At 44.9% G+C, this 72,089-nt stretch overlaps 1 protein-coding gene across 1 annotated transcript; it reads left to right on the top strand.

The window, feature by feature from the left end:
• The first annotated feature begins 18,918 nt into the window (after window positions 1-18,918).
• LOC141161557 (thioredoxin domain-containing protein 6-like) lies at window positions 18,919-66,030 on the top strand. Its single transcript, XM_073646515.1, has 17 exons — window positions 18,919-19,071; window positions 22,264-22,321; window positions 32,565-32,668; window positions 36,096-36,167; window positions 37,706-37,822; window positions 40,467-40,542; window positions 41,417-41,499; window positions 41,717-41,809; window positions 43,987-44,138; window positions 44,549-44,745; window positions 51,790-51,934; window positions 52,036-52,143; window positions 59,508-59,659; window positions 62,199-62,343; window positions 63,076-63,308; window positions 63,436-63,510; window positions 65,922-66,030. The coding sequence occupies exons 1-17, from the start codon at window positions 19,039-19,041 to the stop codon at window positions 65,954-65,956; spliced, it is 1,878 nt and encodes a 625-aa protein (XP_073502616.1). The 5' UTR covers window positions 18,919-19,038; the 3' UTR covers window positions 65,957-66,030.
• The last annotated feature ends 6,059 nt before the right edge of the window (window positions 66,031-72,089 follow it).

Genomic DNA, 72,089 nt, shown 5'->3' with positions numbered 1-72,089 from the left:
CGTGCCTTGCCCATTTTAAATGGAGGACAGTATCTTCCACGCTCACTACAAATGACTGAGTTTGGAGCGAACTTATATGTGATCCGTGTGATAGAGAAAGCAGAGTTTTAAATACCTGGCCTGGTAAGTAGTTTGAACAGCAAATTGCGGTGAATTGCTTCAATGACACACTAAAGGAAATTTTTAATGGAGGCCAGAAATGGCAGTATTTTCTGACAACGTATATTTGATCTGTGTGACGGAGAAAACACAGTTTTAAATAGCTAGATTTCTAGCACTGTAATATGGAAAGGACCTGGCTGTATTCTGCAGTGCCAACAAGCAAATGGCGCAGAAAAAATGGTGTTCTCTGGATAGCTTTTTAAGCAAATAATGAGGATTAAGATCCAAAGACAAGTATTCCTGGCCCCTGAGACCTGGGCCTTTGTATAAAAATTTCTAACAGCAGCAGAAGGCAGAATTGGAATGGAGCCTCTTGTGCTATATGTACTGCAGTCTGCTATATACACTGCCTGCCTGATATCTCTGCAGATAGATTAGTCCTCAGAAGGACTGTTTGTTAAGATGGATGTGTGTAATGTTTGGTTTTTCTCCCCACACTACCTAATACACAAGCAAATCTGTCCCTGACGCAGCAGCACCTCTCCCAAAACAAGCAAATGGCGCAGAAAAACTGTGTTCTCTGGATTGCTTCTTAAGCAAATAATGAGGATTAAGATCCAAAGAAATGTATTCCTGGCCCCTGACACCTGGACCTTTGCATAGAAATATCTAACAGCAGCAGCAGGCAGAATTGGAGTGGAGCCTCTTGTGCTATATGCACTGCAGTCTGCTATATACACTGCCTGCCTATACACCCTGCCTGCCTGATATCTCTGCAGATGGATTAGTCCTCAGAAGGACTGTTTGTTAAGATGGATATGTGTAATGTACGGGTTTTCTCCCTACACTACCTAATACACGATCAAATCTCTCCCTGACACAGCAGCAGCTCTCCCTACACTGTCTGATCCGGAGTGACTGTGACAAGCATGGCGGCGCCAAGTCTGATATAGACCTGATGACGTAGTGCGGCCAGCTAATCACTGTAATGCCCACAACCAACATGGCTACGGCATTACAGTGCATGGCAGGCAATCCCTGCATGTTCATTGGCTCTCTAAAGAGGAAATCTATCAGTAATCAAAAAGAAATCATGCCACTTAGTGAAAAATAATATCATCTGGTTCAACTGAAGGCTTATAAAAAGGTGTCTCATTACCAAGGTGCCACACAAGCAACATCTCATGATGGGTACACAAGCAACATCTCATGATGGGTACACAAGCAACATCTCATGATGGATACCCAAGAAACATCTCATGATGGATATCCAAGAAACATCTCATGATGGACAAAACCAGTGAGCTGTCTCAAGCCCTTCACAACCCTATTGCTGCAAAATATACTGATGGCATTGGTTACAGAAGAATTTCTAAACTACTGAAGGTTGCAGTGACCACTGTTGGGGTGAAAATCTGGAAGTGGAAAGAATATAATTTCACCATAAACTGGCTATGACCAGGTGCTCCCCGCAAGATTTCAGACAGAGGAGTGAAAAGTATTAACAGAAGAGTTGTCCAAGAGCCCAGAACCACCTGTAGAGAGCTACAGAAAGATCTGGCATCAACAGATAAAATTGTTTCAAAGAAAACAGTAAGTAATGCTGGTTTCGACAGCTTACAATCATGGCTTGCCAGCAGAGAACCATTCATAGCAGTCCTGTGTAGGTGATCGCTGTGATTGGTTTGTCAAATGTGACTGACCAATCAGAGCTATTTAGAACGGCTTTGCGTTGGTGGTCATAGCAAAGATGAGAAGGCAAAAGTAATAAAAAATATAAGGAAACCCCCTACTCATCACCAGGTCCCATCATCCTGATTCTGTGCTGTGGAGTCAGAGATCGCCAGATGTGAAATAACAGACTCACCGCTTATGTGTTATTGAAACAGTCTGCAGAAAACTGAATAAAGACCCCTATTACCCCCACTCATGCACCGGTTCCCAAACACTTGAGCCTATTTTATTTATGCAAATTTTAGTTTCACCTCCATGACTGGCACCGGGCACTTGCATGACATTATATCACGTGAGTTCTTCAGCCAATCAGCAGCTGCTGATCAGCAATATTCAGTCAGGGTGGACATCTGCGCTAAAGGTATAGTAAAGGCAGCAGCCAGTCAGCGACCACTGACTGGCTGCAGTGCACACGCAACATAATGTCACGTTAGAGCTGGGAGACACGGCTGTCAGGAAAACGACACACACTCTTGGGTCAGACCTTGCAGCTCTCTGGCGCCCCCTTATCCTGCTGGTCAAACACGGTATTGACCGAGTATAAGCACGGGTGCAGCTGCTCTAGTTTATGTCGACTATTGCGGCACGTGATGTGACAGGACGTATATATACCACCAGTTCCTTCCAGGAACGTATATATACCTCCGACCAGCCACCCTCAAACCACAATATCACATAAATACTGGTATACTGCCACCACCGATCGCTTAACAGGTGGATCGGGTACCTGGTAGGTAACGTGAAATAGCGGGTGAGGAACGTGTTTGCTCGACATAGGACAAGAAGACGAAACTGGTAAATAATTTTGATTTACTCCCAAAGGGGGGCAGTGTTTACAAAATATATACAAGATATTATAAAGGAGACAATTTACATGTATGCATAAAACAGTTATTTAAAATAAAAGGGATAAGTAATAGCAAAACCTGCGCCACGAGGTGATGGTCTCAGATTCTGTGGGGGGGACGGCTCCCCGGAAATTAGACGTGATTCTTCGGCGCAGCGTGATGTGCGTGCGTCTGGCGTCCCTGAGAAGAATGACCTGAAAATGGCCGATTTGCTTTTTAGTAACAGGGCCAAATTATTAGGAACCGCCCATTTTGTCTACCTCACACGGGGGCTCGGTTTTGTGAAACCACCCAGCTGCATAGAACATAGAAACCTTCAGATTTCATATCTTGGTGTGGGGGGGTCCCACATCCAAGATGGAGACATCATGTTGGCCGTCACTAATTTTCATGCAGATGGATATTAAACAGGACCTCTCTATGATGCTCAGAAGCTAAGAAACCAATTCCTCGATTTCTGGGGGTATCCCAGTTATGAAAAATATATCATTGTAACCAGGAAAATGTGAACATTCCAAAACTCTGGTCCCTGGGTTAGTGACCGTCATGTGCATTTTTAAATTCTACATTAACTGTTTGTCCAGCTAAACAATAGAATTTTGGAGGGAATAACTATTTTGAACTAGAAGCTGGTCTGCACTGAGGCTTTACGACGATAATAAAAATTCTTAGGGTGGGGGCCAGCACTGCAGTTCTATGTCTTCTTACAAATGGATAGGGTGTGGGGGGTTTTCTTTTTTAAAACATCTCTCATTTTTAAAATTAGGGAAAAAATACCTTTTGCCTGACACCTTCCCCTTTTAGACTGCGCTATGGAGGTAGGACCTTCTGGTACTCCTCCAAGCGTATGTCTGGAGGCTCCCCTCGCCGGGACAACCCATCGGCATTGCCATGCTCGCTGCCCTTGCGGTGTTGTCGTACTGCTGGAGGGTGAGGCTCCAGCGTAACAACCTTCCGTTGGCACCTGACAAGGTGTGCAGCCAACTCAGGGGGTTGTGGTCAGTCACGACAGTGAAGGGACGCCCGTACAAGTAAGGCTGTAAGCGGTTGAGGGCCCATACAATGGCCAGGCACTCCTTCTCTATGGTGGAATAGGCCACTTCCCTCGGCAGCAGTTTCCGGCTTAGGTACAATACGGGGTGTTCTTGGTTCCCCGCGTCGACCTGGCTGAGTACAGCATTGAGGCCAAACTCACTGGCGTCGGTCTGTACTAAGAGTGGCCGTGTGCCGTCAACCGCCCTTTAGCACAGGGGATCTGCTCAAGGCAGTCTTCAACGCCCTAAAGGCCACCTCACATTCATCTGTCCATTTGACGGAATGGGGTAGGCTCTTCCTGGTGAGGTCTGTCAAGGGCTTCGCAAGGCTACTATAGTCCTGTACAAAGCGTCTATAGTACCCTGCGGTGCCCAAGAAGGACTGCACCTGCTTCTTGGTCCTGGGGGTGGGCCAGGACACGATAGCGTCCACCTTTCCAGGCTCTGGCTTCAGAGTACCCCCACCTACCCGGTGCCCCAGGTAGTGGACCTCGTTCATGCCCATCTGGCACTTTCTCGGCTTGATGGTCAAGCCCGCCTGGTGAATGCGCCCGAGCACCTGCTGCAGATGCTCGAGGTGATCCTCCCAGGTGGGACTGAAGATGGCAATGTCATCCAGGTACGCCACTGCGTACCTCTCCAGTCCCTGGAGCAGGTGGTTGACCATTCGCTGGAACGTGGCAGGGGCATTTTTCATGCCGAAGGGCATGACCGTGGATTCATACAATCCGAAGGGGGTGATAAAGGCGGACTTCTCCTGGGCCCCGGGGCTCAAGAGAATCTGCCAATATCCTCGACTCAAATCCATAATGGAGAGATAGCTCGCACTGGCTAACCGCTCCAGCAGCTCCTCAATGCGTGGCATTGGTTGTGCATCAGAGGCTGTGATAGCGTTGAGCCCCCTGTAGTCCACACAGAACCGGGTGGTTTGGTCCTTCTTTGGCACCAGGACTACAGGTGAGGCCCACGCGCTCTTGGACCGCTTAATCACCCCCAACTGCAGCATCGCCTCGACCTCCTGGCGCATGACATGCTGCACCTCGTCGGAGATTCGATAGGCTGTCCGCCGGAGTGGGGCATGATTCCCGGTGTCCACTTCATGGACCGCCACTTCAGTCCTGCCAGGCAGGTTGGTGAACACTGCTTGGAAGGGTTTCAGCACTGCTTGCATCTGAGACCTCTGGTCTGCGGATAGCAAGTCGCTTAGCTCTACATCCTCTAGGGACCAGCTGGCCTTCGCTTGGGCGAGCATGTCCAAGAGGGGGTCATCCTCCCCATCCTCGGGCAGGTTGCAGACCGGTAGGACGCAGGTTCCACGTTCTTGATGAGCCTTCATCATATTAACGTGAAACGCCTTCCGCCTACCCTGCTCGTGGTCAAGTGTGATCAAGTAGGTGACCGGGTTGAGCTGTTGGTGAATGACGTACGGGCCTTCCCAGGTCGCCTGAAGCATGTCCTTTGGTACGGGGACCAGCACCCACACCTTCTGACCCACCTGGTAGGTCCATTCTCGGGCGTTCTGGTCGTACCAATGCTTCTGGTCAGCCTGGGCTTGCGCCATGTTGTCATGCACCAACTGCGTCAAGGTCTGCATCTTGTCACGGAAGCGCATGACATACTCCACGATGGACACTCCTGGGGAGCTCTGCTCTTCTTCCCAGAATTCCCTTATCAACCCAAGGGGTCCTCGGACACGCCTGCCATACAGGAGCTCAAAGGGGGAGAACCCCGTCGAGGCCTGTGGAACCTCTCTGTAAGCAAATAGCAGGTGTGGGAGGTAACGCTCCCAGTCGCGACCCTGGGTTTCAACCAGCATTTTTAACATCTGTTTGAGGGTACCGTTGAATCACTCACACAAACCATTGGTCTGTGGGTGATACGCGCTCGATACCAAATGCTGCACCTGCATTTTCTTACATAGAGCCTCCATTAAGCGTGACATGAACTGAGTCCCCTGGTCGGTAAGCATCTCCCTGGGAAATCCTACTCGCGAAAAGATGGCCAAGAGGGCGTCCGCCACCTTATCCGCCCTAATTGAGGACAGGGCTACTGCCTCCGGATACCGGGTAGCATAGTCTACCACGGTAAGGATGAAACGTTTTCCAGAGCTGCTGGGCATGGCCAGTGGTCCCACAAGGTCCACAGCAATCCTCTGGAAAGGCTCCTCTATCACTGGCAAAGAGATCAGGGGGGCTTTGGGGGCCGGCCCTGACTTTCCCACTCTTTGACACGTGGTACAGGAGCGACAGTAGTTCACCACATCTGTCCTCATTTTGGGCCAATAAAAGTGATGAGACAGCCGGGCCTTGGTTTTGCTGACCCCCAAGTGTCCAGCGAGTGGAATTTCATGGGCGATCCGCAACAACTCATCCCTGAATTGGTAGGGGACGACCAGCTGTCTTTCCCTCAGCCACTCCTGTTGGGGTGTACAGGGAACTGTCTCCCGGTACAACCTCCCTTGGTCCCAGAATACCCTCTCCTTATCCGACTCGGAGGTGGGTTTCTCAGCGAGGCTCCTTAACGTCTCCAGGCTAGCATCTGAGTGCAGAGCTGCCTGAAACTCCTGGCTGGAGGAAGCCAGAAGTGAGGTTAATGCCATGTCCTCACTGGGACCCTCTGGGACCGGCTCTGGGTCCATACCTGATCCTGTTATTCCTCTGTCCGAGGAGGGTCCAGAAGGCAGGGCGTTACTTGCGTTCTGGGCACTCTAACTGCGGGTAACAGCGGCTATATAGGCCGTCTCCCCGGGGAATAACACCGTCTCATTAGCCTGCGAGGCCATGAGAACTACTTCTCCATCATCCTCCATTACCTCAGGCACAGGGCTACGTATGGGGCAGCGACTATCAGCCAGGTCACCTTCTGTTGTGACACTGGTCGCTGGCACAGCACCACCTGCTTCATGGTCCTCGTGCCTCTCCCCATTACCCTTGGCACTGACCTTTGCTCCTGCTATGGGATCCTCAGCAACATCACCCCGCAGAGTGACATGGCTGAGTTCTCCTGCACCTTCCAAATCATCATCATCATGTAAAGCATTGACATTCACAGTATCAGCATTAACCTTACCAACCGTATCAGATCTGGGAGGGGTGTTAGGGACATAATAAGCAAGCATCCTCCCCAAATCAGTTCCCAACAAAACATTTGCAGGTAGGTTTTTGGATACTCCCACTTCCTTCACCCCACTCCCCGCACCCCAATCAATAAAAACCCGGGCCATGGGCAAGGGGCATCAGACGCCCCCAATCCCGGTGACAGTCAGGGTCTTTCCCAGAATAAGCTCTTCAGTGGACACCAGTTCAGGTCGGATGAGGGTTCGTTCGGCCCCAGTGTCCTTGAGGCCTACAGTGAGAGTGTCCCCCACCCTGACAGAGTGAAAGTTTTCACAGGCCCTCCCAACCGGCCCACCCACCAAAAGAACTGAGGCATTAGGCCCTGGGGCCTTGGATGGGGGGTTCTTCCTCTGCTTCTCTGGGCAAGTGGCGTTGAGATGACCAGTCTGGTTGCAGGAATAACACCTGCGGGCATCAGATGCAGGCCGGGCATTGGTAACGGGAAAAAGGCCTCCAGAAGGTCGGCTGGCAGGGGCACAGATGGTGGTTGATGGCTTACCCCCTTTCCAGCTGGTGACGACCGGCTTCCGCACCTCTGGTCTCCGGTTGGCCTCGAAGGTGTCTGCGATCTGCGCTGCTTTATTGGCATCTGGTGGCTCCCGATCCATCACGAACTGCCGTACCTCAGTCGGACACAGATGCAGGAACTGGTCTTTCACCATCAGATCCTTTAGCTGCTCAAAGGTGGTCGCTGACAGTCCTTGGATCCACTGCTCAAAGTTGGTTCTGAACCCGTCTACCACATCGCTGTAGGTGTCATGTGGTCCACGTTGGAGGGCTCTGAACTTTTTCCGGTAAACCTCCGGAGTCAGCTGGTACTTTTTTATCAGGGCCTGCTTGACGGCCTCATAGTCTCCATCTTGTTCTCGAGGGAGGGAAGCGAACACCTCCAAGGCTTTTTCTCGGAGCCCTGGAGTTAAATATCTTGCCCATTGGTCGGTGGGCAGCTGATACTGCCTGCAGGCCTTTTCAAAGCCTCGCAGAAATGTGTCCAAGTCCCCATCCTTTTCCATCACAGGGAAGTGCTCAGGACGGGGTTTAAAGCAGCTGGCACCGTTGGACTCACGGGTCTGCGTAGAGGGCGACTCCTTCTGAATCTTGGGCTAGCTCCAGCTGGTGTCGTCGGTCAGCTTGTCGCTCAGCAGCCTCTCGGTCAGCTTGGGCTTGTCGCTCAGCAGCCTCTCGGTCAGCTTGTCGCTCAGCAGCCTCTCGGTCAGCTTGGGCCTGTTGCTCTGCTCGCTCCTGGAATTTCAGGATCAGCTGCAGTCGTCCATCACGATCGTCTGCGGCGAGCTCCTCCAAGGCCATCTGCAGGTGGGGGTCCACACTACCCTGGTTGCGGGTATGGCTGGCAATCACAGGTTGGACCCCTGCAGCAGCGCCATCCGGGCCTTGGCTGGCCGCCCCATCATCAGGGCTCTGCTGTCGGACGGGCTCTGCAGCATCTTGTAACAGTTCAGCAATCGTTTGTTCTCTGCTTTTGCCATGGGGGTCATTGCCTTTGGTTATACATATTCCAATAAGAGTGTCCTTTTTCTGCTGGCTGTACCAGGACTCCCCAACTACGACCATGATCACCAAAATAAAAATAGAAAAGAAAAACCGAAGAAGGGTAGGGGCAACTGCTACACATACAGTATTGTCTCAGATCTAATAAACACTGAGTTCGATCTTCCAAAACTTTTGTGCAAATTTTTAGTGAGAGGAATGATTGCTCAAACCCGATCACTAATGTCCTATGATCCCACCGCTTGCCACCAAATTGTCAGGAAAACGACACCCACTCTTGGGTCAGACCTTGCAGCTCTCTGGTGCCCCCTTATCCTGCTGGTCAAACACGGTATTGACCGAGGACAAGCACGGGTGCAGCTGCTCTAATTTATGTCGACTATTGCGGCAGTGATGTGACAGGACGTATATATACCACCAGTTCCTTCCAGGAACGTTTATATACCTCCGACCAGCCACCCTCAAACCACAATATCACATAAATACTGGTATACTGCCACCACCGATCGCTTAACAGGTGGATCGGGTACCTGGTAGGTAACGTGAAATAGCGGGTGAGGAACGTGTTTGCTCGACATAGGACAAGAAGACGAAACTGGTAAATAATTTTGATTTACTCCCAAAGGGGGGCAGTGTTTACAAAATATATACAAGATATTATAAAGGAGACAATGTACATGTATGCATAAAACAGTTATTTAAAATAAAAGGGATAAGTAATAGCAAAACCTGCGCCACGAGGTGATGGTCTCAGATTCTGTGGGGGGGACGGCTCCCCGGAAATTAGACGTGATTCTTCGGCGCAGCGTGATGTGCGTGCGTCTGGCGTCCCTGAGAAGAATGACCTGAAAATGGCCGATTTGCTTTTTAGTAACAGGGCCAAATTATTAGGAACCGCCCATTTTGTCTACCTCACACGGGGGCTCGGTTTTGTGAAACCACCCAGCTGCATAGAACATAGAAACCTTCAGATTTCATATCTTGGTGTGGGGGGGTCCCACATCCAAGATGGAGACATCATGTTGGCCGTCACTAATTTTCATGCAGATGGATATTAAACAGGACCTCTCTATGATGCTCAGAAGCTAAGAAACCAATTCCTCGATTTCTGGGGGTATCCCAGTTATGAAAAATATATCATTGTAACCAGGAAAATGTGAACATTCCAAAACTCTGGTCCCTGGGTTAGTGACCGTCATGTGCGTTTTTAAATTCTACATTAACTGTTTGTCCAGCTAAACAATAGAATTTTGGAGGGAATAACTATTTTGAACTAGAAGCTGCTCTGCACTGAGGCTTTACGACGATAATAAAAATTCTTAGGGTGGGGGCCAGCACTGCAGTTCTATGTCTTCTTACAAACGTATAGGGGGTGGGGGATTTTCTTTTTTAAAACATCTCTCATTTTTAAAATTAGGGAAAAAATACCTTTTGCCTGACAACGGCGTTGACATAACTGGAATGGTGCCTGTGACAGGTGAGTATAAGCTTTTTTTTATTTTACTCAGGGGACTGGGGCATTTAACAAAACGGTGTCCAAGTAATGAACAACCCCTTTAAGACCACAATGACTTGTGCTAGTGCCCTAGCAATCAGTAATGAAGCACTGCTGGATGTTAGGGCAGCATTATTTTTTTTCTTCTGGCATACACACTGAGGCTGGGGGGCATATCGCAGGTTCACAATTAGGCTATGTGCACAGGGTGCGTTTTTGGTGAATTTTTTTCTACGTGGAATTGGGCCAAAAACGCTAGGGAATCCTTCTGACAGCTAATTAAAAAAGAATCCTGAAGTGCTGTGCACACGATCAGGAGTGTTCCTTTGAGCATTTTCAGTTCCTTTAAATCTGCAGCATGTCAATTCTTTGTGCGTTTTTCACCCATTGACTTCAATTGAGTCAGTCAAATCCGCAACAAACACGCAGGTATAAAATATTTTCAGATTTGCTGTGTATTTTTGCTGCGTATTTGACTGACTCAATTGACGTCAATGGGCCAAAAATCCGGCAAAAACGCACAAAGAATTGACCATGGGTCACAGGCGTCGGCTGATGAGAGACTACTCCTCCCATCAGCCTACGGCTCTCTGAGCGAGAGCAGGCGCCGCTGATGGGAGGAGTAGTCTCTCATCAGCCAGAGCCTGTGACCCGCGGTCAAGAAAAAAAAAGTTTAAATAAATAAATATGGAAATAAAAATAAAAAACACATTATACTCACCTAACACCAAATCCCTGATGCTCATGTCACCTGTAAAAAAATAAAAAACACCAAATACTCAACTTAATGCCTAATCCCCGATGCCCATGTCACCTGTAAAAAAAAAATCAAAAATAGTAAACCACTATATCCCTCACCTGTCTGCCGCAATCCAGAGTGTCCCATGGTGATTGGATCATTCATAGAACAGTCACTAGGGGAGATGTGACTGCTCTATTCATAATCGTTCCTGCAGTGTATAGTGCTGAGCTGCCGTAAGAGAGGTCACACGAGTTCATGCAGTGAGATCACCGGAGCTCATCAGCTGAACTCGTGTGACCTTTATCACTGCAGCTCAGTGCTATGCACTGACACAGGAGCAATTACACACCTGTGTCAGTGTCAGCCTTCTGTCATGTATAGAAGTCACATTAGTGACTGCTGATCAGGGCTGTGGAGTCGGTAAGCCAAACCTGTGACTCCGACTCCTCAATTTCCCTTACACCGACTCCGACTCCACGACTCCGACATATATTGCTTATATTTAAGTGAAAAATTTATTGTAGTACAATGTGAACATCAGACATTTAATCATTTTTATGATGCAATAATCAAGATATTTAGATAGAATATAATGATGGATAGCTGGAGGGATAGATGAATGTAGAGATAGATGAAGGGATAGATGGAGGGATAGAGTGCGATAGACAGATGACAGCTACAGACAGCAAATAGTACATTGCACATATCGCACATATAGTTCACACACATTGTACAGAGAGCACATAATAATCACCTACAATATTAGCATTAGTTACCTTCCCGTGACAAAGATGAGCAGTAGTACTTTCACTTTCTCCAGCTCGGGGGCCCAGGAATCGGATCCAGAGGAGGGGAGATTGCCCCCTGCAGTCTGGAGCCAGTGCAGGACGGGAGCACTGCAGCATACAAGTGAGTTTTGATAGGTGCGTGCCCCTGTTTCTAGGGGGGGGGGCTGCTACCCCTCCCTTCTCTGGCTGCGGCCATGATTCACACACAGCGTTTTTGCGGATCCATTTTTTGCAGTAAAATGCAGGGTCTCTGGGCATCCCAGCAAAGTCAATGGGTTTCAAGATATGACATTCAGACACATCGTTTTGTGAGGATCCGTTTTTGGGTTCAAAAATGGATCCTCACAAAGAATGAGCATGTCAGTTTGTTCGGCGTTTTTCTAATTTGCTTTTGCTATTGAAAACATTATCTATGAGCTCAAAAACCTTTCAGGTGATACGGTTTTTTAAAAAGCTGATCTGCTTTTGCAGCTGAAAAACGTATCCTCAAAAAACGCAGCAAAAACGCTGTGTGAATGTAGCCTTAGATCAGGAATAGAACAGCCATTTATAGGACATTTCATACCTTTCCCAAATTCCTATGAAAAAATATTCCCCACAAACTGCATTGATCTACTGCACCCAATTTATTATATATTTTAGGAGTCGGAGTCGGTCCATTTTATACCGACTCCGACTCCACCACTCCGACTCCACAGCCCTGCTGCTGATGTGACTACAAATGATCCGATCGTCATGAGACACTCTGGATTATGTCGTCACGTTGGACAGGTGTGGAATATGTTTTATTTTATTTCTTTTTTTTTTACAGGTGACTATGGCTTCAAATGGATTAGGTGAGTATAAGGTTGCTTTTTTATTTTCTGTTGTTTTTTTTTACAGGGGACAGTGGCTTCAGAGGATTAGGCATTAGGTGAGTATTACTGTGTTTCTTATTTTTAAATAAATGATTAAAACAGTGTGGATTTGTATTTCAAATAAAGGATTTTTTTCAGGCTGTGTTTATTTCCAAACCTTTACTGTGGGGTTAGTAATGGGTGTGTGTTATAGACGCCTCTCCATTACTACACAACCAAAAAGAAGTAATGGAGGGAAAAGGATAAATCGATTAGTAAGAGGGAAACTTCTATATATTCTAGTGCAAATTGATTAATGAACATATGTAATATCTCCAAGACGACACAAAGAGGGATTTAATCATATAAATATACTTTATTGAAAGAAAATTTAATTCACAAAAGACACTCAAATATCAGTAATATAAGGATGAAAATATGGGGGAGGAACAGCTAAAAGAAGAGGCAGGCTATAGGCGGTAAATTCTGCATAGAGGAGGTTGTCCTGCTGCGTGTGTGTGTGTGACATGGAGGAGGTTGTCCTGCTGCGTGCGTGTGACGTGGAGGTTTTCCTGTTGCGTGCGTGTGACGTGGAGGTTGTCCTGCTGCGTGCGTGTGACGTGGAGGAAGTTGTCCTGCTGCGTGCGTGTGACGTGGAGGAGGTGGTCCTGCTGCGTGCGTGAGTGACGTGGAGGAGGTTGTCCTGCTGCGTGGGTGAGAAGTGGAGGAGGTTGTCCTGCTGCGTGGGTGAGACGTGGAGGAGGTTGTCCTGCTGAGTGGGTGAGACGTGGAGGAGGTTGTCCTGCTGCGTGGGTGAGACGTGGAGGAGGTTGTCCTGCTACGTGGGTGAGACGTGGAGGATTTTGTCCTGCTGCGTGGGTGAGACGTGGAGGAGGTTGTCCTGCTGCGTGGGTGAGACGTGGAGGAGGTTGTCCTGCTGCGTGGGTGAGACGTGGAGGAGGTTGTCCTGCTGCGTGGGTGAGACGTGGAGGAGGTTGTCCTGCTGCGTGGGTGAGACGTGGAGGAGGGCCCCTGCTGCGTGGGTGAGACGTGGAGGGCCCCTGCTGCTTGTGTGAGACGTGGAGGAGGGCCCCTGCTGCGTGTGTGAGATGTGGAGGAGGGCCCCTGCTGCGTGGGTGAGACTTGGAGGGCCCCTGCTGCTTGTGTGAGACGTGGAGGAGGGCCCCTGCTGCGTGTGTGAGATGTGGAGGAGGGCCCCTGCTGCGTGTGTGAGATGTGGAGGAGGGCCCCTGCTGCGTGTGTGAGACGTGGAGGAGGGCCCCTGCAGCGTGTGTGAGACGTGGAGGAGGGCCCCTGCTGCGCGTGTGAGACGTGGAGGAGGGCCCCTGCTGCGTGTGTGTGTGTGACATGCAAGAGGGCTCCTGCTGTGTGTGACATGGAAGAGGGCTCCTGCTGTGTGTGACATGGAGGAGGGCTCCTGCTGTGTGTGTGACATGGAGGAGAGCTCCTGTTGATCACAGACCGCAAATCACAGACTCGCCACAGGTCAGCATGATATCCTCATAGGATTGTATGAAACGGTCATGCTCCAGTCGGGAGACATGCAGCCAGTCCACACATTGTGGACCAAGATCCACGTACATCTGCATGAGCCCTAACATGATAAATATTGATTGCATTGGCCTTAAGTCACACACACAGCTTTTTTTGGTTACAGTTCTTGAGCCAAAGCCAGAAGTGGATCATCCCAGGGTTTAGTCTCAGTTCACAATTTGTTCCTTTTTATGCAATAATTTTAGTAAAACCTCTTCCCACACAAAGGTGACATTCTGTGTTCATTTCAAATTCTGTGAAAAATAACTATTGAAAAGGTGAAAGACACCACCAGTAGAGGTGAAAGCGAAGGGTAGAGGACATAAAAAGCAAGGGCGGATTTGTCAAGTGTTTGAAGATGAGATGGGCTATGTGCGCACGTTGAGTGTTTGATTGCAGAAATTTCTGCATCTCATGGTAGCAAAAACGTTGCAGAGAAAACGTGCGTCTTTGGTGCATTTTTTTAAGCATTTTGTACAGCAATGAATGCTTTTTGGTGCTAAATAAAGATATTTGAAAAAAGAAACGTGGGACATTGCTTTAACTCTTGGATTACCGTCTGACCTGGGGTGAGTGTATTGGGTTAATTTAAATGACTAAAGAAAGTGTCTGTTTTAAAATAAAGTGTTTTATTCTCAGTGTGTGTTTATTTAACGCTATACTTACAGGTTTAGTAATGAGGGTGTCTGGCTGACACCTCTTCATTACTAAAAGTAGGGCTTGGTGTCAGCGACCCCTAGTCCCATTACCCCTAATCCCATTCAAATATGAAGTGCCATTTCTGGGGCAGCTGAGGGATGCTATTTTTAGCCTAGGAAGGGGCTTTTAGGTCAACATATTGCATGGCTATTAATAACAGCTCACAGCAGTTTGCTTTGGGTACGTCCCCACGATAAGCCAGCAGCTCTTTGAACAAAGCGTATTTTGCATTATAATGTCACGCTTGGTTTGTCAGTACATGCGGATCCACCGCATTTAATGACATTTCAATCAGTCAAAATCTGAATAGCGTCTCTGCTACAGAATTTGACATGCTGTGGGTGAGTTTACGCAGCATCAAAAACAAGCACAGTGGGCATGGGATTTCTTACAAAATGAAATAAAATTTAAAAAAATGGTGTCATTTTCACAACCAGCAGAGGGAAAGCCGATATCTGGGGGCTGATATTACTAGCCAGGGGAGGGGCCAATAGCCAAAAATGTTCCTGCTGTTTACTAGCTAGATTACAGGGGGACCCCCAGAAAAAAATTGACATAGGGTCCCTCTATAAAATCTAACCAGCATAGGCTAGACAGTTGTGAGCTGATATTAATAGCCAGGGAAGGGGCCATGGATCCTGGCCCCCTCTGAGGCTAATATCAGCCCTCAGCAGCCCCAGAAAGTGGCACTTAGCCTCGCCCTTCCCATTTGCCCTGAGGCAATGGCAAGTGGGGTAATAGGGTTGGGGTTCATGTCAGCCTTGTATTGGCAGCTGACATGAAGCCCAGGTTAGTAATGGAGAGGCATGAAAACCTATAAACTGACCATACAATATATGGTCCATAATCCCTATAGAAGCATCACAACCAAAAAGAAGTATTGGAGGGAAAAGGATAAATCTATTAGTAAGAGGGAGATCTCTATATATTCCAGTGCAAATTGATTAATGAACATATGTAATACCTCCAAGACGACACAAAGAGGGATTTAATCATATAAATATACTTTGATAGAAAATTCAATTCACAAAATACACTCAAATATAAGCAATATAGGGATCTAAATTTGGGGGAGGAACAGCTAAAAGAAGAGGCAGGCTATAGGTGGTAAATCCTGCAAGGAGACCTACATCCCCTAAATGACACTCAATAAATAATGGGTGTCAGCATAATCTACCAGCCAAGTAAAATGGTAATTATCAAGGAAGTACATACAGGTATAGAGAACGCATGCTTACGCGTATATATCATGAACTGTTGTACAGTCACCCAGACGCAGACCCAACCATAGGGGTCCCAGCCAATAAATCGTAGAGAAATGCTCCGTTTATATGGTGCATGGGCTAGTAGTGCGAATGTCTAATACAAAAATATAAATGTACCACAGTAATCTGTTATCTAGATGAACATTACATAAAGGCTAGTCAGTATAATCATGGGCTGTGAGTACAAATGGATAAGCATACACACCGCACCACGAGTTCAGTCAAGTGTGCTGATGACAATATGGTATGTCTCCTGTCACACACACACACGCAGCAGGACAACCTCCTCCATGTGACACACACACGCGCAGCAAGACAACCTCCTCCATGTCACACGCACACTAACACACGCAGCAGGACAACCTCCTCCATGTCACACGCACACTAACACACGCCGCAGGACAACCTCCTCCATGTCACACACACGGGCAGCAGGACAACCTCCTCCATGTCACACACACGGGCAGCAGGACAACCTCCTCCATGTCACACACACGGGCAGCAGGACAACCTCCTCCATGTCACACGCACACTAACACACGCAGCAGGACAACCTCCTCCATGTCACACACACGGGCAGCAGGACAACCTCCTCCATGTCACACACACACACACGCAGCAGGACAACCTCCTCCATGTCACACACACGGGCAGCAGGACAACCTCCTCCATGTCACACACACACACACACACACACACACACGCAGCAGGACAACCTCTTCCATGTCACACACACACGCAACAGGACAACCTCCTCCATGTCACACACACACGCACGCAACAGGACAACCTCCTCCATGTCACACACACACACACACACACGCAGCAGGACAACCTCCTCCATGTCACACACACACACGCAGCAGGACAACCTCCTCCATGTCACACACACACACGCAGCAGGACAACCTCCTCCATGTCACACACACACACGCAGCAGGACAACCTCCTCCATGTCACACACACACACGCAACAGGACATCCTCCTCCATGTCACACACACACGCAGCAGGACAACCTCCTCCATGTCACACACACAGCAGGACAACCTCCTCCATGTCACACACACACACGCAGCAGGACAACCTCCTCCATGTCACACACACACACGCAGCAGGACAACCTCCTCCATGTCATACACACACACACACACACGCAGCAGGACAGCCTCCTCCAGGTCACGCGCACACGAGGAGCAGGACAGCCTCCTCCAGGTCACGCGCACACGAGGAGCAGGACAGCCTCCTCCAGGTCACGCGCACACGAGGAGCAGGACAGCCTCCTCCAGGTCACGCGCACACGAGGAGCAGGACAGCCTCCTCCAGGTCACGCGCACACGAGGAGCAGGACAGCCTCCTCCAGGTCACGCGCACGCAGCAGGAGCCCTCCTCCATGTCTCACGCACGCAGCAGGAGCCCTCCTCCATGTCACACACACAGCAGGAGTCCTCCTCCATGTCACACACACAGCAGGAGCCCTCCTCCATGTCACACACACACACACACAGCAGGAGCCCTCCTCCATGTCACACACACACACACACAGCAGGAGCCCTCCTCCATGTCACACACACACACACACAGCAGGAGCCCTCCTCCATGTCACACACACACACACAGCAGGAGCCCTCCTCCATGTCACACACACACACACACACACACACAGCAGGAGCCCTCCTCCATGTCACACACACACACACACACACAGCAGGAGCCCTCCTCCATGTCACACACACAGCAGGAGCCCTCCTCCATGTCACACACACACACAGCAGGAGCCCTCCTCCATGTCACACACACACAGCAGGAGCCCTCCTCCATGTCACACACACACACAGCAGGAGCCCTCCTCCATGTCACACACACACACAGCAGGAGCCCTCCTCCATGTCACACACACACACAGCAGGAGCCCTCCTCCATGTCACACACACACACAGCAGGAGCCCTCCTCCATGTCACACACACACACAGCAGGAGCCCTCCTCCATGTCACACACACACACAGCAGGAGCCCTCCTCCATGTCACACACACACACAGCAGGAGCCCTCCTCCATGTCACACACACACACAGCAGGAGCCCTCCTCCATGTCACACACACACACAGCAGGAGCCCTCCTCCATGTCACACACACACACAGCAGGAGCCCTCCTCCATGTCACACACACACACAGCAGGAGCCCTCCTCCATGTCACACACACACACAGCAGGAGCCCTCCTCCATGTCACACACACACACAGCAGGAGCCCTCCTCCATGTCACACACACACACACAGCAGGAGCCCTCCTCCATGTCACACACACACAGCAGGAGCCCTCCTCCATGTCACACACACACACAGCAGGAGCCCTCCTCCATGTCACACACACACACAGCAGGAGCCCTCCTCCATGTCACACACACACAGCAGGAGCCCTCCTCCATGTCACACACACACACACAGCAGGAGCCCTCCTCCATGTCACACACACACACAGCAGGAGCCCTCCTCCATGTCACACACACACAGCAGGAGCCCTCCTCCATGTCACACACACACACAGCAGGAGCCCTCCTCCATGTCACACACACACACAGCAGGAGCCCTCCTCCATGTCACACACACACACAGCAGGAGCCCTCCTCCATGTCACACACACACACAGCAGGAGCCCTCCTCCATGTCACACACACACACACAGCAGGAGCCCTCCTCCATGTCACACACACACACAGCAGGAGCCCTCCTCCATGTCACACACACACACAGCAGGAGCCCTCCTCCATGTCACACACACACACAGCAGGAGCCCTCCTCCATGTCACACACACACACACAGCAGGAGCCCTCCTCCATGTCACACACACACACAGCAGGAGCCCTCCTCCATGTCACACACACACACAGCAGGAGCCCTCCTCCATGTCACACACACACACACACAGCAGTACCCCTCCTCTATGTCACACACGCAGCAGGACCCCTCCTCTATGTCACACTCGCAGCAGGACCCCTCCTCTATGTCACACACGCAGCAGAACCCCTCCTCCGTGTCACACTCGCAGCAGGACCCCTCCTCTATGTCACACAGACACACACTTCCTCACACCGTAGACTGACAACCACGGCCGCAAGCGACTCCTTCAGCAGGAAGCGGAGCACGAGTGCTACTTCCGGTCTAGGCCCCTCCTTCACGTCTCCCCTATTGGCTGCTGCTCCGTGAGGCGTTTACTTGTGTTGTCATGGAGACCCAGAAATAGCGTTGTTTCTCCTAGGAGACCGAGCAGACACCGAGCGACCTATGTACGAGAAGACTGCTGCGCTGCAGACATGGCCGGTAAAAAGAAGGAAATTATCCTGCAGGTGAGACGTGCTGCAGACACCGTACACCGGCAGATGTCAGACCGATAGCAACCGAGATCGGTGCATGGATAGATCACTTATCTGATTGCAATCTGTCTCACCTGCCAGAAAGCTGGCCTGACCTATAAGGGCATGTGCACACGACGTCTTTTCAGGTGGGCACTTCAGCTAACACCAGCGGTTTTTTCCTGAAGTGCCTTTTTTAGCGTTTTGTTTTTTTGTCTGTTCCTGAACACTTTTTTGACATTTTGGAGCTTTCCTATTGCCTTGTATTATAAGGTACTGGGCGTCTTCAGAACAGAGACCTCTGAAGAATGGACGGGTTATTCCTTTTAATGGCTTGGCGCCTTTGGAAACCTGAAGGGGTTAAAAGACGCTCAGAATCGGTTTTATGTAGAAATGGACATGTTCATTGTCCTGAGCGTTTTCTGGGCACTTTTTTCAGCCGGGAATCCGCCAGAGAAAGACGTTATTTCCACCAGACGACCGGTTTTCGCATCTGTGTCTGTCACAAGCTCTGCCCGTTATATGGCGCTGTTCACATGGCCGGGACTTTTTACAGACTAATTGTCGTCCGCAAATCAAAAGAGAATGGAGACCTGTCAGTTTGTGATACGAGTCATGGATCAAACTGTTCAGATAAATAAGCCTCTGACGCCATCCGTGTGTCGTCTCAGCAATGCCCCATATATACGGATTAATGTGTAGGAGAAGCGTGCAATTATTATTTATTTTTAGCAGACAAGAAGAACAGATGTCACTGACAGTAAAATGGACACATGAAATAAAAGAAGCTGAAAATCTTGATGAAAATCGGAGTGTGCACGGAGTGATGACAGTCATCCCTTATTACGCACGGCCCGGATCTCTGATTGACAGATTGCTCTGCACAGATGCACTGCACAGTGAGCTGTCAATCAAAGTGCAAGTGCATTGTCCGAGGTGACAGGTTCCCTTTAATTCCTTCCTCAGACTCCGTCTCACCGCTGCAAAGCCCATAATTCATATATTGTGGTCCAGGTGCCTGTTTTCATATATACATGCAGTTTATTTTTTGAAGGGGTTGTCCAGATTTTAAATTATGCATTTTGACCTCTATGTACACATCAATTGAATTCCCCACTGTAAAGATCCCGTGGCCGCTTACTGACCTCATAGCAGCAACCATGTGCTGTCCACACTGGCATCACTGCTGTGCCAATGTGCTCGTGATAATGTGAGCACGGGAGGATTTCAGTCTTCCCTTTCCTGCAAATATATAGCACGTCAATGACTGTAAGGCCTCATTCACACATCCGGCTGCACATACGTGTTCTGGGTTTTTCATGGATACATCATGTACCCACTATAATCTATGGGGCTGTTCACCTGTCCGTGTTTTTCTGGCAGTACTGATGAAAATGGTCAGTACAAGTGTATGGGTCCATACAAAACACGTACAGCACATGGATGGCATCAGTATGTTTTATGTATTTAACATTGCAAAGAATAATAGAAGCTTTGCCATTTATTTATTTATTCATGTGTGAAAACACTGATGACGCTCTGAGCAAACACTGATGACACACTGAGCAAACACTGATGACGCACTGAGCAAACACTGATGACACACTGAGCAAACACTGATGACGCACTGAGCAAACACTGGCGACGCACTGAGCAAACACTGATGACACACTGAGCAAACACTGATGACGCACTGAGCAAACACTGGTGACGCACTGACCAAACACTGGTGACGCACTGAGCAAACACTGATGACGCACTGAGCAAACACTGATGACGCAGTGAGCAAACACTGGTGACGCACTGACCAAACACTGGTGACGCACTGAGCAAACACTGATGACGCACTGAGCAAACACTGATGACGCACTGAGCAAACACTGATGACGCACTGAGCAATCACTGATGACGCACTGAGCAAACACTGATGACGCACTGAGCAAACACTGATGACGCACTGAGCAAACACTGATGACGCACTGAGCAAACACTGGTGACGCACTGACCAAACACTGGTGACGCACTGAGCAAACACTGGTGACGCACTGAGCAAACACTGATGACGCACTGAGCAATCACTGATGACGCACTGAGCAAACACTGATGACGCACTGAGCAAACACTGATGACGCAATGAGCAAACACTGGTGACGCACTGAGCAAACACTGGTGACGCACTGAGCAAACACTGATGACGCACTGAGCAAACACTGATGACGCACTGAGCAAACACTGGTGACACAATGAGCAAACACTGATGACGCACTGAGCAAACACTGATGACGCACTGAGCAAACACTGGTGACGCACTGAGCAAACACTGGTGACGCACTGAGCAAACACTGATGACGCACTGAGCAAACACTGGTGACGCACTGAGCAAACACTGGTGACGCACTGAGCAAACACTGATGACGCACTGAGCAAACACTGGTGACACAATGAGCAAACACTGATGACGCACTGAGCAAACACTGATGACGCACTGAGCAAACACTGGTGACGCACTGAGCAAACACTGGTGACGCACTGAGCAAACACTGGTGACGCACTGAGCAAACACTGGTGACACACTGACCAAACACTGGTGATGCACTGACCAAACACTGGTGACACACTGAGCAAACACTGATGACTCACTGAGCAAACACTGGTGACACACTGACCAAACACTGGTGACACACTGAGCAAACACTGATGACGCACTGAGCAAACACTGATGACGCACTGAGCAAACTCTGATGACACACTGAGCAAACACTGATGACGCACTGAGCAAACACTGATGACGCACTGAGCAGTCACTGATGACGCACTGAGCAAATACTGGTGACGCACTGAGCAAACACTGATGATGCACTGAGCAAACACTAATGACGCACTGAGCAGACACTGATGAAAGGAGGATCCAAAATACTGATGACATTGGTACAAATTTTTTTTTCATACATGCACACTGATGTGTGAACGAGGCCTTATTATGAGGGCTGGGGGAGAGCTCCCCTCATGAATATGTTTCCATATTTTTTTTGGTGTTTTGGGTAACAGAAGAGTGGACCTGTTCACAAACTTTGCTGCCCAGCATCATCTGATGACAGACCCCCCTTAAACAATGAGGACATTTACAGTCTCAGTTTGCATTTTTTTTAGACATCTAGCGTATTATCTATTTTGGCATTTTTTCAGATAATCATAAATAATCAAGAACAATGGGAGGAGGTACTATCCACCAAAGGAATAATAGGTAAGATGGAGATATCTTCATTATTTTCAGGGAGGTGAAACAGTACAATCAGACCTTTACTTTATAAAGGACCTCCACTTTCACAAGAAAACAATTGTAGCACAGGACTCTGCAGTATAATCATTTTTTCTAAACCAAATTAGTGATTTTTGCTGATAACCCACAGTACAGACCCCCTGCTCCATGTTTTCAGCGAGAGCAGTCACTAAAGGCCCCGTCACACTTAGCGACGCTGCAACAATCCCGACAACGATACGACCTGTCAGGGATCGTTGCTGCGTCACTAAGTGATCTCTGGTGAGCTGTCAAACAGGCAGGCTCACCAACGATCAGGGGAGCAGCGATATCGTGGAAAGAATCGTTCCACGATGTCCTGCTCCTGGTTACGAGCCTGCTGAAGCAGGAGCAGGCTGGTAACCATGATAAACATCGGGTTACTAGGGGCACACGCGCATCTAGTAACCCGTTGTTTATCATGGTTACCACTCTGCTATGGTGAGCGGGAGGTTACCGCTCACTTTAGCAGGCTCGTAACCATGATAAACAGCGAGTTACTAAGTGCGCGTGTGCCCCTAGTAACCCGATGTTTACCATGGTTACCAGCCTGATCGCTGCTCCCGCTGGTCACACACAGCGATGTGTGCTGACCAGCGGGAGGGCAAAGACCAAAAAAAGGTCCAGGACATTCTGCAGCGATCAGCGACCTCACAGCAGGGGCCTGGTCGCTGCAAAGTGTCACAGATAGCGACATCGCTGGTGAGGTCGCTGTTGCGTCACCAAAATCGTGACACAGCAGCGATCTCGCTAGCGATTTCGCTATGTGAGACGGGGGCTTAAGACCAGGCTTTAATTTCAGAGTTCGTTCAAAACAAGGAGCAACAAGTCACTAATTGTTCGCTGTTCTATGGCTATGTTTAGGCTATGTGCCCACGATGCAGAAATGCTCAGGATTTTTCCTGAGCATTTCTGCATCTCCCTGGCAGAAAAAACGCATGCGGATTGTACATGCGTTTTTCCTGCCAGGGACATGCGGATGTGAAGCGTTCTTCACATGCATTTCCGCATGCGGGTTGACAAGCGCTTTCCAAGCGATTTTAGCATCACTTGGAAAGTGCTTGACAACTTGGTCACACTATATAAATCCATGCAAACGGCATGGATTTATATAGTGTGAGCTTAAAGAGTGGATAAAAATAAAAAAATAAATCTATACTTACCTTCTGATGCCCCCCGGAGTCTTGATTCGATCCATCCTGGCTTGCCGGCAGCTCGCGGTGCACTGAAGGACCTGCCGTCACATGACTAAATGACTTCAGCTCAGGTCTTCCAGTCCACCGCGAGCTGCCGGCAAGCGAAGACAAGCGTACCGGGGGCCATCAAAAGGTAAATATAACATTTATTTTTTATTTTATTCTTTTTTTACAGGTTCTATGGTACCTGGGTCCGGAGGAGAGTCTCCTGTCCTCCACACCCGGGTACCATCCACACACTGAAACGCATGGATTCCGCATGTACAGATGCAGTGATGCTTAATCCAGCCGTTCCAATGCAAGTGAATGGCGGTGAAAACGCAGCGCTTACGCAAAGTAATTGGTAGTGCTGCGTGCCGCAGCGGAAATTTCCGCAGCATGTGCATAGCACATGCGGATTATCACTAGGGAACATTGCAGACCTTCTACCAAGCGTTTTTTAAACGTTTCTGCAGCTTAATTGCCGCTGCAGAAACGCTTAAAAAAACGCATCGTGGGCACACAGCCTCACACTAGGCATTTTTTCAGCGTTTTTTTCCTGCAGCGAAACCTGATTTCTTGACAGGAAAGAAGCTGTCAAAAATGTAGCTTTTGGTGCATTTTTTGGTGCATTTGTTGGTGTGTTTTTCAGGATCCCAAAGTTCAGCTTTGCTTCCACCACATAAGCATGAACTCAGGTCACCAATGCAAGACATATGTGAAACCATATTAACCAGAGTTACAAATGTAACAGTGGGGGAGGTGAATTGTTCAGGAATAGTTTTTCTAAGACATTGGCAGTGCATTGAGCTTGTAGGACACTATTTATTTTCACACTATGGTCTGCCCTTGAGTTGCTCAGAGATTGTTCAATTTCACAACTCCGTGGGCCACAGGTATTGCTCAATCTTACAACTTGGTCAGTCAATGTTTATAAATTAATTTAATTAAACTGTCCTAATCCAAACTGCCATCTCAGGTGACCAAGACAAGATGGTAACATCACAAAAATAAATGAGTTTCACATACTGCTGTACTTTTTTTTTTCACTAAAAACGCAGCAAAACCTGATAGCTATGTTCACACTAGGCATTTTTTCAGTGTTTTTTCACCACCCATTACTTTCCATGGGTGAACAGTGCTGAAAAAACGCAGAAAATAAACTCGAAGAAGTGACATGCTCTGTTGTGCAAAAAAACATGCAAAGCACAAAATACTGATCAAACAAAAATCAAGCTGTGTGCATGAGATTTCTGAAATCTCATAGACTTTGCTTGTACTGTAAAACGCAGCTGAAAATTTGCATAAAAAAAGCCTAGTGTGAACATAGCCTTACTGTCCTACTGATTGTCAGCAGTGACAAAACACGGGAAGTCAAAGATATTTACTGTCAGATCTTAGTCCACAGAGACTAGGGCTGTGTTCACATGGTGAGATTTTTACGCTACGTATTTTTGGAAAAATGTAAGTACGGTAACCTGTTTTACTTACTGGGTGAAGAATTAGTGGAGAAAATTTGCAACATCAAAAACTCACCAAAAGCTCATCGTGGGAATGTGTCATTAAAGGGAATCTGTCACTCCCTGGGAGATTTGAGACCTCTAATATGGGCATGCGAGTTATAGAAAAGTAAATCTATACTTACCTGTGTAGCCCATAGTAGAGGTCTGAATGCAGTGAAATGGAGTTTTATAAAATTTGCTTTCACATGCTTGGCGTACCCCGGACGCCAAGAAATCCCCGCCTATCTCTTTAGTTAGCCCAGAAATCCCCACCTCTCTGCTTATTTAGCTTGTCCCCCCCTCCCCTGCTCATCACAGGGCCCTATGACGTGCACTGGTCTAACTCATTTCCAGCGCATGCGCAATGCGACGCCAAGCGTATGAAAACAGATTTTATAAAACTCCATTTCACTGCAAGCAGACCTCTACTATAGGCCATACAGGTAAGTATAGATTTACATTTCTATCACCTTTATGCCCATAGTGAGGTCTCAAATCTCCCAGGGGGGTGACAGATTCCCTTTAAAGGGGCAAAGTAAGGCATTTCTGTGATGCACTCAGTATGTCAGAAAACATACCTCTGTATTCTATTTTAAAAGGATTGTCTGGTTTAGACAAATCTTCATATACCATACTAGAGAAGAGTTGATAGAGGGGTCTACTTTCCAGAAGCTCATCTATTACCCATAGCGGAGAGCACATAGATGGGTATGTCTCAAGAGTACCTACCATGTGCTTACATTACACATACAGCACATTGATTTCAGTGGGTAATGCTTAAAACACCACTCCAGCGTGTTTTTTTCAGCGCTGCAGTGGAGTGGTGCTGTAAGTGTAAGCCCCCAGTCCCCAGTCATATACTCATACTCCAGCGTCTTCCCTGGTTTTAAGCACCACTCCGGTCCTGCGACACCATCTTGTGAGTGCAGCTTCTGACAACCATAGTCTGAATCTACTCTCACAAACTCTGAATACAAGTCTATGAGAGTCAGAACAAGGCCAGAACAAGCCTCTCATAGACTTGTATTGAAATGTGACCTTCGATGCGCTCCAGCATACATTGGAGCTGCAGGCTGGTCACTTTTCATTTTCTCATTTACAGACATTATCATTACTGTCCCCACAACCTAAATCCCCTATCAATATGTCTTTTGAGTGTTGGAGTAAACCAGAGTATGCCCACACAAACACAGGGAGAACATACAAACTCCTTGCAGATGTTGTCCTTGGTGGGATTTGAACCCAGGACCCCAGAGCTGCAAGGCTGCAGTGCTAACCACTGAGCCACCGTGCTGTCCTATGTGCACTCTCAACCACTGCTCCATCCATTCCCTATGGGGGCTGCCCCTTAATACACACACTTGGTTTAGCTGAGCATGCTTGAGTTCTGAATAGGGATAGTGAAAAACTGCTGTCAGACTCCGCAGACAGCTGTTATGTTCTGCTACCAAAGCTAAGGAAAGAGAGGAGATCTGTCCCTACTATGAGACTCAGCTGAATCCCTACGATGTAACAGGGAACCTGATCCTGCGATCAGACCTGCTAAAGTCCTAATCTAGTCTGTACGAAGACCTATAGATGTGGGGAGGGAATCCCTACAAGTACTAAGGACTGGGAGGAATATGGGACACCTCCTAACAGAAATAGTAGCAGACAGACGAACAAACAAAATAGATAGAACATAGAGGTCCGTAGACCAAGCAAACTAACAGAGTTAGATACAGAGCACAGGCTAGCTAGAAAGTAGATATACAATGAAGTCCAGCAAAGCCAGAAGGGCGGAGCAGGATTAAATAGGCCAACAAGGTCATGTGACCAGCAAAGGAAAAAAAACCTAACAGCAAGGTTCTAACAGTACCCCCCCTTCTAAGAGGATCCTCCGGATCCCCTAGGACCAGGCTTATCAGGAAATCTCCTGTGAAACGCTCTGATAAGTCTGGACGCGGAAACATCATCTGACCTCACCCAAGAGTTATCCTCGGGTCCGAAACCTTTCCAGGCCACAAGATACTGCAAACTACCTCTATACCGTCTAGAGTCAAGGATGCGAGAAATTTCATATTCCCCGTCCTCCACCACCGGAGGAACAGAGGCAGAGGCGTCACCATCCGACACAACAGCTTTTTTTAACAGAGAGACATGAAAGACCGGATTAATTCTCCAGGAGGTAGGAACCTCCAACCTAACAGCAGATTGGTTGACAACCTGAAGCACCTTAAAGGGCCCTACAAACTTGGGACCCAATTTCTTAGAAGGAATCCTCAACCGCAGATTCCTAGAGGACAACCAAACCATGTCACCAACAGCGAACAAAACCTCCTGTCGTTTCCTATCAAAGTAGTCTTTAGATTTTCTGTTGGCCTCCTGAAGATTACCACGCACATCCGTCCAAACTCTTTCCAAATCACCGGAAAAATTCTCCTCCTCAGGCACGGCAGATCCCAACTTGGAGAACGACCCAAACGACGGATGTCTCCCAGAACAACAAAAAAAAGGCGAACAACCAGCAGAAGAAGATGTATGATTGTTCAGAGCAAATTCGGCAAGTGGCAGAAACTCAGACCACCCCTCTTGATTGTCTGCCACAAAACAACGCAAGAACTGCTCAACATCCTGGTTTTTCCTTTCTGTCTGGCCATTAGATTCAGGATGATATCCGGACGAAAACGACAAATGAATTCCCAACCTGTCACAAAAGGCACGCCAAAAACGAGCCACGAACTGAGGACCCCTATCAGAAACAATGTCAGTAGGAACGCCATGAAGTCTGACAATTTCCTTGACAAAGGCCTTAGCGAGAGTTTTAGCGCAGGGCAGTTTGACGAAGGGAACCAAGTGACACATCTTGCTAAAGCGGTCCACGACCACCCAGATGACAGTAAAACCCTCAGAGGGGGGAAGGTCAGTTATAAAGTCCATAGCCAAATGTGTCCAAGGAGCACTGGGGACCTCCAAAGGACAAAGCAACCCCGCAGCAGGAGTATGTGAGGACTTAGATCTAGCACATATAGTACATTGGCGCACCCACTTAATGACTTCCTTCTGCCATCCAGGCCACCAAAAACTGCGACCCACCAGTCTCTTGGTCTCAGAGATTCCGGGATGACCTGCCAACCGAGATTCGTGACACTCAACAAACAAATCTCTCCTAAAGGTCTCAGGCACAAACAACCTCCCATGAGGAGTGTTAGATGGGGCATTCTCCTGAGCTTTAAGAATCTCATCTTCCAAAACGGAGTCTAAAGCAGCTATCACAACACCTTCTTGTAAAATGTTTTCCTCTTTCTCAGCACCGACTATGGGAGAAAAACTGCGAGACAAGGCATCCGCCTTAACATTCTTAGTACCAGGGATGTAAGTAACGGAGAAATTAAACCGCGAGAAAAACAGTGCCCACCTAGCCTGACGGGCATTCAGGCGCTTGGCAGCATCAAGATATATCAGATTTTTATGATCCGTAAGAACCTGAACGGGAAATTCCGCACCTTCCAAGAAGTGGCGCCAGTGTTCAAATGCGAGTTTAATAGCCAATAATTCCCGATTACCAATATCGTAATTCAATTCAGTCTCCGAAAATTTTTTTGAAAAAAAGGCACAGGGATGTAATCCATCCCCGTTATCCTGAGACAATACTGCGCCAACCCCCACAGAGGAAGCATCAACCTCAACCAAAAACGGCCTAGTAACATCAGGCTGCATAAGGATGGGAGCAGAGGTGAACCTCTCCTTGAGATACACAAAAGCTTCAATGGCCTCAGAAGACCACTGAACCGCATCAGCACCTTTCCTGGTGAGATCAGTCAGAGGTTTAACAATACTAGAAAAATTTTTTATGAACTTTCTATAGTAATTGGCGAAACCCAAAAACCTCTGTATCGATTTCAAACCAATAGGCCTAGGCCATTCCTGCACAGCCTGAACCTTAACCGGATCCATCTCAAAACCTTTGCTGGAGATAATGTAGCCCAAAAAACTAATTCTCTGTACAGCGAACTCACATTTCTCCAGCTTAGCAAAAAGCGAATTGTCCATTAATAACTGTAATACCTCACACACGCTCCGCCAATGAGACTCCAGATCTGGCGAATAAATCAAAATGTCATCCAAATACACAACCACATTTTTACCGATCAAAGGTCTAAGGATGTCATTAATCAGATTCTGAAAAAATGCAGGAGCATTAGTGAGACCAAAAGGCATAACCAGATTCTCAAAATGACCCACAGGAGTGTTAAAAGCAGTCTTCCATTCATCACCCTCCTTCATGCGCAACAGATTGTATGCCCCCTTAAGGTCAATTTTAGAGAACCACTTGGCCCCCAATAACTGGTTAAACAGATCAGGAATCAATGGCAGTGGGTAAGGATTGCGTACCGTAATTTTGTTAATCTCACGAAAATCCAGACAAGGACGTAAACCGCCGTCCTTTTTTTTTACAAAAAAAAATCCAACCGCCACAGGAGACTTAGAGGGCCTAATGTGACCGGCGGCCAAGCTTGTCTGTATGTATTCCTCCAAAGCCTTCCTCTCAGGAATAGTAAGGTTAAATAAACGACTTTTAGGAAGAGTCGCTCCAGGGACAAATTCAATAGAACAATCATAGTCTCTATGGGGAGGCAAAACCTGCGATTCCTTCTCAGAAAAAACTCTCCAAAAATCCTGAATAGGAACAGGCAATTCTCCCCTATCCAAAGCTGCAATACGCCCGTTACAACACTTGTCATAACATTTATGGCTCCAGGATTTAATTTCACTGGTAGACCAATCCAGTACAGGATTGTGAAATTTTAACCAGGGCAAACCCAATATTACTGGAGAAGGCAAGTTATTCAACACTACCAAATCCAATTTCTCATGGTGAACACCATTAATAGTGAGAGGAAATTCACTGACCTTGAGAGTAATATTCTTCAAAGGGGAGCCATCCACAGAAACCACAGCAATGGGGGATGACAAAGGTTCAGGTTTTAAATTGAGTTTTTCCACGAATCCCCCATCAATTACATTCAGTGTAGACCCGCAATCAACAAACACCCGAAATTCTATTAATTTTTCCTGAGCAATCGTGGAAGCAGCTAAAAATATACCCTTGGAATTTAAACAGGCAATACGGGCGTGACTGACCATTTTTTTTTCTTTCTTCATACGAAGCTCACAGCCTTTAATCAAATGACCAGATTTTCCGCAGTAGAAACACAAGCCTTGCGAAAAACGACGGTCTTTTTCTTGAGAGCGAGGTGCCACCGATCCAATCTCCATCGGTTCACCACTGTTAGTACACACATTATCATAACCAGAAACTGACATAGCAGAGGATTTGCTCTCATTAACCCTAGCACGCTGTCTTCTATCCACCCGTATAGCTAATTGCATAGCCTGTTGCAAATCTTCAGGTGTAGGATAAGCAATTAGCAGGTCTTTAACCCTTTCACTGAGCCCAGCAAGAAATAGACTTTTCAGAGCAGAATCGTTCCACCCTGTTTGAGTGGACCAACGACGAAAATGTGTACAATATTTTTCCACATTACCCGATCCTTGTTTTAGACGTCTCAACTCAGTCTCAGCTGATGCGACACGGTCAGGATCATCATATAATAGTCCCAAAGCAGAAAAAAAACTATCCACTGATCTGAAGCATGAATCACTAGGTTGCAAAGAAAAGGCCCACTCCTGAGGCTCTTTGCGCAAAAGTGACATTATGAACCCTACGCGCTGGGATTCATCCCCAGAGGACTTAGGTCTCAAACGAAAATACAATAAGCAAGCATTTTTAAATGAAAAAAATTCTCGGTGTTCACCAAAAAACAAATCCGGCAAACATACCTTAGGCTCCAAGAAATGTGCTCCAGGACAGTTACTCACGTGCTGACGGAGCTCGGCCACCTCCAGAGAGAGTCCCTGCAGGCGATGAGCCAAATCCTGAACCGACACCATGATGGAACAGAAAAATCTTTCCTTAGAGAATTTGCTGGCTGGACTTACTGTTATGTTCTGCTACCAAAGCTAAGGAAAGAGAGGAGATCTGTCCCTACTATGAGACTCAGCTGAATCCCTACGATGTAACAGGGAACCTGATCCTGCGATCAGACCTGCTAAAGTCCTAATCTAGTCTGTACGAAGACCTATAGATGTGGGGAGGGAATCCCTACAAGTACTAAGGACTGGGAGGAATATGGGACACCTCCTAACAGAAATAGTAGCAGACAGACGAACAAACAAAATAGATAGAACATAGAGGTCCGTAGACCAAGCAAACTAACAGAGTTAGATACAGAGCACAGGCTAGCTAGAAAGTAGATATACAATGAAGTCCAGCAAAGCCAGAAGGGCGGAGCAGGATTAAATAGGCCAACAAGGTCATGTGACCAGCAAAGGAAAAAAAACCTAACAGCAAGGTTCTAACAACAGCAGCTTATCTCTTGGGAGAACAAAAGGACCCAGCATTGAAATACTATTTGCCCAATCCTTCTGCTCCCCAACATCATCTCAGACAATAGATAATTCACATGACAATTTGACAGTTATCTGCTAAGCTCGGCAAGGCCTCCTACTGGGTCCAAGATGATCCAAAAGTCCAAGGCAGCCGAAGCACCAAAAGGCCAATCCTTATAAAAAGTTCAAGCTTTATTCCATAATATTATAAACAGTTCATAGCAAGAAGAAACAGCAACGTTTCGGCCACATCTGGCCATTTTTAAGCCTAAAAAAATACAACCATGATGCACAGGTAGCACAACAATGCTTTATATATGTTCCATAATGCATGGGCTCCTTCTCTGCCTTCTCCCAGGAGCCCATCCAGGTTGTCATGGCAGCGATCTGACACATCAGATGGGCCCCTGGAAGGAGGAAGAGAAGGAGCCCACATATTATTGAAAAAGGCCAGATGTGGCTGAAACTTTGCCGCGCCTTCTTGCTGTGACCTGTTTTTAATATTATAGAATAAAGATTTAACTTTTTATAAGGATTTGCCTTTTGGTTCCTCGGCTTCCTTGGCCTTTGGAATTACCCAAACATCATCTGTCAGGGAAGAAGCAGAAGTCCCCTATAGACATTAGATGGCCGGCAGGTCCCTTAGGTTCAGCTAAGTATTCTTTAAGGTAAATTATGGGGGCCTTTCCTGCTAAATACCTCTGTAGATTCAGACAGTTGTTAAAGATCCTCACAGCTGAACGTCCTGATCATGGGTACAGCTTTATTGCAAAAAGAGAAAGACCGGAGCACTCCAATGGAATGGAATAAAGAAGAATCATCCTTTTACATTTGTGCATTGGAGCTCTGGACTCTCTCTTTTTGCAGTTTGTTTTTGGGGCTGTGAGGCACTAAGTATGGATCGATAAGTATACTTATGTGCTTCAATTGAAATTGATCTTCTGTGCCCCTGTATTCGTTTTTTCAGGGTCCTCTTCTAACAGTAGATTATTGTGCAGATCCAGAAACCTAACTTTGAAAGATGTCTGAGCTTGTGTTCTCAGTGTGTTGTATTTCTACTTATCAGTGTTTTATTCTTAGTGGTGGACGTTTATCAGGGCTGGTGCGGTCCCTGCAAAACAACCGTCAGCCTGTTCCGAAAAATCAAAAATGAATTAGGGGATGACCTCCTGCAGTTTGCTGTGGTAAGAACGACAACATAAGATGTATTTTAATCAGGTAACCCAGGAGTACATACGAGTATGACAAACATTGTAATAAGTGTTAGTAAGAGAAAGTGGCAATGTCACGACTCTGTTGTCGGGTATTCTGGGGCCAGGGGCTCCTTCCCTGTCCCTAACGCTAGAGGCGCCCTAGCTGACCCTGTTACCCAGATTACTTCTGAAGGTGAAGACGCCGGAGCCACGTACCATGTCTGAGCGCCTCAATCCCCCCTCAGTCTGTTCTCTTCCCCCACCCAGGGAAGAGGGGGGTAGTAGTGTATGGCAGTACACCAATCAGACTAACAAGGTAATACAAACAGGACTAAAGGAAAATACCAATCATACATATATATGCACACAAACAACAGCGGTAAACACTCTCTGAAGAGGCAATTGGAATAAATAATAAATTTGGCACATGTGACAGCTACACAGAGTCAGAGCCTGTTTTCTGGACACTTTTACTTTTACCTAGCAATAAGCCAGCATCTGTTTTTTTTTAGCATATTTAAAGGGAATCTGTCAGTAGCATTAACCCTCCTAAGCCGAAACGGGCATGTTGGTCATTGGAAGCTGAATAAAATGATATCTCTGATCCAATGTCTTATTCCAGAGAAATCCACGTTTTCTTATAAGTAAATGAGCTGTTCAGGACTATGGGCCGGACATAGATCTCCCTGAGAATCTGCCTACAGAGCTTATTATAAATAGAAGGGGGAGTTACCAGTGTGATGTGTGATGGCCGCTCTCTGCTCTCCTGATCTCACTGCAGAGCTGTGTGTGATTATACCTGACACATCTGCAGGTTCCTCTCAGCTTCCAGCTCACAGGCTCACAGTTTTACAATACAGCAGAGCTGTGAGAGCTGCAGCTGCTAATGTGTTGGTTATCAGACAAAGTTCTGTTCTTCTGTTGTGTGTTAGTTACATGTCTCACACTGGGAACGCTCCCTTTTATTTACAGTAATCTGTGGAGGCAGATTCTCATGCAGATCAGTGTCCGGCCCATAGTCCTGGAAGAGGTCATTTAAATATAAGAAGAAATTGGATTTCTCTGGAATAAGACATCGGATCGCAGATACCAGGGTATCATTTTATTCAGCTTCCTATGGCCTGCATGTCCATATAGACGGCTTAGGAGGGTTGATCCTACTTACAGATTCCCTTTAATTAGAAAACGTGCATAATATGATTTGTGCTAGGGATTTGGTGCTACTGCAGTAGTGGTTGTATATTTTAGCACACCATATATACAGTGGTGTGAAAAAGTGTTTGCCCCCTTTCTGATTTCTTATTCTTTTGCATGTTTGTCACACTTAAATGTTTCAGATCACAAAACTAATTTAAATATTAGACAAATATAACACAAGTAAACCCAAAATGCAGTTTTTAAATGAAGGTCTTTATTATTAAGGGAAAAAAGACATCCAAGTCTACAGGGCCCTGTGTGAAAAAGTGATTGCCCCCTAAACCTAATAACGGGTTAGGCCACCCTTAGCAGCAACAACTGCAATCAAACGTTTGCGATAACTATGCTCTGGAGGAATTTTGGCCACTCATCTTTGCAAAATTGTTGTAACTCAGCCACATTGGAGGTTTTACGAGCATGAACCGACTATTTAAGGTCATGCCACAGCATCTCAATCTGATTAAGGTCAGGACTTTGACTAGGCCACTGCAAAGTCTTAATTTTGTTTTTCTTAAGCCATTCAGAGGTGGACTTGCTGGTGTGTTTTGGATCATTGTCCTGATGCATAACCCAAGTGCGTTTCAGCTTGAGGTCACAAACAAATGGCCGGACATTCTCCTTCAGGATTTTTTGGTAGACGGCAGAATTCATGGTTCCATTTACCACAGCAAGTCTTCCAGGTCCTGAAGCTGCAAAACTGCCCCAGACCATCACACTACCACCACCATATTTTACTGTTGGTATGATGTTCCATTTCTGAAATGCTGTGCAGCGTCTACGCCAGTTGTAATGGGACATACACCTTCCAAAAAGTTCAACTTTTGTCTCGTCGTCAGTCCACAGAGTATTTTCCCAAAAGTCTTGGCGATCATCAACATGTTTTCTGGCAAAATTGAGACAAGCCTTTATGTTCTTTTTGCTCAGTAGTAATTTTCATCTTGGAACGCTGCCATGCATGCCATTTTTGCCCAGTCCCTTTCTTATGGTGGAGTCATGAACATTGACATTAATTGAGGCAAATGAGGCCTGCAGTTCTTTTGATGTTGTTGTGGGGTCTTTTGTGACCTCTTGGATGAGTTGTCTCTGTGCTCTTGGGGTAATTTTGGTCGGTTGGCTACTCCTGGGAAGATTCACCACTATTCCATGTTTTCGCCATTTGTGGATAATGGCTCTCACTTTGGTTCGCTGGAGTCCCAAAGCTTTAGAAATGTTATTATAAACTTTTCCAGACTGATAGATCTCAATTACTTTGTTTCTCATTTGCTCCTGAATTTCTTTGGATTGCAACATGATGTCTAGCTTTTGAGGATCTTTTGGTCTACCTCACTTTGTCAGGCAGGTCCTATTTAAAGGATTTTTTGATTGAGAACAAGTGTGGCAGTAATCAGGCCCGTGTGTGGCTAGGGAAATTCAACTCAGCTTCCCAAAGATGTGATAAACCACAGTTAATTTATGTTTTAATGGGGGGGGGGGCAATCACTTTTTCACACAGGGCCCTGTAGGTTTGGATTTCTTTTTCCCTTAATAATAAAGACCTTAATTTATAAACTGCATTTTGTGTTTACTTGTGTTATCTTTGTCTAATATTTACATTTGTTTTGTGATCTGAAACATTTAAGTGTGACAAACATGCAAAAGAATAAAGGCCCCATCACACTAAGCGAGATCGCTAGCGAGATCGCTGCTGAGTCACAAGCTTTGTGACGCAACAGCGACCTCAGTAGCGATCTCGCTACGTTTGACACTTAGCAGCGACCATGCCCCTGCTGTGAGATTGCTGGTCGTGTCGGAATGGCCTGGACCTTTTTTTGATCGTTGAGGCCCCACTGGGTAGCATGCATCGGTGTGTTTGACACCTTACCAATGACCTCTTTGGCGATTCAGACACAGAAACACATAGGCGTGCATCGTTATACAGGTCGCTACGGGTCGCCGCATCGTTGCTGCGTCGTTGGGAAGATCTGACTGTTTGATATCTCACCAGCGACCACATAGCGACGCAGCAACGATCCCTGACAGGTTGTATCGTTGTCGGGATCGCTGTAGCGTCGCTAAGTGTGACGGTACCTTAAGAAATCAGGAAAGGGCAAACACTTTTTCACACCACTGTATATACATATGAGTCACTACTTACAGAGTTACATGCTGTGTCCAATAATTTATTGACATCATTGTGTTAGAATTTAGCTTTTTGTAATTATTATTGTATTCTGTTGATTAGGCTGAAGCTGACAGCATTGATGCCCTTGAGAAATACAGAGGCAAATGTGAACCTACCTTTCTTTTCTTTGCTGTAAGTTATTTGTTTAATTCTGCCATTCCACACAAATGGTTCAATCTACTAATCACATAAATCAATCCAATTCATTTCTAGTAGTGCACTCCATCTTTTTCTCTGGTCAGCCTACAAAGCTGGCATTAATAGGAGTGGCTAAACAGTCTGGGCACTTTTCTTGAATGGGTTGTATGATACCTAAAATGTCCTTTATAAACATCGATTTTTAACCGCTAGCCACTTTTGTAATTTGCTTTATTGTAAAATTTCCCTACCATCCTCCCTATACAGCTACTCCCTATAGCTGTCATTTTTTCTTTACTTCTTGTGACTTTTCGTTTGAGGGGAGTTTCAAATGGGATGGCAAAGAAGGATGGCCCTGCAGTCATTTCTCCCTTCTATCACCCTGCCAGGAACAAGACATCATCAAGGGTTGGCACTGCGGTCTCTTACCACAATTTCTTTCATCCCTCTGATGACATCCAATTTGATTTGTTTCAAGGAGGTTATAGAGGCAGGGTAAGTGACACCAGCACTGCCTGACTACTTCTTTCACCGACCTAAAACAAATCAGGGGGTGACGCTGGTGTCACTCACCCTGCTTCTATCACCAGCCCCTGATGATGTCCTGTTTCAGAGTTGTATGCTGGCAGTGACAGAAGAAGAGTGCCGGCGCTGCACTCATCTCTCACATAGCTAGCTTCTATCATCGCGATTGATTTCAGATGTCATCAGTGGATGGTGACAGTAGTTGTGGTAAGTGACCACAGCACCACCCCCTGGTGACTTCACTTTCAAGGCAGGTTGATAGAAGTTGCAGAGACATCATCCTCTTGTGACGTCCCGTTTGAGGCTCCCCTCAAAGAAAACATCACAGGAAGTAACTTAAAAAAGGCATATATAGTGAGAAGAGTAGTATATTTAAAATAAAGCAGATAACAGAAGTGGTTTGGTGTTAAAAATAAATATTATTACAGGGCATTTTAGGTATTGGACAACCCCTTTAACCTTGATGCCAGCCCCCCTCCCCCACTCCATCTCACTATCGAATGATGGCCGCAATGTGTATATGAGATGCATAGTACTCTATCATGAATATAGCATACTGTTAATATTCAGTCATATTCTTCTGCCATTTAAAGGGACTGTTCACTTTTATATTATAAAGAAGCCTATGGTGGTCCTAAAATGAAAGAAAAAAAACCCTCTAATTGGCTACAGTGGTGACTTTCCATCTGAAAGAGAGAGTTAGAATACAGGGATAATGAGCCCATGGTGGTCCTAAAATAATATATTATTTTTATTTTAGGTGCACCATGGGCTCATTTGTATAGTAGTGGTATGTATGACTTCATAGGTGACAGATCTGATCTAAAATGTAACATGATGCATTTTTCCTTAACAATTAAATCGACAAATCAGTGAATGCTAATGATAAGTCTTATAATGAAATATATCCATAACTAAGTACTTGTGCACATTATGATTGAACAATTGTCTCTTTTCCACTTTATTAATTTGTATTCTTGAAATTAATTTGCATTGTGTCTTGAAAGGGAGGGGATCTGGTTGCAGTAGTCAGAGGGGCCAATGCGCCATTGCTGCAAAAAACTATCATAGAACAGCTGGAAGCAGAGAAGAAAGTTTTAAATCACGGCCTGGATCGTAATGTGGTAAGAAAGACTTTTCTCTATATGTATATATGATTAGGGCAGGGGCCCATTCATTGTTTCCATATTTAAATCCTTGTCCAATGTGTTATTATTCTGCATATAGAACAAGCAAAAAACAACAACACGCTTTATACCCCTCTTCACATTCAGTGGCAAAATAAATTGCACAGATTTTGTTCACACCATGGAACAAAAAAATAATCTGCGAGAAAAACAAACATGTTCAAAATTCTTGCGGATTTCACACAGAAAAGCAATGGACTAGCCCCAAACAGATTTGGCCGCATGCTTTATATACATATTAAAGTATGTGACCGAAGTTCGTTCGGTGCCGCTGCTACAATACAGCGCTATACAAGTGAATGGGGTCTCATTGCGACACCTATACTACCGCGACAATCAAGTAGCAAAAAATCCGAGTGAGTCTGATTTTTTACGACTTGCCTGACACGGTTGCAGTAATGGATGTGTCGCAATGTGACCCTAATCATTAGTATAGCGCTGTGATGTAGCAGCACCGAGCAAATTTCTGTCTTACGACAGCTATCGCTGCCAAAGTCACTGTATAGTCCTAGTCTAAACTTTTTATGATGGTGACTTTTAATCCCTCATGACCAGAGTAAAATCTCACATTTTGAAATGGACTAAAGATGGATATTTCATTTTAATTCTTGAATTAGGGTAGTCAGAAATGTGTACTTCCTTCCATACATATATACTTACGGAAATATAAATTTTTTCTCTTGCTTACTGAGAGAGCAGGCTCCTTCTGATGCTATGAAAGAAGTGTGATATATGCTCACTGACCAATTCAGATATATCGCTTACTGCACCCTGTGTCCCTCTAGAGAAGTGTTTCCCAAACTCCAGTCCTCAGGGCCTCCAACACTTCATGTTTTCAGGATTTCCTTAGTATTGCACAGGTGATGGGATTATTATCAAGGCATCAGAAATTGCCACAGATTCTCACGCAAAGTGCAATATTAAGGAATTCCAGAAAACGTGATCTGTTGGGGGCCCTGAGGACTGGAATTTGGGAAATACTGCTCTAGAAGGTGCAGCAGCATCCCTGTTTTCCCTGTCTTCTATATACTTCTTTACTCTAGAAGGAGAGCAGACAGCTTCATGTATTCACTTTCTGTCAAGAATCCGTCAACTGAAAACTGATGGACCGATTCTACAGCAGTCACCCCGCTTAACATAACCCAAGAGCACCGTGGATCTGGTCTTCATTTCATGGGGTCCTGGGTTGCATCCACAGAATAGCTGCAGGGCAATAGAATGAGATGAGGAAAAAAAATCTTGGATGTGCTAGGTCAGAGAGATAGAGACTAGAACAAAATCAGAGCCAAAAGCATAGTCAAGGGAAGCCGAGTTCAAGTCCAGTAGGTCAGGCAGTTCAAGGATCAATCTTATAGGTAACCAGGGGTTAGATAGAAGTGTCAGGAACCATGACTAGTCAGCATCACTACTAAGTGTTCCAGAGTAGTAAGAAATACAAAAACTGCCAATGATAGAGAGGATTAAAATAGCCTGCTGCCGAGCAAACTTGTTCTTTGGTCCATATATTTTAAGGTGGTCTTAAAAAGAGAACCGATGTCCATGTGCCCTATTAGCTAATATGGAGATCATAAAGAGTTATCCTCTACTCAGAAACCCCTCAATGAGCCATAAAACGGGCCACTCTGTGCAAATGGTTCCTGTACTGACAGTCTTTAGCCATCCTTCTATAACATGGGCGGCAATACATCTGCTGTTGATTTGATTAGCCAATCACTCTGGCAGCAGCATTTTGAAAGGGGGTTGCCTCATTTTTAATCCCTGTGAATAGATCATTGCAGGTCAATTTGGAAAACTAAAACCCCCTCCCCATACACTTTAGATATCTGTCTGCCAAAACGATGGTTTAGCTCAGGGGTGGGAAACCTTCTTTCTGCCAAGGGCCATGTGGATATTTATGCCATCCTTCGGGGGCCGTACAAATCATGCGGTAATTCTGCCCACAAAGTATGTCCTGACGTTGGCACTGATATCAGGACGGATGTAATCTTTCATTGCATGCGCCTCAGCATTCAGTACTGAACACTGCATGGACGTGCTCACAGAGCAAGAAGAAATTAAAAGGTCAGTGGCCATCAACACATCTGCCGGCCCAAGCACTGTGGTCCCCAGGAATTTGCCCGGGGGCCAGAGACAAGGTCATTGAGGGCCGTAAATGTCCCTGGGGCCTGAGGTTCCCCACTCCTGGTTTAGCTGATAGTTCGGCTGGCAGCTGACTCACCCGACTCTCCCGTACACGGCAGCGCTTGTTCTGCTGAGCACTCTCTAAGAGAGAGCTGCTGCCTGAGATCACTGGCGGTGGCTTATCGCTTGGAGAACAAGTGGATTGGCAGTCAAAAATTGGACATGCCGGATCCTTGTCTCTCTCAAGAATCATCTGTCAGGGGCTCCGTATTCACTAGACTGTCCAACAAAACCGTCCATATTGGTGGTTTGTCTGATGTGTATGGGGGTCTAAAAGGTTTAACGGAGATAGAAATAGAGCATATATGTCTAGTATATCCATTGTACACAGCATGACGTATGACAAATATCAAGACTAAAATAGTGTTCACTACTCACTATACAATTAATGAATTGCTAGATAAAAGATGAGGCACTTATGGAGGAAGAGGAAGACGAATTGCCCGTGCCAGCGCAGACCGAAGATGATGAACTGGGTAAGTGCAAGTAAGCATTTTGAAACAGTCAGTATGTAAGACTGATGTGTATTTGTATAAGTATGTGAGTTTGTGGACTACAGCAATGCTAGTTTCCAGAGTGCTTTGGTATTAATAGTAATATGGTGTTTGCTGTAAAATTGTGAGCCATGTAATGAATTACTAATACCAACCTTAAAGGCTATGTACACCTTCGCGCAGAATTTCTTTTTGTTTAATTGCTTCCAAAATGCAAAGTTAAGCAACTTTCTAAATAGTTTTCATTAAAAATGTTCTGCTACTGCAGAGTTTCTGTAAGTCCTTCATCGATCTAGTGCTCTGCAGAAAGTTACAGAGTGCTCAGAGCTCGTCCTCCCGGTTCTGATGGTTCTCCGATCCCCTTCAGTCTCTTAGATCGGCAACCTGTTTACACAGCAAGATAATCGTGAAACGAGAGTTTTTTATCTTGCAGTGTAAATGCAGCTTAAGCCCGGGCTTTGTCTTCTGTACTATGAAATGGATTCATATTTTAATGACATTTCCTATTCTCTGGATAACTAGTATTGTGTGTAAGGAAGGGAGTCATTATCAGGCAGATAGAACAAGTTTGTGAGACATGATTTGTGAGACATTTGCTGTCCCATCAGTATGTGCATAGACATAGACACCGGAAATCTGCATTTACACTGGAAGATAATCGTGAATGGGCGTTCTTAAAGACGTTTGTTTCACGATTATCCTGCAGTGTAAAAAGGTTACCGATCATCCTTATGAACGAGCGCCTTCATTGGGTGACATGATCTTTTGCGCAATTCATAAAATCATCCTCCTAAAGTTTTCTAAAGATGTGTGGGCCATAAAAGTAAATTGTCTAATTTTCTCCATCCTGTTGTAGTTCCATCCGGAAAGTCTTACACTGTGGCCATCATTAAACCTGATGCTGTTGCTCATGGAAAGGCCGATGAAATCATCATGAAGGTAAGGACGTTACACCATGTTTTGATGTGTCTGTCTATTATACAACATGAATATTTGTCATATTCTGTTGTCAGACACAATTTGTGCAGAAAACTAGAGTTCTTCACTGCCCACCGCTCCCTGATATTAGAATGATGGGGGAACAGTAATCTGCTTAACCTCTGTGAATGTTTACCTGGAGGTAGACAATTACCATATCGCATATTGCACTTTTCAGCTCCAAGAAGCCGGGTTTGAAATCTTGGCCAATGAAGAGAGAACTATGACGGAGTCTGAAGCCAGAGATTTTTATAAGCACAGAGCAGGAGAGGTAAGACAAGTTCTTGTCCAGCAAGTCATAAAGACTTTTATAAACCTACTGTTCACACCGTGCAGTAACTGAGGCAGTGACCAAAGCAAGTCCAACATAAACAGCTTTTATTCAGCAACTCACGGGTAAACAGAAAGTCCTCCGGTTCGCAGCCGGGCTAACATGAGTCCATAAACAACGGTTGCCGGGGACAACGGCCACGCCGGGGCCACTCAGAGCCTGACAGGTGCAGAGCCTTCCTAGGCGGTGGTTCAGCCACACTCAGTCCTGCTGAGCTTCCCTGCTGTGCTACTAGCAGGTTGCAACATAGAACAACACTAAACCTTAGTGAAGGAGTTTTAAAGGACCTGTGGCAAGAGCCACTGGAAAACCCGGGTTGGAGGGTGGAGGCCGCCCCACTGCCTCCTGTAGCCTCCTCCAAGAAATGAAGGCCCTGCCGGGTTTTACTTAATCTGCCTTAGCCAGGTAGTCTGACCATGTGATTGCTCACCTTCATTCCTGCATTGCAGCCGCAGCTGTGCCTGTGACTGCAATGCACTCCAATGGTTTTAATAGGTCTCTGTACACATTCTGGGGGATATATAACGTCCCTCGTATACGATCCCGGTCACTGCCTCACACTACACATATATTAGTGTTTGCAGACCACAACCGCTGTGATGTGTCGGGGACCTAGCTGCACTGCCTGCAAGGTGGGATTGACTCTTCATATGTGGCATGCGTGTTGGTTTGTGGTTTAGAAGTCTTATTATGACAGTAAGTACTGATGGCAGGATTGGCCAATTTAATGCCACCAACAAGTAGGAGTTTAAATGTTCACACAGATATAAGGAGCAGTCAGCGAGACATGGGAAGCTGAATGTGACTGCGTTGTAGGCCTTCTGATGGAAGCCCTGCCGTTGTATCACTGCTCTCAGCATTACTTGTCTTCTGCAGTTTTCCTGTGTGTATTACTCCCGTGCTGTGACCTGTATGCAGTGACATCATTATGTGATTGTTTGTACAGTGTTGCGATGTCACTGTGTGCATGGTGACATTTGTGTACATTATGCCTGTGCTCTAATATAACTGTGTGCATTATTACTGTACTATCACATCATTATCTTTATAAACCTGTACTGTACATTCAGAGTAGATAATCCATGTAATGTGACATTACTGTGTGCATTATCTCTACCATGACATCAGTATACACATAACCCACTAATGTAACATCATTGTGCACATGATTCATGTGCTATAACTTCATTGAGTTGTATTACTTTTTACTGTGGTATTAGCACTTTATTATCCCTGTGCTGTGATATCACTATGTGCACTATCCTTATATTCCTGATCACTTTTCACTATCCTTGTGTATTACTGAGAGACATATTGCACAGAGTGCAGTGTAATCATCATATGGTGGCTCAGTGGTTAGCACTGCAGCCTTGCAGCTCTGGGGTCCTGGTTTCAAATCCCACCAGGGACAACGTCTGCAAGGAGTTTGTATTTTCTCCCCATGTTTGCGTGGGTTTCCTCTGGGTTCTCCGTTTTTTTCAACACCCCAAACACATACTGATAGGGAATCTGGATTGTGAGCCCCAATGGGGACAGCGATGACAATATCTGTAAAGCACTGTAGAATATGATGGTGCTATATAAGTATGCATAATAAATAATCATACGCTTTTCCTTCCGAGATCGCACGGTTGTAGATTTCTATGGTGAAGGCCCCATTCTTGGTTTCACTATTGTGCACCATTGTTCTGTCTTATACCCCTAAACCTCATGTACATTATATTTTGTAGCCTTATCACTAGATTTATGTGATACTTTTTATCTGCCTAAGCTAATTTTTATTAAAGATTGTCAAGGTATTAAATAAATGTACATAGAAAAGAGAAATATCGTATCCCCAGACTTGCTAAGTAAGCTTTTTTGGATATCAACTATGTAGGCAAATTCACAGCTTAACTGCTTTACAAAATTTCTGTGATACTTGTACTATATGGGGCTGCTTTGAGAAATTAGAGATAAAAATCAAATCATTTTTCCTAAAATATTTAAATGAAATATAACTGTCTGCATTTTCTAGAATACATGAAAAATTAGTCTCTTTAAAGCACTTTATTATCACTAAAAATGATTGTACTTGTAAAATTCTTCTACTATTTCACGGATATTTGTTTGGACAGGAGAAGTTCCAGGAGCTGGTGCAGTTCATGTCCAGTGGTCCAAGTCATGTGCTCATTATTGCTAAATCAGGAGAAGAAGATGTGATCCCGACATGGAGAGAATTCATTGGTCCAACCGATGTGGAAGTTGCCAAGAAGGAAAAACCTGAAAGGTGAGCTGACGGTGAATATAATGGCGAGTACGACTCAATCAACTTGATATTTGAGCTGTTAAGGTATCGTCCTCCCTATCTGCGCCAGGTTCTATCACACATATCCTTAACACAACTTAGACTCAGTTAGTTAGGAAACACATTAAAGTACCTTTACTATGATGCAGTTTTATTTTTGTGCACACATTATATGATGATGCATGTAAATATTATTTATTTTGAAGTCTTTTTTAGCATCACATCAGTTATTTTGTTACTTTGTTACTGTGGGCGATTTTATTTATTAAATCTACATTATGAAAGCCTATTCTTCATAAACCTATAAGAGTGTAAAACGTGTGAAAATAAATAACTAAAAATAGTATATATATTTAAAAGTCGGATAAGTTAAAATATGTTGTTGCTCCTAGTTTGCGAGCTCAGTACGGCACTGAAGTTCTGTACAATGCAGTCCATGGAAGTAACGACAGAGAACAGGCCAGCAGGGAATTGGCTTTCTTTTTCCCAAGTTTTAAACTTCAGCAACAACACACAGAGGAATCAGCCTCCAAAACTCCAGAAAGGACCTTGGCATTGATCAGACCTGATGTTCTGAGAGACAGGAAAGGTAGGAATGTGGTACCTCGTCTTAAAAGTGCTGGAACACAAAGTAATAATACATTAGTAATTGCCATTATGATTAGGATTTTAACTCTTGGGTGGTAGATGTTTTCACCTTTTATTACATTTGAACTCTGTGAACAGTTTTAACTCGGGACTGAACCATTCTTTCTATTGGTGAGAAACACTTGACGTGGTAATTTCACATTAATCCCAAAATCTACCCCAACCGTTTTTTCTCAGATATTTGGTCTTTATTTATTACAGATTAAAGGCAGTTGATTAAATCTCTGGCATTGTAGAATATGCTGTTCTTAAACTATACTAATGTCTCTGGCAGGGGCGGACACAGACTGTAGTGGGCCCCTGTGCAAGAAATTTTTGGGGGCCCCCCTTGCCCTTCATAAGGCAACAAAGTTATGTAAACATAACCCCCCCATGTGCAGCTCACCCCCCCGTGCATCTCTCATCCCCCCGTGCATCTCTCACCCCCCCCCGTGCATCTCTCACCCCCCCGTGCATCTCTCACCCCCCCGTGCATCTCTCTCCCCCCCGTGCATCTCTCACCCCCCCCGTGCATCTCTCACCCCCCCCGTGCATCTCTCACCCCCCCCCCCGTGCATCTCTCACCCCCCCATGTGCATCTCTCACCCCCCCATGTGCATCTCTCATCCCCCCCCCATGTGCATCTCTCATCCCCCTCCCATGTGCATCTCTCATCCCCCTCCCATGTGCATCTCTCATCCCCCTCCCATGTGCATCTCTCATCCCCCCCATGTGCATCTCTCATCCCCCCCATGTGCATCTCTCATCCCCCCCATGTGCATCTCTCATCCCCCCCATGTGCATCTCTCATCCCCCCCCATGTGCATCTCTCATCCCCCCCATGTGCATCTCTCATCCCCCCCCATGTGCATCTCTCATCCCCCCCCATGTGCATCTCTCATCCCCCCCATGTGCATCTCTCATCCCCCCCATGTGCATCTCTCATCCATCCCATGTGCATCTCTCATCCCCCCCATGTGCATCTCTCACCCCCCCATGTGCATCTCTCACCCCCCCATGTGCATCTCTCACCCCCCCATGTGCATCTCTCACCCCCCCATGTGCATCTCTCACCCCCCCCCATGTGCATCTCTCATCCCCCCCCCATGTGCATCTCTCATCCCCCCCCCCATGTGCATCTCTCACCCCCCCCATGTGCATCTCTCACCCCCCCCCCCATGTGCATCTCTCACCCCCCCCATGTGCATCTCTGATTCCCCCCACTCCTGGTTAATTAATTGTATTTAAAAAAATAAAACTTGTTATACTTACCCCCATGCGATCCCTGCAGAATCCTGGCGCTCGTCCACGTCGCTGCCACCACGTTCTCCTGACGTTCGGCCATGTGACGGCGCCACATACATAGCCATCAGCTTTTGTTTTGGCCAAAAGATTTTTAAAGCCGCCACCACGATAAGGTAGACTCTTCTGGCCGGGCCCTACTCTAACCTATTAAAATTTTCTTAAAATATGCAATACTCTTTTTAGATATATGTTTATTTAGTTTTCTTTAAGGGAATGTGTCATATACATTTTTTTTTAAAATGACCAATAATACCACATACAGGGAATACCGCCACACCATGACCAGACCACATATTACCACAACATAGTGACCGAATAATACCACACAGAAGGGAGAAAAACTGCCACACCATGACCAGACCACATATTACCACCACATTACTAATATTACCACCACATTACTAATATTACCATAAGTGTCATTATACACGGGAGCTCTATACATGGTATGTATAATGTAAGTGTCCAGGTAATCTAGTGATCACCAGTGACATTATACACAGGAGCTCTGTATATAGTGTCAGTGTACAGGTAATACAGTGATCACCAGTGACATTATACACAGGAGCTCTGTATATAGTGTACAGGTAATACAGTGATCACCAGTGACATTATACACAGGAGCCCGGTACATAGTATATAGTGTAAGTGTACATGTAATACACTGACTCACTGGTGACGTCTCTAGGTGAAGTCCTTCAGCTACGCTTTTCTCCTTCATCCAGCACAGACCGCCATCACGTCTTCCAGCCAGGACTCATCTCTGCATAAAATAACACAGTTATCTAGAGCACATTCCCCAACTTCTACATTACGCAGCTGAATACAGACGTGCATCCACCATCAATATATGGTTAGTTATTATGCCACCTACCATTCCAAATATAAATTGTAATCCACCACGGTGCCCCCATTAACTGTAAATAGGCACTCAATATATAATTTAATTAGAACCTCTACTCTTTCCGCCAATTTGTTACCAGTTACACTCCTGCATCCGCAACGCCCCCTACTCTATGCTTCCTGCTCCCCGCATTCATTATTTACATGCACCCCCTGCCCCAATTCATTATATCATGTCCGTGCTCTCCCCACCCCATCATCATTTATCATTTACTCTCCCCCACCCCACATTCATTATGTGCAGCTCATTATCCCCCTACTCCCAATTCCCCCATGTGCAGCTCATTTTCTCCCAATTCCCCCATGTGCAGCTCTCATCCCCCCCATGTGCAGCTCTCACCCCTCCATGTGCAGCTCTCAAACCCCCCCATGTGCACATCTCTCACCACCCCCCATGTGCACATCTCTCACCACCCCCCATGTGCACATCTCTCATCCCCCTCCCCCACATGTGCCCCTCTCTCATCCCCCTCCCCCACATGTGCCCCTCTCTCATCCCCCCATGTGCATCTCTCATCCCCCCACGAGCACCTCTCTCACCCCCACATGTGCACCTCTCTCATTCCCCTCCCCCACATGTGCACCTCTCTCATCCCCCTCCCCCACATGTGCATCTCCCATTCCCCCCCCACACACGTGCATCTCCCATCCCCCCCCCACACACACATGTGCATCTCCCATTCCCCCCCCCACACACATGTGCATCTCCCATTCCCCCCCCCACACACACATGTGCATCTCCCATTTCCCCCCCACACATGTGCATCTCCCATTTCCCCCCCACACACATGTGCATCTCCCATTTCCCCCCCACACACATGTGCATCTCCCATTTCCCCCCCACACACATGTGCATCTCCCATTTCCCCCCCACACACATGTGCATCTCCCATTTCCCCCCCACACACATGTGCATCTCCCATTCCCCCCCACACACATGTGCATCTCCCATTCCCCCCCACACACATGTGCATCTCCCATTCCCCCCCACACACATGTGCATCTCCCAATTCCCCCCCACACACATGTGCATCTCCCAATCCCCCCCCCACACATGTGCATCTCCCAATCCCCCCCCACACATGTGCATCTCCTAATCCCCCCCCCCACACATGTGCATCTCCCAATTCCCCCCCCCCACACATGTGCATCTCCCATTCCCCCCCACACACATGTGCATCTCCCAATTCCCCCCCACACACATGTGCATCTCCCAATCCCCCCCCCACACATGTGCATCTCCCAATCCCCCCCCACACATGTGCATCTCCTAATCCCCCCCCCCACACATGTGCATCTCCCAATTCCCCCCCCCACACATGTGCATCTCCCAATTCCCCCCCCCCACACATGTGCATCTCCCAATCCCCCCCCCACACATGTGCATCTCCCAATTCCCCCCCCCCACACATGTGCATCTCCCAATTCCCCCCCCCACACATGTGCATCTCCCAATTCCCCCCCCCCCACACACATGTGCATCTCCCAATTCCCCCCCCCCCACACACATGTGCATCTCCCAATTCCCCCCCCCCACACACATGTGCATCTCCCAATTCCCCCCCCCCACACATGTGCATCTCCCAATCCCCCCCCCACACATGTGCATCTCCCAATCCCCCCCCCACACATGTGCATCTCCTAATCCCCCCCCCCACACATGTGCATCTCCCAATCCCCCCCCCCACACATGTGCATCTCCCATTCCCCCCCACACACATGTGCATCTCCCAATTCCCCCCCACACACATGTGCATCTCCCAATCCCCCCCCCACACATGTGCATCTCCCAATCCCCCCCCACACATGTGCATCTCCTAATCCCCCCCCCCCACACATGTGCATCTCCCAATTCCCCCCCCCCACACATGTGCATCTCCCAATTCCCCCCCCCCACACATGTGCATCTCCCAATCCCCCCCCCACACATGTGCATCTCCCAATTCCCCCCCCCCACACATGTGCATCTCCCAATTCCCCCCCCCCACACATGTGCATCTCCCAATTCCCCCCCCCACACATGTGCATCTCCCAATTCCCCCCCCCCACACACATGTGCATCTCCCAATTCCCCCCCCCCCACACACATGTGCATCTCCCAATTCCCCCCCCCCACACACATGTGCATCTCCCAATTCCCCCCCCCCACACATGTGCATCTCCCAATTCCCCCCCCCCACACACATGTGCATCTCCCAATTCCCCCCACTCCTAGTTAATTGTATTTTTAAAAAAATAAAACTTGTTATACTTACCCCCATGCGATCCCTGCAGAATCCTGGCGCTCGTCCAAATCGCTGACACCAGGTTCTCCTGACTTCCGGCCATGTGACGGCACCGTCACATGACCGGAAGTCAGGGGAATCTTGAAGGCGCTGCCACGGCAGCGCAGCACAGCGCTGAGATGTCCCGGACCCGGCGCTTAGCATGGGGCCAGGGGCCCCATGAGGCGAGAGATGCATAAGAGGGGGGCCCCCAACGGGGCTCCGAGGGGGCCCCTACCGGCCGGGCCCCATACTGGAGTCAGGGCAGTCATGCCCTGATGGCGGCCCTGCTGAGGCTGGAGGGGCCCCCTCTCCCTCGGGGCCCCCGTTCAATGAACCGGCTGCACGGGCGGTAGTTCCGCCCCTGGTCTCTGGACTAACTGGTCAATTCTAGGTGTATAAGGGTGGAACCTATGTATACACTGTGTTCCAAATTATTATGCAAATAATATTTTCTCAGATTTTCCCAAATTACCTATATGAATTGCAGTCATTGTAATTTTCCAGTCAAATAACTATTAGAGTACAATTGAAAGGTTTTTGTACAAACTGCCTATGATAACAGTATATTTTTAAAAAAAGAAAAAACTCAAACTGCACTCAAAATGCACGTTCCAAATTATTATGCACAGCAGAGTTTTCAACCTTTTCATTTTAATAAAGAACAAAAAAATGGTCATTTTTGAAATTATAAGCATTAGCAGGTTATTACAAACTGAAATCAAACAGTTTTCAACTCAAAACTTTATTCTAGGTGATGTTACATTTGCACATAGGACCCCTTGTTCGAAAGGAGCTTCTGAACTCGCTCGTCCATTGAATTTGTCAGGTTTTGGATGGTTTCTGCTTCCAGTTGTTTTGCATGAGGACAGAATACCCTCCCAGAGCTGTTGCTTAGACGTGAGCTGCCTCCCACCATCATAGACACTCCTTTTGATGATGCTCCAGAGGTTCTCAATGGGGTTGAGGTCAGGGGAGCATGGGTGCCACACCATAAGTTTGTCCCCTTTTATGCCCATAGCAGCCAGAGATGCAGATGTGTTATGTGCAGCATGAGACGGGGCATTCTCGTTTATCCTGATCTCTCCGCTCCTGACCTTGGCTCTGAGTTCTGAACCTGTGCTGCCTGTCCTGACCTTGGACCATCTCATTACGCTGTTGTCTCGCCCACCTGTTTCCCGTACCAGAGTCTCTGACCTTCCGGTCTTCTGCTGCAGTCCCGGGGTCTGCCTTGGAGTAGTATGTGGTGTCTATCGGCGGCCCAGCCTATTCTCGCCATCATAGGCTCTAGTGAAGCCCCAGTAGACACGTAGTCACGCCCCTCCAGGGTAAGCCCAGACCCAGGCGCAGTGGGTGCACACCCACCAGCGTTACACTATTGACAATGGGATAAGGACGGAATTGATCAATGCCACCATTGGACGCTGGGGGGGATTCTGTAGTATTTAATGTACCTTCAATAAGTAAGTTACAGAACACTGGTGTCGCCAAGGACTCATTTACCAAAAAAATAGACTTTTTCTTTATGTCACTCATGTTCTCGATTTCCCATCTATCCATTTCATGCATTTTACTCTTTATGGGAAAAACTGAATGATGATTTAGTTTCATGTACGTCTGAGTATCAGACAGTTGGAGATTTATTTCCTTTACATAAGCTGACTTGTCCATCACCACAATAGATCCGCCTTCATCAGCCAATTTTTATCTAATATTGCCATCATCCAATATTGAGCGTAATGTGTCATGTTTATCTCTCCTCAAGTTCCCTTTCAAAGGTATGTTACTCCTCGTTATCTCATCCATAACCCCCCTTACATCCATTTCAGCAACTGTACGAAATTTTCAACTTTTCATCCTTAATCTCAAATTTTTTAATCGCAACATTGTGTTAGTTGATGTATCCCTTTCTGTGATCGTCTCTTTTTCTGCCATAAAATTAGTGTTTATATCTAATGTTGCGAAAGATTCTCCGCTGATCAAATTCAATCTCATAGGTGTTAAAGGAGTTGTCCACTAATAGGACAACCCCTTCTCAATCTGTATGTTTGCCCCCCGTCAGAATATAAACACATATACTCACCTCCCGTGTCGGCGTCGTTCCAGCGGTGTTGGCACTCGGGTTCATGTGAAATTGTTATGTCACATGAGCCCTGCACCCAAACTGCACCAGCTTAATCAAGAGGGAGAGCTGCCGCAATGCCTTCCCTTTGATTACTTATACGTCTGAATGCGAGGATAGTGACGCTGGCACAGATTGGGCGCAGTGCTCACATGACATAACAACCTCACATGAGCGCCAGGAACTCGAGTGCCGACACCACTGGGACAGCGCCGGCACAGGAGGTGAGTATAGGTGTTTTTATTTTAATGGGACAAACATTTCTATTGAGAAGGGGTTGTCCTAGTAATGGACACCTCCTTTAAGTGACCCGTGATAGGTGTTTTGCTAAGTGATGCAAATATTTAGTAAATTGCACTTACAATTGCATTTTAGTTGGAGGAAAAACTTTCCTGTCTTTACTATATTTCAGATGAGGTTCTGAAAAGTATTCGAGATGCCGGCTTCTCCATCGCGATGCAGAAAGAGATAATGTTGACTGAACAACAAGTTCACGAGTTTTACAAGGAGCATGTAGACCAAGAGTATTTTCTGGCCCTGAAGCAGCAGATGATGAGGTTTATTACTGTCTAACCCTCTTATACCACACATATTAATTTCCTATATTATATATGCTTGTATTCTTTTCATTTGTTCTTTTATCTTATTTGTCTCTCAGTGGTCCTGTCCTTGCCCTAGCACTTGTAAAGGATGATGCCATAAAACACTGGAGAAATTTGTTAGGCCCGGCTGATCTTACTGAAGCAATGAATGAAGCACCAGATAGGTTGGTAAAACATTTGGCTTAATATTCATTGTCGTGAAAGGTAACAGAGATGTCGTCTGTCTGACTTCAAAACATTGAGACTGCTGACAAACTTTGCAACCATTGACACAAATGATTGCTACATAGAATGACACTGTTAATAACATGATATTAATGATATTAGGAAATCTTTATTCATCTATTCCACAATAGGTTAGTATATGTTTAGCAAAGATTAACGTTCATTTTTTTTAACCCCTTATAGAAAATCTGTCTGCAGGTTTTCACTATGTAATCCGAGAGCCGCACAAAGGGGATCCTGATTCCAGCAATGTGTCACTTAATGATGTGTGCATTGTTGTGTAATTAAAAACAGTGTTTTATCAGCAAGAGATTATCACTAGAGGACTAGTTGTGTTGTGCCGTGTGGTCCTCCTGCTCTGTGTAACCCCTCCCCCACCACTGATTGGCAGCTTGCTGCCTATGTACAGTGTACACAGAAAGCTGCCAATCAGTGGATTGGGCGGGGTTGTACACAGCTCAGCATTCAGAGCACAGCTAGATCTGCAGCAAAGAAAACAGGGATTTTATCCCAACTGCTGCACCCAGTAAACTAAGTGATACATCAGTGGAATCAGAGTCTCTGTCTTTACTTCATGATGCTCTCAGGTATGGTCACAACAGCCTGGTGACAGATTCTCTTTAGCTACCTATGAAGCACATTTTTGTCATAGGTCTCTCGGGGTATATGAAACCGGCTCAGGAGCTGATCCTGTTTCATAAGCGGCAAATGCCGCCTGTGTTACATAGCCGGTATCTGACTGTAACTGCAGCGACTGAAGCTTGCTCTGATTGGTGAGGTTTAACCCTTTAAATCTTGCTGTCAATCCATTTTCTCCCTTCAAAAATTAAGAAATAAAAAAAAAGCATTCTTGACACTCCAGGCAGATTGGTATACTGATTACATTGGTTGCAGATGTCACAACCAGAATACTGAATGTGTCTACTGCAGACAGTCACTGTCCACAGCGTTATATGTGGCCCTGGACCAGTGATGCCATTGATTGCCTGCTTACATCACATGGTAAACGAGCTGTCACGTCTACAGCCAAAGTAAGGAAAAATCTGGGGTGGAAGATGAGTATACAGTCTACTTTTTCATTATTTTAGCTGTATTGCTACCTGTGAGCAACTTTTTAGATAACTTGGAAAACCCCTTAATCAAGACCTGGGACTGGTAAAATTACTAGACTTCTCATATTATACCACTTAAAATTGCAGAAGAATTCTTTTTATTTGAATACATTATACAAATAATATAACATCAGTTATTTATTGTGGTAAATATAATTCAATTTTTTTTAACGAGGAAGATAACGGAATACTTGAAATGCACAGATGTGTTGGTTCACCAGGACCTTGTTCACAGTGGTATTCTGTATCAAAAGAGTAAGAGGAGTGATGAAGATGTGCTTGGAGAGGGAACCAGCCAGAAAAAGCCACCATCAAAAAAGTGTACATTATATTTACCAAGACTTTTCAATCATCATAAATAATTGATCTTATACAACCCCTGGCAAAAATTATGGAATCACCAGGCTCGGAGGATGTTCATTCAGTTGTTTAATTTTGTTGAAAAAAAGCAGATCACAGACATGGCACAAAACTAAAGTCATTTCAAATGGCAACTTTAGGGCTTTAAGTAACACTAAAAGAAATCAAGATTAAAAATGTGGTACTCAGTAAGGGTATTTTTTTTTCAGACCAAGCAGAGGGAAAAATTATGGAATCACTCAATTCTGAGGGAAAAATTATGGAATCACCCTGTAAATTTTCATTTCCAAAACTAACTCCTGCATCAAATTAGATCTGCTCGTTAGTTTGCATCTAAAAAGGAGTGATCACACCTTGGAGAGCTGTTGCACCAAGTGGACTGACCTGAATCATAGCTCCAACACGAGAGATGTCAATTGAAACAAAGGAGATGATTATCAAACTCTTAAAAGAAGGTAAATCATCACGAAATGTTGCAAAAGATGTTGGTTGTTCACAGTCAGCTGTGTCTAAAATCTGGACCAAATACAAACAACATGGGAAGGTTGTTAAAGGCAAACATACTGGTAGACCAGGAAATGCACAACAAAACAAATGAGGAACGAATGGGAGGAAACTGGAGTCAATGTCTGTGACCGAACTGTAAGAAACCGCCTAAAGGAAATGGGATTTACATACAGAAAAGCTAAACAAAAGCCATCATTAACACCTAAACAGAAAAAAACAAGGTTACAATGGGCTAAGGAAAAGCAATAGTGGACTGTGGATGACTGGATGAAAGTCTTATTCAGTGATGAATCGCAAATCTGCATTGGGCAAGGTGATGATGCTGGAACTTTTGTTTGGTGCCGTTCCAATGAGAATTATAAAGATGACTGCATGAAGAGAACATGCAAATTTCCTCAGTCATTGATGATATGGGGCTGCATGTCAGGTAAAGGCACTGGGGAGATGGCTGTCATTACATCTTCAATAAATGCCCAAGTTTACATTGATATTTCGGACAGTTTTCTTATCCCATCAATTGAAAGGATGTTTGGGGATGATGACATCATTTTTCAAGATGATAATGCATCCTGCCATAGAGCAAAAACTGTGAAAACATTCCTTGAAAGAAGACAGATAAGGTCAATGTCATGACCTGCAATAGTCCAGAACTCAATCCAATTGAAAATCTTTGGTGGAAGTTGAAGAAAATGGTCCATGACAAGGCTCCAACCTGCAAAGCTGATCTGGCAACAGCAATCAGAGAAAGTTGGAGCCAGATTGATGAAGAGTACTGTTTGTCACTCATTAAGTCCATGCCTGAGAGACTTCAAGCTGTTATTAAAGCCAGAGGTGGTGCAACAAAATACTAGTGATGTATTGGAGTGTTCTTTTGTGTGTTTGTTTTTCATGATTCCAGAATTTTTTCCTCAGAATTGAGTCTGAAAAAAATACCCTTACTGAGTACTACATTTTTAATGTTGATTTCTTTTAGTGTTTCTTAAAGCCCTAAAGTTGCCATTTGAAATGACTTTAGTTTTGTGCCATGTCTGTGATCTGCTTTTTTTCAACAACATTAAACAACTGAATGAACATCCTCCGAGCCCGGTGATTCCATAAATTTTGCCAGGGGTTGTATTATTTGTATCATTTCTTCAAATAAAAAGCATTCTTCTGCAACATAATATGATTCCCCAGCTCAGTATGAGTACACAGATACCAAACATGTATAGTTTTAATTTATTTATTTAAGTAGTGAAAAAAATGTCAGAAATTTGTCCAAAAAATTTTTGCTTTTGTTGCCATTTTGCGAGACCCATAATGTTCTCATTTTTCGGGATCTAGGACTGTGTGATGGCTTATTTTTTTGCGCCCTTAACTTATGTTTTCACTGATGGATGCAATGTTTTGATTGTCTTTTATTGCCATGTTGCATCAAAAAACGTAATGACCAAAAGTTTGGACACACCTTCTCATTTAAAGATTTTTCTGTATTTTCATCACTATGAAAATTGTACATTCACACTGAAGGCATCAAAACTATGAATTAACACATGTGGAATTATATACTTAACAAAAAAGTGTGAAACAACTGAAAATATGTCTTATATTCTAGGTTCTTCAAAGTAGCCACCTTTTGCTTTGATGACTGCTTTGCACACTCTTGGCATTCTCTTGTTGAGCTTCAAGAGGTAGTCACCAGAAATGGTCTTCCAACAATCTTGAAGGAGTTCCCAGAGATGCTTAGCACTTGTTGGCCCTTTTGCCTTCACTCTGCGGTCCAGCTCACCCCAAACCATCTCGATTGGGTTCCGGTCTGGTGACTGTGGAGGCCAGGTCATCTGGCGTAGCACCCCATCACTCTCCTTCTTGGTCAAATAGCTCTTACACAACCTGGAGGTGTGTTTGGGGTCATTGTCCTGTTGAAAAATAAATGATGGTCCAAACCGGATGGAATAGCATGCCGCTGCAAGATGCTGTGGTACCCATGCTGGTTCAGTATACCTTCAATTTTGAATAAATCCCCAACAGTGTCACCAGCAAAGCACCCCCACACCATCACACCTCCTCCTCCATGCTTCACAGTGGGAACCAGGCATGTAGAGTCCATCCGTTCACCTTTTCTGCGTCGCACAAAGACACGGTGGTTGGAACCAAAGATCTCAAATTTGGATTCATCAGACCAAAGCACAGATTTCCACTGGTCTAATGTCCATTCCTTGTGTTCTTTAGCCCAAACAAGTCTCTTCTGCTTGTTGCCTGTCCTTAGCAGTGGTTTCCTAACAGCTATTTTACCATGAAGGCCTGTTGCACAGAGTCTCCTCTTAACAGTTGTTGAAGAGATGTGTCTGCTGCTAGAAATCTGTGTGGCATTGACTTGGTCTCTAATTTGAGCTGCTGTTAACCTGCGATTTCTGAGGCTGGTGACTCGGATAAACTTGTCCTCAGAAGCAGAGGTGACTCTTGGTCTTCCTTTCCTGGGGCGGTCCTCATGTGAGGCCGTTTCTTTGTAGCGCTTGATGGTTTTTGCAACTGCACTTGGGGACACTTTCAAAGTTTTCCCAATTTTTCGCGCTGACTGACCTTCATTTCTTAAAGTAATGATGGCCACTCATTTTTCTTCACTTAGCTGCTTTTTTCTTGCCATAATACAAATTCTAACAGTCTATTCAGTAGGACTATCAGCTGTGTATCCACCAGACTTCTGCACAACACAACTGATGGTCCCAACCCTATTTATAAGGCAAGAAATCCCACTTATTAAACCTGACAGGGCACACCTGTGAAGTGAAAACCATTTCCGGTGACTACCTCTTGAAGCTCATCAAGAGAATGCCAAGAGTGTGCAAAGCATGATCAAAGCAAAAGGTGGCTACTTTGAAGAACCAAGAATAAAAGACATATTTTCAGTTGTTTCACACTTTTTTGTTAAGTATATAATTCCACATGTGTTAATTCATAGTTTTGATGCCTTCAGTGTGAATGTACAATTTTCATAGTCATGAAAATACAGAAAAATCTTTAAATGAGAAGGTGTGTCCAAACTTTTGGTCGGTACTGTAGGTCTGGCGATCAGATTAATTTAATTTATATTTTGATAGAGTGGACATTTCTAAATGCAGCGATACTGATTATGTGTCTTTTTTATTTTTTTTTATTGTTTTTTAATGGGGCAAAAGGGGGGTGATTTGAACTTTTTTTCTTTTAATTTTTTTTTTAAATTTTAAAACTTTTTTTTTTTACTTTTTACTATATTCCGGGCCGGCATTCACAGGAGGATCATGATGACAGTGGGGTCTTCAGCAGGCCCCCGACTGACTTGACAACATATCGGTGCCCTGTGATCACTTGATGGGCGGGATCAATGTTTCGCTATCTGTGCGTGTTAAATAACACTGCCAGTGATTGACAGTGGCATTTAACTGGATCTCTGATCCATCCATGGCTGTTTGAGGCACTTTATGGCTTATTAAATCAGCCATCAAGTGCAGGGAAAGATGCGGGCTCAGCATGTGAGCCCGCATCAAAGGCAGGGACACAGCTGATGACGTAAAGATGTCATCAGTTGTGAAGGGATTGAAGAAGCACTCCTATCAAAGTTTTTACCCTCTTAAAGTATTGTAATCATCATATTATATAGCACTGTGTACTTACAATGGCTCATTTTGCCCTTCTACCCAGCTAATGCTTCTGTTTTCCATTAGGTCTATGGCATCACTTGATTAAAAACTGACTAACTGAATCCTTCTAAGCTCTATGTAGAAACAGGAGGTCAATTTTCCCTGTATGAGACTGACGTCACTACAAAAGTCAATGGCAGGGGCCAGGAGAGAGCAGCTGGGTCAGTTATTGAAGAGGGGAATGAGTTATACGGGAACAAGAGACTTCCTGCTTCTACATAGAGCAGAGAAATGAGAACAATTAGCTGGTGTAGCAATTCCAGGTAGGCTAGGGTTAAATCCTAGGTCTGTAGGCTTTGATTAGTGCACCTCGCTAGCTCTACATATAAACAGGCTAGGTGTTCATCTAAGTCAGTCTGCTGGGGAGGCTGACCAGACAGGAGGTGTCTTGAAGTTGAGGAAAGAAACAAGCCAGAATATCTCTGAGAAGCGTCTGCACAAGCCGTGTGCACCAAACTGCAAGTATCAGTGGTTTCTATGGACAATAGCAGTTTTGTTTGACCGAGATGGGGCCAGCTCAGTTGTGTATGAATAGCCATGGTCTGTTCTGTTTAGTTGGCGCCTGGACAAGGCTAGTGATTTATATTTATGAGTTTCTTTTGGAGCTGTGCAACCTGTGGAAAGCAGTGTAAACTGCACGTGTTTGGACCAAAACTGCATTACCTGTGTAAAGGCTACCTAAGGCCCAATGCCTACCAGAGAGAGTGAATGTCTACACTGGGTAGAAGGGCTAAATGAGCAATTGTAAATACACAGGGCTATATAATATGATGACTGCAATATATTAAGAGGATAAAAACTTTGATGGGAGGAGGAGTGTTTCTTTAACTTGGGCCTGATTCATCATTTGCGATTTATTGAAGTCACTTTTCTTTTTTTTTTGTCTTGTGGTACTCACTGAGGTTTTTATTCACCAAATTCTTCAAAATGGTGCACCTTGTTTATGAATTTGGTCCAAAACTGTTCTTTATTTTTGTCTTTTTCCATTTTTTTTGCGACTTTTTAGCACCAAAAGTGGCAAATCCTTTAAAAAGATGCAAAAATGCGCCAAATTGGAAACTCCTCCAAAAACTTTACTCCAGGGAGGCAAATGGAGTGAGATGCGCTAATAAAAGTGACATTTGGTAAAATTTCACAGATCTGTCTAAAAAATAAAAAGAATTAAAAAAGAAAGATAACTTAAAAAGTGATGCATAAGATATGCAACATCTGCAAAGAGTTTGTATGTTCTCCCCGTGTTTGCGGGGGTTTCCTCCCACACTCCAAAGACATACTGATAGGGAATCTAGATTGTGAGCCCCAATGGGGACAGTGATGATGATGTCTGGAAATTGCTGCAGAATTAAGGCACTATATAAGTGAGTAATATAAATAAAATAAATGGGCAATAAGGCGCAAATACTAAAGCCGTCAATAAAAGCATATTACATCAGGAAACTGGAGAAACAGCAATAATGAATAGGAGCTTTTGACTTCTGATTTAGGTTCTTTCTGGTCAGAGTTTTGCATCCGTAGTTATTTGTAAACCCAAATTAGATTTGGATACAGAATACAGCAGAGCTGCTGATTTTTTTCATTACACATTTTTCCCAGTGTAAATTCCACTTCTGATTTGTGAAAGTGACTTAATTCTACTACTTCATATATATATGTTTCTTTTCTTAGTTTTCGGGCTCGATTTACTCCCAAACAAACTACAGTCAACCAACTGCATGGAAGTTCAAGTCCAACTGAGGCGGAAAATGAGATTCACTTCTTTTTCCCTGTAGAGCAAACTTTAGCAACTATTAAACCAGACGCCCTGGAAGAACACAGAGGTAAGAGGCCGAAATCATACTAAAGTTTGTAACTAGAGATGAGTACATCCATCAGCAGAGGGTAGAGTTCCAGTCAAATTTCCTGAAATTCACGGTTTCATGCAAAAACAGTTTGAGATTACGGATTATGCAATAAAGGAAAGAAAAAAAAAGATCTCCATGTGTGAATCAGTCTCATATAACCACACATTCAACGTTTCGCCACTGATCTCCTGGGAAGGTTGTGCTATTGCAGGCACAACACTGGGGATAGCTTGAAAAGCTTCCACCCGGGCTGTTACACCAGTCGCCTGTTCCAAATGCTTCAGCCCCGAACCAAGAATTGAAACCCAGGAAAGGAGGGTAGCACAGGTGCTGCCGTGACGAGGAGAGGCCGGTTCCAGGTACAAAAGGATTCTTAGATTAAATTAAATTAGAATACCTACTACTTAGGTATTCTAATTTATTATCTAAGTAGTCTAAAAATTCCTTTTATACCTGGAATCGGCTTCTTCTATTTCACGGCACTGCCCACGTGATATCGCAACACTCCCATCTTAGAGTGTAAGCTCTTATGGTCAGATGGGTTTTCTCTCATTTTCCTAGAGATTGTAAGCTCTTCTGGTCAGAAGGGTTCTTTCTCTCTCATCCAGACCTTTTTTGAAAGCTGTTATAGTGTCTGCCATTACTACATCTTGTGGTCGGACATTCCTCAGTCTTACTGCTCTGACTGTAAAGAACCCCTTCCTAATTATCTGCCTGAATCGATTTTCTTCCACAGTAATGAATGTCCCGTGCTCCTTTTATAAGGTATTTCGAAGGAATAAATCATGTACCAGCAAATTCTTTTATGATGCTTACACTACCTGCTATTTCTGACTTTCACAAAAATTACTATTTAGGATTATGCCTATAAAAGAAAAATATCTATACACATCCCTGGAATGGAAAATAAAGGATATTTCACTTACAATCTTGATATGTCATAAAAACTTTTCCACAATCTAAAAGGATTCAGAGTCTAGATTTCTTCCACACTCATTACCCGCATCAGACCAAAAGGAGCAAGTTATAATCAGCTATATCTTTTCTAGTTATGAAAATCCCGAGGGGACGTGCACACACACACATATTTACTGCATTTTTTTTCTGCAGGCAAAACCTGCTCTCTTGGCAGTAAAAAAAAAACAGGTTTTGCTGCTTTTTGTCAGGTACAGGTGCATCTCACTAAATTAGAATATCATCAAAAAGTTAATTTATTTCAGTTCTTCAATACAAAAAGTGAAACTCATTATTATATAGAGTCATTACAAACAGAGTGATCTATTTCAAGTGTTTATTTCTGTTAATGTTGATAATTATGGCTTACATCCAATGAAAACACAAAAGTCATTATCTCAGTAAATTAAAATAATTAACAAAAAACACCTGCAAAGGCTTCCTAAGCATTTAAAAAGGTCCCTTAGTCTGTTTCAGTAGGCTCCACAATCATGGGGAAGACAGATGTCCAGAAGGCAGTCATTGACACACTCCACAAGGTCCCAGAGTTCCAATTTTCATTTGGAAATCAAGGTACATTTGTCTCTTGTGCATGCCGATAAAGTTTAGTGCATAAAGAAAAAAACAAGATTCAACCTCCTCAGGTTTTGGCAGCAAAACCTGATACCTGTGTGCATGAGATTTCTGAAAACTCATTGCCTTTGCTGGTACTGTAAAACACAGCTTAAAATTTGCATAAAAAAAAACGCTGAAAAAAAAATGCAGTAAAAATGCAATGTGTGAACATACCCTACAGTGGATTTTTCTGCACTAACACTGCATCTCTGCAAAAATGCAGAATACAAAATGTTTTGATCTGATTTAACTGTTTTGTTTCGTTTTTATGCATTCATTTTAATGGGTATAAAATGCCGCAAAAACGCTGGAGCATGCGAAAAAACACATTGACAGTTAAAATACGTAAGGAAAAAAAGCAGAACTTTCATGAGATTTCAGAAAATGTTGCTGGTACTGTAAAATGCAGCGTTTTTTCTGGATGAATAAATGATGCAAATACTCAAGTGTGCACAAGCCCTAAAGGGCTATTTCCATCTCAAACACTTCTAGCATATCTGCAGGAATGAACCTGGACCTATATCGAGAATACGGGTTCCTCGTTGCATCCAGGTGGAGAATTAACGGATTGGTGGATGTGTGTCTCCATTTACTTCCACAGCTCCTTTTGCCTAGACGGGTTTTATATTTAACATGTAATAAATAGGTTCTTCAGCTAAATAATATATATTTAGATGTGTATGAAATTTAATTATACACAACTTACTCCTATACATTCATTATCAAATATGCCCCAATGTCTTGCGGTCAGCCAGCCCTCTTCATACACAACTCTGGTCGTGTGTTGGCATAGGAAGCTTTTGTCTATGTTGAAGCAAAGCTGCTGTAATGGTGGAGAAATGGAGATGTGTCTTTGGTGAGACTCGAGTCTGTGGCTCTGTACTGACCTCCACAAACTGACCCCTTAGTATTTCAATTTTTCAAGACAATTTTTATTTTCCTGCAGATGAAATCATGGAAAGAATTCAAGCTGCTGGCTTTACCATCTCTCAAATAAAGGAGACTCAGTTAAGCAAAGACATGGCTGAAGAATTTTACAAAGAACACAAGGGAAAGATGTTTTTTGATCAACTCACCAACTATATGTGCAGGTGAGTTTATTCTGGGCATTTTATAGTCCACTGTCTACAAGGTGATGGATGGAGATCCAGACACTATGGGCATTTTATTTGTACAATGATCATTCTAGATCTGGATTTAAAAACCCTCTGTAGTAACTGATAATCCACCTAGGCATTCACTGCCAACCATTTTTATAAATAATGTGTATACACATACCGTATTTTTCAGACTATAAGACGCACCATACCATAAGACGCACCCCAAACTTTGGGGAGGAAAATAGGAAAAAATTATTTTGAATAAAATGGTGGTGAGTCTTATAGTCTGCTTTTACAGTAGCTTATCAGGGGGAGTGGCTGCGGTGCAGCGGGGTCCCAGGAGGCAGGGTCGCTGCTGCAGGAAGCTGGCAGCAGTGACATGAGTGGAGCAATGCTGCGGGCTGGAAGGAGGGGGTGTTCGGTGGTGCGAGGCTGTGGCGTGGCCCTGGCTTTCAGAAATTTGTTGGGAGTCCCCGCACTTCCCATCCTTTTCATTGCGGTGGACTTCGCGAAAATGGCCACAGGAGGCAGCACATAGGCAGATTGAGATCTCGGGTGCTGAGATCTCAATCTTTGCATGCGCCTGAATGCCAGAGGGAGCAGCGGTAGGTGAGTATATTAATACACTCATACTACACTACATGCACGTATACACACAATCTGCAATTTTTCAATATTTTATTCACATCATTACATATTTTTCTGTGTTTGATTTGCTTCCAGAGGTCCTTGCTTAATGATGATCCTCAGTAAAGAGAACGCAGTGCAGGAATGGCGGTCACTAATGGGTCCTACAGACCCAACTGAAGCGCATACATCATCTCCTGATTCCTTGAGAAGCTTGTTTGCAAAGAGCGTGCTGCAGAATGCCGTCCATGGATCCTCAAACCTAAATCATGCCACGGAAAAGATCAAATTCATATTTGGTGATATTGAGATGGAGAGCGCCAGTAACGGTAACATCACATCACCTTCTTATCAATATAATAATAACAGAAATCACAATTCCAAACTCCTAAATTCAGAATGCAATGTAATCTGCACATTGTAGACAAGCCTGTGACTTATACTTTTTCTGTACAGAGATGTCTTTTTTGAATGATGCTGCAGATGGTGTCCTGCAAAGTGAGGAGAACAGTGAAGATGCAACAGCAGATGGTAATGACATTTAGGACTTGCAATGCTTAATTTTCCACAACAACCATTGTATCTGTTAGGGCTCATTCAGACTCCAGTGATTTTTTCTTGTCAGTTTTTACCACCAGAGTTTGGTCAGTTTCATCAGTTTTTTTGGATGAAAAAAAGAGATGATGATTTCTCAAGCTTTTCCTATCAAACAGTCCCATAGACTTGAATTGGTGAGTTTGATCAGACACTTGGATCAATATCGGACAAGTCTTTGAGCTTTTGTGCCAACCACTCGATCCAAGGAAAAAAAAATCAAATATGTGAACTACCCCATAGACTATCACAGGTATACGTTCTATCCGTGAAAACATGGATAGCACCCATATGAGAAACTGATGTCTGAATGAGCCCTTAATAGAAGTAGGTATATGGGGTTGGAGTGACTGGTGGTTAAAAGGATTTTCCACTATAAGGAAAGTGGACCCCAAATGCTTTTATGTACCTAAAATAATAAACAGAGCAGGTACTTACTCTAGCCTGGTCCAACACTGGCTCCTCGCCATTGCTCGAGTCTTGTTGTTTTGGCTTCACTGGTAACGTCATGTCAACAGCAAGCATCACTGCTGCAGACAATCACTAAGGTCAGTGGTTGTGCAAATGTAGATGTGATGCGAGCTGTCGATGACACGTTACCACTGCAGCCAAAATAAAGAGTTGAGCAGCAGTTGGGAGCCAGTGCTGGATCCAGGGAGGGTGAGCATCTGCTCCCATTGTGGTCCACTTCCCTTAAATTTGAGAAACCCTTTGTGGACCGCATTGTTAAATTTAGGCTTGAGCTGCACCATGACTTTGGCCACAAAAGAAGTCACACAGCTAAGTTTGCTCTATCTAGCTGTTACATTGCAGTGTCATACAAGTAAATGGCATAACATTGTGATGCCTAGAGTACTGCGACCCCACAGTCATCTATATACAATATGATGACCTATAACGCCTATATATACAGTAGGAGGCCCCACACCTCCTCTATACACAGTATGAAGGCCTGGTAGCCCTTTAAATACAGTATGATGGCCATACAGGTCTCCTGAATACAGTATGATGGCACCACTGCTCCCTGTATAGAGTATTATGACCCCATAGTCCCTTTAATATAGCATGATGGCCACATAGCCCCCTATAAACAGTGTGATGCCCCCTATACACAGTTTAATGTCCCACATAACTCCCTCTATGCAGTATGATGGCATACATACAATTACTCTAGGGCCATGACTGGAGTATATTTGCGACAAATTTTGCAACTTTAAAAAAGTCACAAATAAAGAATCAGGTGAAAACATCTGGAAACATAATAATAATAATAATAATAATAATTATATTTATATAGCACCAACATATTCCGCAGTACTTTACAATTAGGAGGGGACATGTACAGACAGTAAAGACATTACGGAGTAACACGTAGCTCACCAGTTATAGGAGGAGTGAGGACCCTGCTCACAAGCTTACAGTCTATAAGGAAATAGGGGGACACAATAGGTAGAACGTGCTTGTATGGTCCAGCAATCATTATAATAAATAGGGATTATGATGTAAAGCTGCATGATCCGGTCATCAGCCACTATCTGTGTAAGTACAGTTACTAAGTACTATTGGGAGCATAGATGATGTGGAGACAGATAAACAGGAGGGACCAGATTCTGAGGAAAATGTATAAAGAGGGCACAGGGAAGAGTTAGATTAGTGAAGTGAGATGATATCTCTAGAGATGTGTTTTTAAAGCAGGCTTAAAAATGTAGGTATTAATCCGATTGTCTGGGGTAGCACATTCAAGAAAAAGGAGCAGCACGAGGGAAGTCTTAGAGACAGAAGTGGTAAACCCTAAACTACGCCAACAGTTGAGAACTAAAAAAATTATTAACAGATGAACATATAAAAAAGGGACTTTACACATTTTTTTTTAAATAGAAAGATGACAATGGCGCAAACAAAAAGGCTCAAAACACTAAAAACTGGACAAAAAAGAGCGCAAATGCGACAGTGAATTGTGCCCTTCAATTTATAATATTCTGTATACTCATCTGAAAATTATTCTTATTATGGACAGTGGCAACATTGACCTTATGGTCGCAACGTTTTGAAAATCTGATATCAGTTTTTAGGTGTAGATGTAATTTTAGCTAAAAAGACTCTGAATGAACTGCTGTCTCTGTCCAGGTGAAAACAAATAATCCAAAGAGAAATCTACTGTAATAAATTCAGTAAGGTCATATACCCCATAGAGCTGTGTGCCTGTACGCCGGCGAATGGATTCCTAATGGTTCTGTTTTACATGGTGTGCCGATATTTTCTTGCTGTTTGATTGATACATGAAATACTAAGCTGTCGTCTGTTTTATGCGCTAATTCCAAATAATTTTACTTGTGTTTTATTTACAGAAAGTAAAGCAGAACCGGCTCAAGAAAACAGCTAATTAAAAAAACAATTTACTTCCATTGCGATGGCTCTCAGCCCACTTTTTAATAAAAAATTGTAAAATACAGTTTATCACATTGTGTAATAAAGAGATGTTAACTTTTTTATGGTACAAACACATTATAAGTACTAAGGTTACACGGGAACTCTTGGTAGCACTACTGATTAATAATAACTAGAAAAATGTATTCTACTAGCAGTGTAATCTTATAGAATGTAGCTGTAATCACTGTAAATCAGTCGTGCTACAAATATTCTCCTTTTGGCCCAGGCCGAATTCTACATTATATTTTTATACTCTATTATATTTAAGTCTTCAATATATAATAAGAAATGGAGGAGCCGATTAATCAAAATGTTTAAAACAGTTTACTGGCATAAAATGTCATGCGTCTGGATTTGAACATTTGATCCTGTGTTTTGTGGTCAGTGTCTCTTTCCGCTGAGCCACAGCAGATACACCTTTTATTTGGGTATTTTAGTTCTGTTATCTTTTTTCCTGTCGGTTTTGGGTTACAGGTGTTTTTCATTTATTCTGTTTACCTGTCCTATCACCTTTCGGGTGCAGCTTTAAATCCCTTCACCTACTGGTGTTTCCTGCTGGTGATAGACTTTGTTGGATTCATTCACTTTGCTGTAGTTTGTGGCCCCAAAACGTTTGAGGTTATGTCTACATTAGAGTCTTAGTTTTAATACTCACGTTTTTAACTTTAAAAAAAAGGGTGATACCACGTGCACTTAGTGGAGAATATCTCTGCTGTGATATTCAATCAGAGAACAGAGTTGTTCTATGATTAAGTCCACAGAGTGATACCAGACTTCAGGTGGAATTTTTTTAAATTAAATTAATAAAAAATGCATAGTCTCAAAATACAATGCATTTTGGGGCTCAAAGTCCCTTTTCTCAAATATATAGAGACATGCAGAATAAAGATGTTGAAGGGTTAATATACACTACATTCATGATTGTGTCATGTTTTTAGGTTGACATCGTTGGTGGACACATAACATTTGTTTGCTAAGGTTTTTTCTGCTTACGCCAAATAGACGGCGTCAAAAGCAAATCCAAAGACAAGACCCCTAAATAAAACATATGAAAAAACATAAAAAATTTCTTTGTTTGCATAACATTGCTTAATATTTAAAAGTAAGAAAGGACCAGTAAGAATATACAAAAGTGAAAAGAAAAAGTGAACGAATAAATAGACAAAAAGCGCATGTGCAGTAGAAAGCGTTTGCCAGGCATCCTCTGTGCTGCATAGCAAAGTGCGTAAAAATGGTGATGAAATAGGAAGGAAGGGAGGGGGCTATGGCGGCATCTTGTTGGTTGTTAAGCTGCAGATCACACCAGCAGTAAAGCCTGACAGTGGAGAAGAAATAAGAGCTGGAGAAGGAAGGAAAGAAGGGAAAGTGTCAAGGATTGCTAGCAACCAGTAAAGAGTTGTGAAAGGTCTAGGACAGGAATACACAACCTGCAGCCTAGGTGCCAAATACAGGTCACCATGCTATTTTGTGTGGCCCCATCCTGCTGTATACAGAATTTCCATGTCAGAGGGAAGAAGAGTGGCATATTGCTCAGGAGTGGGGATAGGCAAGCACGAATAAAACACTGAGCAACCATATCTGGGTCCCCCATACATGAAGAGATTAGGGTTCCTTGACCTCTGTTTAGCATTCCAGAAAGGCATGTCAGTAAGGCTGGGTTCAATGGGCATATTTCACGGTCCATATGTGAGTCTGTAACTTCAGGTCAGAAGATCCACAGTCAGTCCGGGCATTGCGGTTCTTATACACCCGTCTGAATCCGGCCTGAGAGTCTTGGCTGTCTATGCATAAAGCTCTCACTATTCTAGGTTTAGGGAATTGTGAAATCCAGACAGCAACTCCCATAGTCTTCAATGTATAGAGTTATATGTGTGCAGAGTTTTCTCCTCTTTAGATTATTTATTGGGGGTGAAGAGCATCCCCATTGTCCAGATATGTGGAAGTCCTGGAAAGGAAATCTGTATCTTTTAGAACTGTATGGCTTTTTATCTGTACTTTTGATTTTCCATAAACCTCTCAAAAATGAATGCTTGTTTAAGTTGTATTGCTACCCTGGGATAAATGAGATAAATGAAATGAAAAAAGATAATTAACAAAAAATAGTCTTGAAATATTAAAATACAGTGTGTATACTAGAGATGAGCGTTGTTCGACTCGAACTGTTCGCCAATCTCAAATTCGAGCTGTTTTGGGCGGTGTTCGAGCCGTTCGGCGAACACGAACGATTTGAGAAAAATTCGGCTGTTCGAGGTTATGTTCGATAACTGTTCGTGCACCAAAATCATAACTGGATTTTTTCTCAGTAATGATGAAAATTAATGTTAATACGCAGTTTGAGTGTACAGCGGGGCGGGGGGAGGGGCAGGGGATGGATCTCTGCAGGAATAATGAAGATCTCCATTTTTTTTTTCTCTTTCCCACATTTACAGTGGGGAGGTGCAATCTGTCAGCCTATCAGCAGCGCACACACACGGAGCGAAGTGCTTTTTTTCACACAAGCAAGGGCATGTGTGATTGGCAGTGTATGTCACATGTCCTTGCCCTATAAGACCCAGCCATTTTCCCCGTCGCCACCATTTTCTCACTGCTGCAGCTGAGTGTTAGACGGCACCGCTGTTGCTGTGTGCGCTATACCTTGTTAATTTCAAGCCAATTTTCGCACAAATCTACAGATAGCTTGGGAGTAGGGAATAGTTGTGATTGCAGTCCTTTTAAGGACTAGGTTACAGCATTTCCTACGACTTTTATCAGGCAGGTCTGTGCTCTTAAATAGATAGGTTGTGGGAGTAAAGACTAATTGTAATTGGAGTCCTTTTCAGGACTAGGTTACATCAGTTCCTATCAGTTTTTGCCAGGCAGGTCTGTGCCAGTGCTGTGCAAGTTTTTTTCACAGCATTTGGCTGAATCTAGCAAAGATAATCCTTTTTGGCCTATTGCAGAGTGTGTTAGTCAGTGGAGTAGCCTATCTGTGTTGCAAGATACACCACCTGTGTATAGAATACCAATTTTTTTACTGCACCTAGTGAAGTAAAATCTTTTGGGCATAGCATCATTCTATTAGTCCATCTATACTGACCTCCATCAGGTTGCAAATTGAATATAATTTTTTCTGCATCTAGCTCTGAAAAAATATTTGGCCTTCTAGCAGTGTGTGGGACTTGTTCTATTAGTCCACCTATACTGACCTACATCACGTTGCAAATTCAAAATAATTTTTTGTCTGCATCTAGCTCTGAAAAAATATTTGGCCTTCTAGCAGTGTGTGGGGCTTTCTCTATTAGTCCATCTATACTGACCTCCATCAGGTTGCAAACTGAATATATTTTTTTTCTGCATCTACCTCTGAAAAAATATTTGGGCTTCTAGCAGTGTGTGGGACTTGCTCTATTAGTCCATCTATACTGACCTCCATCAGGTTGCAAACTGAATATAATTTTTTTCTGCATCTACCTCTGAAAAAATATTTGGGCTTCTAGCTGTGTGTGGGACTTGTTCTATTAGTCCATCTATACTGACCTCCATCAGGTTGCAAACTGAATATAATTTTTTTCTGCATCTAGCTCTGAAAAAATATTTGGCCTTCTAGCAGTGTGTGGGACTTGTTCTATTAGTCCACCTATACTGACCTCCATCAGGTTGCAAATTCAAACTAATTTTTTGTCTGCATCTAGCTCTGAAAAAATATTTGGCCTTCTAGCAGTGTGTGGGACTTTCTCTATTAGTCCATCTATACTGACCTCCATCAGGTTGCAAATTGAATATAATTTTTTTCTGCATCTAGCTCTGAAAAAATATTTGGGCTTCTAGCTGTGTGTGGGACTTGTTCTATTAGTCCATCTATACTGACCTCCATCAGGTTGCAAACTGAATATAATTTTTTTCTGCATCTAGCTCTGAAAAAATATTTGGCCTTCTAGCAGTGTGTGGGACTTTCTCTATTAGTCCATCTATACTGACCTCCATCAGGTTGCAAATTAAAAATAATTTTTATCTGCATCTAGCTCTGAAAAAATATTTGGGCTTCTAGCAGTGTGTGGGACTTGTTCTATTAGTCCATCTATACTGACCTCCATCAGGTTGCAAATTAAAAATAATTTTTTGTCTGCATCTAGCTCTGAAAAAATATTTGGCCTTCTAGCAGTGTGTGGGACTTTCTCTATTAGTCCATCTATACTGACCTCCATCAGGTTGCAAATTGAATATAATTTTTTTCTGCATCTAATCCAGCCAATAGTTTTGGCCTAATAACACAGTTTGGCCACTCAGCTCTGCTCGGTTCCCATCCATTGTTTTTTTGTGCAAACAACTCCAGAGTTGTGAATTAGTTAACCACCAAAATGAGTGGAAAAAGGCCTGCTGCTGGTGGAAAGGGGAATAGGCGTGTTGGGAAGGGGAAAAAAGGTTGTGTCCGTGGGGTAGGTGTTAAAGCAACAGTAACATCTGCAGAAGAAAGACCATCTTCCAGCCAAACTAAAATGTCTACGTCTTTTAGCGGACAATGTGATAAGATCCCTTTCTTACGGCCACGCCAATCGCTACAAATTCCAGATGAGGCACAAAAACAGCAGGTGCTTCAACGGATATCAAGTGTTCCTTTAAGTGGGCTCTCCTCCACATCAACTTCAACATCACAAATACTCCAGTCCTCAAAGGTGTCACCCCAATCGCACTTGCTTCCTCACAGCTCCCAAATCTCCAGCTGCCCGTCTGAGTATGAGGTAGAACAGATGGTTGAGTCTGCAGAGCTGTTTACTCATACTATAGCCTGGGAATCAGAGGTCGACTCCAGCGCTTCTGTGAATCCAGACGAGGAAATGATCTGCACTGATGCCCAGAATCTTTATGAGTCGGATCCAGGACCAGACGCAGAAGGTTCTGACCATAATGTAGACCCTCATTCCCAAACTGTAACTCCTGTTGGTGGAGACAATGAGGAAGACGATGATGAGACTCAAATACCTGATTGGAGCGACAACTTTAGTTTTTTGTCAGGGCAGGAACAGGTTGGCTCTGAGGACGACGGGTGTGATAACGCACAGGGTGATGATGATGAGGTTGGAGATCCCACTTACTGTCAACCCACAGTCAGCTAAGAGATGAGGTCAGCAGAGGAGGTGGAGGAGGATGCTAGTGACGACGAGGTCAGGTTGCGCCTTCCTGGACAGAGACGTAGTACTGGAAGCACGTCAACAACTGCATCCTCAAACACAACTCTGCCTCTCACCACAAGTCGTGGTGGCTCTTTAGGTCGCATGGGTGCTATGCCTTGCATAGCCTGGGCATTTTTTCAGATCGATAAAGATGACCCAACTCGTGTTATCTGTAACATTTGTCAGCAAAAGCTAAGTAGAGGCCAAAAAATACATAGTTTGAGTACTTCATGCATGAACCGGCACATGGACATGAAGATTAAGTTGCAGTGGGAAGCTCACTGTGCTACAATGCGGCCTAGCCGGCCGGGCCAACCACCGTCTGCCATATCTTGTGCATCCGCGGCCTCTTCATCCTCTGTGACTGGGGGGACAGCAGTCACACCTGTTTTGGGGCGCAGACCTGCCACCTCTTTACCCGCAACAGCCAGCGTGATTGGCAGGTCATCATTTTCTTTGGAGGTGGTAACACCAGCTGGTGTTGAGCGCTGTCCGACATCGATAGCACCACCTTTGGATCAAGGCAACCTAACATGTCCGCCTGCATCTTCCTCACAGACCGGCAGTTTGCCGGGGACACCCTTATCAACCCCGTCTAAGCACAATAGCCAGCCCTCGGTCCCTCAGATGTGGACAAGTAAAAGACCATTTCCTCCTAGCCATGAGAAAGCTAAGAGGTTGAATTTCACCATCTGCAAGCTCTTGGCTACAGAAATGCTGCCTTTCCGCCTGGTGGACACAGAGGATTTTCGAGACCTTATGTCCGTCGCAGTGCCCCAGTACCAGATGCCCAGTCGGCACTACTTCTCAAAGAAAGGTGTGCCTGCGCTCCACCAGCATGTCGCACACAACATCACCGCTTCTATGAGAAACTCTGTGTGTGACAGGGTGCATTTCACCACAGACACTTGGACGAGTAGGCATGGACAGGGGCGT

The sequence above is a fragment of the Phyllobates terribilis genome, unplaced genomic scaffold, assembly GCF_046119375.1.
Source record: "Phyllobates terribilis strain yellow unplaced genomic scaffold, ASM4611937v1 Scaffold_9__5_contigs__length_417890890, whole genome shotgun sequence".
Lineage (NCBI taxonomy): Eukaryota > Metazoa > Chordata > Amphibia > Anura > Dendrobatidae > Phyllobates > Phyllobates terribilis.
Note: the sequence above shows the minus strand (reverse complement) of the source record. Positions and strands in the feature narration are given on the sequence as shown.

Coding starts and splice junctions, on each gene's coding strand:
- LOC141161557 (XM_073646515.1), top strand. CDS start 19,039: ATGGCCGGTAAAAAGAAGGAAATTATCCTGCAG. Junction 59,660..62,198: donor CGCCCTGGAAGAACACAGAG/GTAAGAGGCCGA, acceptor ATTTTCCTGCAG/ATGAAATCATGGAAAGAATT. Junction 63,309..63,435: donor GATGGAGAGCGCCAGTAACG/GTAACATCACAT, acceptor TTTTCTGTACAG/AGATGTCTTTTTTGAATGAT.